Below are 72,089 nucleotides of genomic sequence, written 5' to 3' on the forward strand. Positions count from 1 at the left end.
ATTACCTCCTCCTAAATTTATTTCTTTTATCTTATTGTACTTGCTTTTAAAAATGTTTTTCTTGTTTAAATTTTTTTTTTTTAAATCTTAGATATTCTTGTCAGTACAGCTTTGTCAATATCTTGTTAGTTTTGATCATTGTTGTCATTGATAATAATTTGTTATTACTTTGAAATGAAATTTGCAGTTATGAATTAATTCTTTGATCTAAAGAGACTTATTTTGTTAACTTCAAATCATTTGGATTTTCTTATTTACTGCAAATTCAAATAGTCTACTTGTTTTTGAGTAATGCCAGGTATATTTTTACTGACTGAGTTTAAGAATATTGTGGATAGAATATCCAAATTGACAAAGTCCTACAATTTTGTTAGTGCCTGATAAGAAAATAAGCCTGATTAAGTTTTATTCTTCTTCCAAGGATATACTATGCTCTTTCTACTTAAAAAGATAATTTGCATTTCTTAAATAAATCTTTATTTTTACCCTATTGAATTGTATAAGTGAATATGATTCTCCATTAATGAAAAATAAAAAATAAAGAAATGACATGAGCATATCTTCAGAAGTTTTATAACTTTGTTATTAATTTTATATTTTATTAATACAGGTATACGTGTCTATAAATATACATTAGCATAAATATATAAATATGACTATAAAATATAACAAATGAATATATTACAATAAAGACCTGTTTAGTCTTAATTATACATTATTTATTTTAAAGTCCATTTTGTTTAATAGTATCTTTGTAATGTGTCTCCCTCTCCATTTTAAAAAAATTTTCTATGCTATGCTTTTTATATGTTTCAAATTCTTGTTATTTAAAAATTGTTTTTATTTTCATGAATTTGTGTTTTTTACTTTTATCCTATTGCATGTGGATATAATTCTATAATATTATGAAAGATATGAAGATTCTATAAGATCTCTTTGTGTAAGTTAAGAAATTTAGCAACTCTTCAATTTTTCATCAATCTTGAACTCAAAATCTGTTGAGATAATATGTGATCTCAGACCTACACAAACCCAACTCAGTATTTCTATATACAGCATTACATATATTCTCTTTCAAATATTTTCAAATATATCTCATTGTTTAGTAAAAATTACCAGTAATTCTTAGATGTAAATCTCCATCTTATTATTTTCATATCTTACTTCTTAATTTGATATTATATCTTTCCTATTTTTAATTTGTGTGTGTATCTACTTTAATTTATTAATTAGGTGAAATATTTTGCCAAAACTTTGCACACCAGAAAAAGCAGCACATTTTGTAACCAGCTTTTGGACTCAATAAACAACCCTTTACATATATATACTTTTTAAATATTTTATTTATTTATTTTTAGAGAGAGTGGAGGGAAGGAGAAAGAGAGGGAGAGAAGCGTCAATGTGTAGTTGCCTCTCACGCACCCCATATTGGAGACCTGGCCCATAACCCAAGCATGTGCCCCTACTGGTAATTGAACCAGCTACCCTTTGATTCGCAGCCTGTACCCAATCCACTGAGCTACACCAGCCAGGGCTTATTTTTTATAAAGTGTCCAGATGGTTTACAGTTTGAATGATTATAAATTTATATTAGATTAAAAACTGGGCAAGGGACCCAAACAGACACTTCTCCAAGAAGGACATACAGAGGGCTCAGAGACATATGAAAGGATGCTCAACATCACTAACCATCAGAGATGCAAATTAAAACCACAATGGGATACCACTTCACACTGGTGAGAATGACCATCATAAACAAATCAACAAACAACGAGTGCTGGTGAGATTGTGGGAAAAAGGGAACCCTAGTACAATCTTGGTGGGAATGCAGAGTGGTGCAGCTACTGTGGAAAACAGTATGGAATTTCCTCAAAAAATTAAAAAAGTAGAACTGCCTTTTGTTCTGGCAATTTCACTGCCGGAATTATACCCTAAGAATCTTGAACCACCAACTGAAAAGAACCTACACATCCCAATGTTCATAGCAGCATAATTTACAATAGCCAAGTGCTGGAAGCAACCTAAGTGCCCATCAGTAAATGAGCGGATCAAAAAACATGGCACATTAACACAATGGAATTCTACACGGCAGAAAGAAAGAAGGAGCTCCTACCCTTCGCAACAGCATGGATGGATCTGGAGAGCATTATGCTAAGTGAAATAAGCCAGACTGTGAAAGACAAATACCATGTGATTTCACCTATAAGTGGAACCTAATCAACAAAACAAACCAGCAAGCATAATATAGCCAGAGACATTAAAATAAAGAACAAACTGATAGTAACTAGAGAGGAGGGGGGAGTGGATAATGGGGGATAAGGGGGGAAGGGTTGTCAAAGAACGTGTATAAAGGACACATGGACAAAGCCATGGACACCTGGATCCTTGTAGGATCAAGAGTGGGAAGTGGTGATGGGTGGGGCCAGGGGAGTGGTGGGAGGGAAATGGAGACAACTGTACTTGAACAATAATATAAAAGAAGATACAGATTTAGCACCTCCTAAAAAATTTAAAATGTTACTCTATTGTCTTTCAACATTTAGTATTAGAAAAATGAGACCAAAAATGTATATTTTCTATACAAAATATAGAGGTAACATAATTGTGTGTTAACTCTATTTTTCTATCTAAATAACTTAAATATCTTTGTCTTAATTTCTGAAATTTATAAATACAATTTTATTTCATCTAGGTCAGTATGTATTTAGTTATACAGTATTAAGGGGCTCTTTTAAGTTGGCACTTGTCTTTCTAAGGGAGTTTTCTTCCAACATAATTTCTATTATTTCTTCTTTGTATTTGCTGGACTCCAGCTTTATAAATTTCTGTATTTTTGTAATAGTTTGTATAATTATTTTATGTATGCATTATATTATTAATTATATATTTTTGAGTAATACCATTCATCAATTAGAAATAACTGAATAAAATTTTAAATCATTTTTAAGAATGGAATTTTAATTCAGCATTGCCCCTGAACTTAAAAGTTAAATGTTTATTATTTGGAATGAGATTGCTTATTTTTACTTCTGGTTTCTACCTACTAGATGAAGAACCTGGGTGAGTTACTTTATCATTCTTTATGTGGTTTCCTCACCTGATAAACTAGCATGATAAAGATATCTACCTTATGAAGCCATCGCATTAAATGAAATGATATATTTAAAAGCCTCACAACAATGCTGGCCTATAGCAAATGCATGCTAACTTTGTTATTTTTCTGAAAATATATTGCCTAAGTGTATGAACTTAGGCTTTTAGGATCACTTTGAGGTTCTTCCCTGTACTTTCTATAAACTTTTGGACAATTTACTTAAATTCCTATATTTCAGTTTCTCATCGGTCAAGTGGAAACTATAGTACCTAATACATATCATTTGGTGAATGATCAAAGGTGAAAAGAGAAATATAAACACATATATATCTATATAACTATCTATATCTATCTATCATGTATATAAGATGTATATGTTTTATATACATTATATATAATATATATAGCATATCTGGTATGGAGGAACTACTAAAAATAAAATATATTATCATTTTTAGTTCCCCTCATAATGTCTGGACATAATGTCAAATTAAATATCTATTAAATGAATGAATAAATTCTTTCTCTATAACTGAGTATATAGGTAGGATATTTTCAATTTAATGATGACTCAAAATTTCTATAATCATCTCTGTAGTAGTACATAAGATAGATAGATGATGATGATGATAGATAGATAGATATAGATATATGTATCTTATTGTTAATATTAGGAACAAAATAGCTTTGCAAAATATTCATGGGACTATGTATCTTGTCTTCCAGAAAGTTATTTCAATTATCTGCATTGTATGAAAATTCTCAGTTCATTAAAGATGATGATTTTTTGAAAACTGCTATTATAAAAGTTGAAAAAAATGGTATCTTAAAAAATGTATTTCTTCTGTTAAGCCTTTTCCCCTCAAAATATCTATTAACCAATTGCATTTTCTTTTTTTGTGTGAGTCAATATTCCAGGCTTGTTTTTTTTTCTTTTGAGATGTTATTTTTAATTTCTTATTTGAACATTAATTTTGCATAGTAAGAATATTACTTCACTGTCTTCCATAAATATTAATCATTTTCCCTGGTTTATTGTTTTTTTGACCATTCATATTGAAACTCATATATTCTTCAAGTAAAATAAAGTTATATTTAAATTTGAGACTAGTAATAATATAACACAAGTTCATTTACATATACTTTTTACAAAATAAATTGTTCACAAATTTGCCAAAAATGGGTCTCTTTCTGAATGTGAATATTCTGTACATACTTGTATACTTCAGCGTGATGTTCTCTGGGGTGCTCTCACACCGTGTTTGGACCATGATCTCAGCTGAGGTCATTTGTACTCTCACACTATCTGGAACTCATACAAGTGCAGTTCAGACATCAAGCGTTATCTACTCACCCAGCACCACAGAAGCCACTTATCACTTACTGGGTCCATCCGGTCTATATATATACATGTTAAGGTGTCTAAACTTAGCTCAGCTAATTTAAGCACTGTTAAGATGAAGCTTGCTTGTGAAGTCTGTTTCTCTTTAGTTATAGTCATTAATATCAGAAGATTATCAGGGGATAAGGGCATGGACTTTCTCTGGCTTCAGGCGGTGGCGATAGCAAAGTGCCTGTGATGTGTCAAACTTTTTGATTCTATGCTCAAAAAGGTTGTCTCTCAAAGGAGCCTTGCTCTGTCAGGCAGGGCGACTGTGCAAAGCTTTATGGTAGACAATGCATATTTTTTGACATTATGTCTGAATCACTGCTCTGATCTGGAGCTGATGTATGAACTCTTAAGGCTTTCGAATAGAAAACAGCGCTCGTGTTTCAGAGACCTTCATTAAAAATTAGCAAAGTGAAGGGACTAGCCAAGAACACACATACACAATGCATAGACGCAGAAAACAGTGTGGTGATGGCCGCAGGGAACTGGGCAGCGGAGGGAAAAGGGAGGGGGCAGGAGGGGGGGATGGGAACATCTGTAATAGTGTCAACAATGAAAATAAAGTTAAAAATTATACATTTTACTTTCTCCAAATTGTTAAGGACAAAACAAATTAATAAATAAAAAAAGAAAAATTATAGCAAGAAACAGCATGTATAAAATATTTAGTGATTACACCAAAAATTAAAGGTTTAAGAAGGTAAGTCATAAGTCATGTTTGGAACACAGCCTGAGCCTAAAGTGCAGAAAAAAATAAGTGGGCTCTAAAGTGTTCCCTTGAATTTTCTTTGAGTATTTTGCTCTTTTCTGTGTCAGTTCTGAGGACAGAACATACTGGTCTTTGTTTACTAACCATGCTTAATCTAAGGTCAACTCTTTGCTTCAACTCTCTAAGAAATGGTGCAAATGAGTTTTGTACTGTACATTACAGAATATTCTTAACAATATAATCTCTGACTTTAGTCAGCTATGTTTTTTAAATGCCTACTATGTGCAAAACTCTCCCATATTAGAGTTAAAATAGATGTGTAAGAAATACAGAAGAACTATAGGAAATAAAGTTTCTTGCATTGTTTCATGTAGTGGACACCGACTTATTTAGACTTGTAATTCTGGGCTACTTCCATCCCTGTTAATGCCCCCATCAGTTCAGGGTGTATCTGTGTCAAGCCAGTGCTTCCAACCTTAAAAGCCCAAACCAAGCAGCCAGATTATGAATTACCTATAATTGCTCCACTCACCAGGAAGCTTGTGAAGTCATACCGCCATCTTCACAACTTTATAGAAACTTTGTCATATATGCATCCTGACCTGAGCCGGAGCTCTGCTCACACCACTGCTCTGCTTAGGAAAAACTACGTTAAAAGTTTGGCCAGTGGAATCTTGATAGACTGCTGATTCAAAGATGCATCTCATTTATGATGAATGGTAGCAATTTTAACCTATAGCATTATCATGCTTAATGGTGAAATAATATGGGCATTCTACTGATGTTGGGAAACTAGAGAAGATCAACTGGTACCACCACATTTATTTAATTTTGTTTTAGAAGTTTTCACTGAGGAAACAGAAAAGGAAAATATTAAAGTATTACTGATTATTATTTTTAGAATATGAGTCTATCAGTGAAAAACCAAATAAAATTGTAAACAGGCAAGAGTTTTGTTTAGAAAAAAAGTGCATATATAAATGTCAATATTTCCCATATACTAAAATAGCTCATTTAAAAGTAAAATGGAGAAATTCTATACTTACGGGCCTAAGTCTCTGCTCAAGATACATTAGATATATTTTATTAAATATTTCAAGAAGATATAGGTAAGAAAAATTACAAATGATTAAAATTAATAGGCAAAAAAATAAATTAATTAAAATAGTGTGTGAGGGCGTGATGAAAGGGATATTCTCACATGCCATTTTGGGTGGTTTATGTTGTTATGAAGAGTGGTTTGTCAACACATAAAATTTTTTAAAAAACATGTATTTATTGATTTTTCAGAGAGTACTTTAAACAAAAAATTAAGTATGTGTTCAAGGTCTTATTTACATGGAGGTTTACTTTTACTATTGAGAATTGGAAAGGCTAAAATGTCTAGGAATGAGGGACAGATGGAGGACACTATAGGGTTTTAGTAACACAAAAAATGATGCCACATTAGATCTCAGATTGCACTAAGGTGCTGATTGCTATGAAAATGTGATCCTACATTTTAAGTAGAACAATCAGATTATAAACCAGGTAATGTGTCATTTCAGTTCAAGGGTTATATGAGGCAGATATTTGAAAGTCTAGAAGGCTTTTCACCCTTAATGTAACTGAGGCAGTGATGGTTCATAGCCTTGGGAGTTCCCCAGGGGAAATCTGAAACTAGATCCCGTACATGGAGGATGAGGAGAGACCAAAGAAAGAGGCAGACCACTCCAGATTGGTAAGTGGCTGGTTTTGTAAGCAAGGGGACTGACATACAAGGCTTGTCTTGTGTGGCCACAAGACGAGCTCCCACGCCCACCAACCAGAATCTTAGAAGTTTATATAGAGGCCTTGAGTGGGTTCAGTCACATATTTTGTCTAGATGGCTTTAATAACACCTTCCCCTCTCAAGGCTACATCCTTGAAGGTGCTCCTAGTATGAGAACAGGGGGTAAAACTTATATTCCAAGGGCAGGAAAGGAGTAAGGAGCCTCTGATTTCCTCCATCCAGCTCAAGGGTCAACTGGCAGTTACACCTTCTCCATGACCTCCTCCAAATGATAGCAAAGAAGCTGGCTTCCAATATGTGCCTCCTTTTTTCCTCTAGGAACTGAACCCTAACTTTTAGCTGGCCACGGACCGCCCAGATAAAGACTGCATAATCCAGCCTTCTTTGCATCTAGTTGTGTCTCTGTGACTAAGCTCTGGACATTGGTATGCTTGTGGAAGTGATATGTTCAAATTGCCAACTCTGGAGCTTATAGATAAACTCCCAAATTCTCATTCCTGAAATTTTGCAGTAGAAGATGAATTATTTATCAATGTATTGCCCTTAGTTTCTAATGTACCCTTCTGTGATAAAGGATTTGAATTCTGTAAATATTTCTTCTCTGATATCAGTGTTAATTTAGTCAGTAGAGGATACTAGAAGGACATTTAAGGAGGAAGAGATTTTTTTTTCTGGTGCCATTTGCTTCTTTGGCCAGGCTCTTGCGATGCACGGTAGCTAGAAGTGTCCAGGGTACAACAACTTCCCAGGCACCTTTAAGTGTGGATTTCCAGCAGGTCAGGTATGTCATAGGCTCTCACCATTGAGATGGGCTCCCTGATTTCATAGTAGATGATGAAATCTGACTGTAGCAGAGGCCACCTGGCAGCACCTCACCGAAAACAGAAAGAGGACGGACTGAAAAAGGCAGCAGGATTCTACCAGTAGTTAGTAGACTTGGCTTGAAAAGACACTTAGCTTGAAAATATGCTTGACAGTGGCTATTTGATCATGAAGTCTCCAGCAATACAATAGTTTGGGCAGCCCACTAGAGTATTACTTGATCAATAATCCAGGAAAAACTCTAAGTCTGGTAGTCAAAAAGCTGACTTGATTAACCACAGTAGAGAATCCCAGCCTTTCATAATTTTTCTGTCCTAAGTCAATTCACAGACCCTTTATCCAGGGCTGGAAGGATGGGTACCTTTGAGGAACTTTTGCAAAAAGTATACATCATAATAAATCTTCCTCCAAGCATTTTCTTTAAAAAGCCTATTTACTAGAATGACTATACATTGGGAAAAAGGAAATACCCAGACTTTTCAGACATTACTGGTTTTGAATTGATGCTAGTAACCAAAGGCCCAAATTGTCACTCTATCTTAACGAAATCTGGTGAAGAAGTGTGTTCATGGGCCTCTCAGAATGGGCTTAGACCGTGGAGATACTTGTGTTCCACGTGAATGCCCATTAAAGGCCATCTGCTGGGTGACAAACTCCCACTAGTCAGATAGACAAAAGACATGTATGCTCTGCGCATGTTCACCTTCTTCTTTCTTCCACCACCCCACAGTTTTCTCAGTGGGCCCATGAACAGAGGAGCCGTGGTGATAAGGTTAAAAGGTGTGCATCCGGGTCAATAGTATGGTCTTCTCCTTGCCAGGAATGACCTGGCTAACACTGCTGCTAAGTACCTAATTGTCTGTGGCAGAAGTCAACTCCTCCTGGTATAACACCATTTCCTGGGGCAAAGTAGCCAGCTATCTGGTGGCAAGTTGGGCACAGTGGAGTAGAAATTAAACCTCACTAAATTAGACATGACTCCTGTCAATGGATTTGCCTTCACTACCCCTAGTGCTTCTGTGGTTGGTAATCCGTGGACTCATAGAATATTCCCCATTGCATTGCTTCTAACCAAAAAACTCATTTTATAACAAAGAAGATGTACTGGTGGGCTCATACCCATAGAATTAATTGAATAACTACATTCCTCACCACCAAGAAACAGCTGGGCTAATGAAAGGAAATGACTTGCCAAAGATTCAGTTACATTTCTGGTTGGGAGACAACACCCTGAAAATAAATGGGTTTATATGATGGAATATATATACATGTTGGGGCAAAAGTAGGTTTACAGTTGTGAGTACACAAAACACAGAGTTTATTCTTGTTTTATTATTTATTATTTGCCATATGATCAACTGTGAGCCTACCTTTGCCCCACACTGTATGTTACTAAATCATATACACTGTATGGTACTTTCCCTTCTATAGATAGAATATACAAACCCAGGAATCAATGGGTCATAGAGTAGAAGTGGCTCCTTTCACTAACATACACAGTAACTCATTCCCACAATTTCTGCTCCCATTGTGGCAACCTTGAACTCAGCCAATTTGGACTTCTCAGTACCCAAAGGCAGAATGCTTTAGCTCTACTTTTAATATATATCGAGAATCTAATAATATCCTACTATCTTCATTACTATTATTTTGGCCCAAACCACAATAATCTCTTGGTTGAAAAATAACAACAACCTACCAGTCTCGCTTCTAGTCTATTCACATGGCAGACAGTGGTTTTTTAAAATGCAAATTCGATTATGTCTTTCCTCTATTTAATACTTTTCAATGACTTTTCCTTTCACCTGAAGAAAAAGCCCTAAATCTCTGTCATCTTTAACAAGTCACTACACTAGTGGCAACCACTGACCTCCTGACCTCATTGTCTACCAGTCACCTCCTCACCATACTCTAGGCACACTGGCGTCCTTGCTCTCTTTGAACACACTCAACACATTTGTTTCTCAAGATGCTTGTGCCTATTTGCCCTTTGCTGAGACACTCATATGATTAGCTCTCTTGCATCATGCATGTTTGCTTATATGATAACTTATTTTAGGTAATCTTCCGTGACTACTATATATGAGGGGACACAACAAAATACCCTAAATTTATTTATAAAAATTCTGTATTTGTTCTTAGATATTTAAACTTTAGTCATCTTCAATACACCTATCGAGATGTTTTCTTCCACCTCTCGAAACAATTTTTTAACTCATTGATTTTGATACTTTTTAGTGCTTCTGCTGTTTTTTTTTATTTGTTTGTTTGTTTCACCTCTTCCACATGGGCAAAATGTTTCTCTCTGGAGAAGAGTTTCATTTGGGAAAACACAAAAATATTTGCTTGGGGTGGGATCAGGTGAATAAGGAAGGTGGGGCATGTGGATCATGTTGTTTCTGGTCAAAAACTGAACACTCAGCACGGTGTGGGCAGTATCGGGAAATGGGCAAATGTACTGAGTCTTCAAAATAAACTCACTGAAGCTGAATGCAGGCTCTGACAACAACACCAGCTGGTACACAGATACAAATGGGTTCCTAGAACACTTACCTAGCAGGGGAAGCCTGTACTATAAGGGGCCCACCCTCCAGAAAATAATTTGGATATTTTGGGGTCCCTCCTTGTATAAATTGGCAACTCCCTCACCATGACTCTAATACTTTTTTATGAGTTAATTTGTCTCCACCTTATATATTTGCTTATTTTTGTGTGTTATGACAACAAATAGAGAAGCCCTCCATGAAAATAGAGACTTTGTTTATAATCTACTGAATTCCCATCATCTAGATTGGGTTTCTCAACCTTAGCACCACTGACATTCGGGATGAATAAATCATTGATTTGGGGTGCAGTCTTATGCAGGATAGAATGTTCAGCAGCATCCCTCCCTCTACCCACTAAGTGCCAGTGTTATGGGAGAAACTGGGTTTTTCTTGCCGATGCAGTAAAGAATAACAGATCAGCAAGTCAACTAGCATGCAGGTAGTTTCTTAGTGGTATATCCTCATGAAAAAGAACAGGCTTTGCTGAGGTGGGGTTGAAAGGCAAAGGCTTGGGTGGCAAGAGTAAGGGTGCCAAGTGCATCAGGTCCTTTATCTTAAGGACTTATATAGTCGGTGGGATGGGAGTGAAGGAGTTATATATTGATTGTGGTAATGGTGGTGCCAGCTTCCACTGGAGGTATGTGACTATCCCAACATAGGTATGGGTGGGGTCTATTAACCTGAATTCTAATTTTGTTCCAGACCACATTTGGTCATCTCATTGTAAAACAGATATGTGACAGAAGGCACTTAAAGTTGATGCAGTTACCCAGAGTTGTTTATGGGCTCTTTCTGTAAGCACTAGGGACCCCCCTTATAAAACGGTGACTAGAGGTAAGCAATTAACCAAAGTTGTTATATGGGCTTTTTCTTTGGGCACTGTGGACCCTCTTCTCTCCCCTTTCTAGAAATTGGGATGAATACCCAGTTTCAAAAGCTCACTTTACCAATTAGAGGAAATGATACATAGAATTTCAAGGATTACCTTCCTCCTGTGTTAGCATAGTGTTTCTGGTGATGTTCCCAGCCCCTGGCAATATTATTGGACCCGGCTCAGGAGTCCTGAGTTAATGAGTGAGCTATGTCTGCCTCCTCCTCCCTGCCTTGGTTTACTATCTATCCTACCAACACCAGTAGCACTTTTACTAGAAATTATGATGACCAAAAATATCTCCAGACATTTCCAAGTGTCCTGTAGGGAGGGGAGAGGCAAAATTGACCCAGGTTGAGACCAAATCATCAAAATCAATATATTAACAGGTTTAGATCTTAATAATGAATACATTAATATGCCCAGAAATGATTGAAATGATAGGCGCTGAAATACAAACTATGGAGAGATTACTTGTGTACTTCTTTGTATTTTGAATATTTACTTCAGGATCCTTTTATTACTTTTACAGGAAAATAATTGCCAGTTAAGTCTTAGAACAATTCTCTTTTGTCTCCAAATTCCTTGTTCCTCCGGTCTTGTTTAATTCCTCTCCATCATTAAGGATCCGTTGGTTGAAAAGTTTGTTTCCAAACTGTTGTAGACAAAATGACCTCCTTCCTTTGTCCTCTAGAAGTTCTTCTAATCACATATGCTATTTTTCTCTCAGTTAATTTTATTTCTATTCCCCAGGAAAAGGTCACAAAAAACTCTATATATAATCTGCAAAGTTCATAACCATTGTTTTCTATTGTTAATGGTTATTAAAAGCCTAAGGTAACTTTGCAAAAATAATTTAACAAGTAAACTTAAGCATTAATATTCACATAATGGAACTCTTTGACCTTCTTAAGAATAAGACTTCTCAATCAAGTAAAATGCAGGATATAGCCATGAGATGATTAATCTAAACATTAGCAGGTGCTTAAATGGATGAAATTGGAAGTATTACCAGTCTTTATTTTCCTTTGGAAACATGATATAGCCAATGATATATTATTCTAATCCTTAAAAAGTTATGTTAAAATTTTTATTTTTGTATTAAAATAGCAAAGTAACTCTGCTTAATATTTACAATGCTGATTTAGTATATAAACTTGCTTCTAACTACATTTCCCTGGCATATCCTTTTTCAAACTGAAGACAGTTCCTTCTTTCTAGATATCCAGATATGAATCAATGCTATCATTCTCTGGGACTCACCCACAATGATAGCACATTCTGTTGAGTGCCTGGTGCATCAATACCACTTACTTCTTTTATCCATTCTACCACAGTTACTGCACGTCCATCATAATTAGTGCAATAACCAACTAATAGCTTTTAAACTTCATAATCTCTTTTCCTTTAGTTACATACAGTGCTGCCAAATGTGCCTCCCTAAAGCAGACCTCCCTCCTCTTTTCTTAAAACATCAACAATGGTCGTAAGTTGGGCACTAAATAGTTTCAGCTCTTTAGTCGAGCATATAAGGGTGTCTATAAATATACCCTAAATTTAGTTCTCCAGACTATTACTCGATTACTTATACCACATACAAACAGATGTACTATCAAAATGTCATATATTATGAAAAGCTGCCCTGGTTGGTGTGGCTCAGTGGATTGAGTGCTGGCCTGAGAGACAACTGAAAGGTTGCTGGTTTGATTCTTGTCAGGGAACATGCTTGCGTTGCAGGCCAGGTCCCTAGTTGGGGGTGTGAGAGAGACAACCATTCGCTGATTCCCTCACACATCATGTTTCTCTGACTTTCTCCATCCATTCCCCTCTTTCTAAACTACCTAAAATCTAGTTGTACAACCACATGTCTTAATCCCACCCTTATGTTAAACTCTCTTCAAATATGCCATTTTCCATGATGCTTTTTAGACCCCTCCAACACAAGGAAGCAATACCCCTGTCTCCTGAATTTCTAAAATTATTCAAATTTACATTATGCTGTGGTAGTCATAATCACCTTAGAGCATAGTTATTGAGATATATGTCATATCTACTCTGCTTTAGCCAATAAATTTCTAGAAGTTTGCACATTCTTCTGGATTATTGTTTCCTTTCCATGATCTTGAATGAAGCAGGTACTGATTAAATATATTTTCTTTGAGTAGAATCTAGATCTAATGCTCCTCAATAAGTCTTATGATCTTATTAGGATTTGTTCATGTGAAATTAAATTTACATATTTCTCCCTTACTCACTCATGAGTAGTGTTATCTTCAATTCTGTTTGGCTGCAATTATTCCCTTCGAGCACGAAGAATTCAAAGGCCAGAAGAGAGTATGACTGAGAGGAAAGCTCACTGTATTAAAACAAATCAACTTTGCTTGATAAAGCTGTTTTCTAACTTCATGGTCTCTAAGATTCTGCCTCTAATTTTTACCTTAAAATTATAGTTCTTCTTATCCCTCTATGTTAGTTACTTACCTTAAACCTAACATATAGTTCTTAAGACGAGTGCTATCTCAGATCTGTGCTTAGCTGTACTTCTAGGCTTGGACAGTCCTTTGCTCTTTGGGTTCCAGGAGTTGATGGGATGGCCTGATGATGCACAAATACTCTTTGTGTCCCCACTGAAAAAATTTGAAGTACTTTGTTTACACTGTTTTCTGCATGATCTAATGATTTTTAAATCAAGTGCTTTTAATTCAAAAAGATGTTCAGTATTTTTAAAAAGGCAGGCAATAGTTATTTTTGGACAATTTATTTGTGATAATGCCACGTATACACTTATTTTTTTCATGCCCTTTCTATGTAAAATGCTTTTATTGGAATGCATATAGAATCAATTACAAGAAAATCAAATTGCATTGAATAGCTTCTCTTCACAAACCATGGCTGCTGGTCATCTCACAACTTAAAACAGATTCCCAAAAGCGAATATGTCCTTTCATAAAGACTACAACTAAGTTTACTTCACTTCTAGTAGGAACTAAGGAAATCAACATATATCTTAATGTGACCAAGAACTTCCCAGGTTTTATTTCAGAATCTCTGTATTTACACAGACAGTAATGGCTGAAATGTTAAGTGTTTGCAGAGCTGAGGCTGACAAGAGCTGGGTGTTAAAGGAGGTAGTGCTCCCAGTGGTCAGAACACACCTAGAGTGCATTCATTTATGCCATTGTCTTCCAAATCCTCAATGAAATAATGAATATCAATTTTTTAAGTTTACATTTTATAGAAACTAAAGAAAGATACAATCTATGTGTTCCAAATATGTTTGCGTTTCTGCATATTATACTGTAAGCAAGATAAGATTGAGGCCAGGATCAAAAAACTCCTAACTTCTGCACATACTGCATAGTTGTACAATGAATAAAAAAAATCCTCTAAAAGTAGAAATCCTCAGACCTCTTCCACTCAGAGTGGAATTTGGCAACTGGTAAAAGAAAGAATATTTTTTCAACCCTAGACCAAGCTCTTATTAATAGGAACAGAGAATGCTAAGAAAAAATATTGACTTGTTTTGTTCCTAGTATGGCCAGAGTTTTTGTTAATAAGAGAAAAGCTAATTTCCTCAGTTAAGGATTCAGCTATCATAGTTAATATGAAAGAATTAATTCAAAGGAAAAAACTCTCTTTGTGATGAGTATCAAGGACAGCCAGCCAACTATTTACCAAAAAGCATGTTTCTTATTTAATGTATGAAGTTACTGCTGGTAAGTGCCCAGTCAAGAATTACATTCACCATATTTGTCGTATCTAGGTGGGATCATGTGACTGCTACTCTCCAGTAAAATGTGAAATATTGTAATTATCTCAGTTCTGGGTGTAAGCATTTGAGAAGGGCATGGTTGTTCTTCACTCTTCCATCTTCCATCTGCTGACTACATGCAGAAGACTCTGGGTATCCCAACCAGAAATAAATGGATCCCTAAGTCCCTAAAGTATCATGGAAGGAAAGTCTGTTGCTGACCAGTAAACTTGTATTGGCCATAAATAAAAATTCACTTACTTTGTGTTATGAAAAGGAAATTGAATTTATTTGCTGTATCGTATAGCTATTGTTTCCTAGATATTAGAAACTAGGAAACTTCAGATATGGCTTAGTAAAACAACAGTCGTCCTAAATATATTTATGTTATAGAGGCTCATTGGTAGTTTCTGCTTCACCTGCTGGAAAGTCATTCTTAGCATATTGTTAAAAAATAAATACACAAATATTCAAAGTGCAACACTCAGGGTACGTTGAGCAGTACATAATTTTTTGCTAAATGTTCCAGGGGAGGTGAAAAGAGGATTGTACTTTACTTAATATTGGAAAATGTCTTTAAAACTGCCCGAACGTGTTATTCCCAATATTAACTTCTTATGGCAAAAACCTCCCCTCTCTTCTCTTTTACTGATGCTTCTTTGAATAGTTGGTTGCCTGCCTTTCCTCAGCCATACGTTCCTGTTCACTTCCATGAACCAGAGTATCTCAAGTTCCACAATGTTGCCATTTTAGACAGAATAATTCTTGGTGTAGAGATCTGGTTTGTGTGTTGTGGCTGAATTAGCAGCATCTCTGGCCAGTGGCTCACCCGTGTTACAACAACTGAAATGCCTTTAGACACTACCACAATTCCCCTGGGGTACACAGTAACACTCATTGTATGCAGAGTACTTTATACCTCTTTCCCTCTCTCACCAGTCTTCACTTCACATTACCAATCACCAGCAAAGGACCTCACTTTTTCAGAACACATGTGTGATCTGGACATAAAAAATAAATACCCAATCTTTACATGATTTAAAAAGAGAATCATCTCAGTCTTCATAATCACAAAATCATAGATAAACAATATATAAAAGATATAAAGTGAAAGCAAATAAAAACGCTAGACATATAAGACACATAGAAAATTAAAAGAGATTCATTGGAAGAATGATTCCCTTAAAATAAGACTTATAAAAGAAATAAATACAATTTTAGAAAGCATCTATAACATAAAAAAAGATTTATTTATGATCTAATGCTATAAGTCATAAAGAACAAGTAGATTACTTAAAGATTAGAGACTAATTAAAAGCACCATGGAGAAAGTAAAACAATTTGGATATTATATAATCTGCTTCATATGTTCTTTCTCTGACATTAAAAATAATTCAATAAGAAAATGATGCTTTAATATGACAGACTTGAAGGACTAATTTTAAAAATCTAGTATTCATGTAATAGAAATATTAGAACCGGGCAGATACATGAGAAATAGTAATCAAACAAATGACAAAAATAAATTTTATTTTTCTGAAAGAGGTTACTATATTTGACATTCTAGTCTTACATAACATTTAGATATACAGTAACACATAAGTTTGTGAGAGATTGATATTTTAATGTAAAAATATTATCCTTCCATTATAAAAACAGAAGGGTAAGTGAACTTCATAATTAAAAACGGGAAGTTTGCCACACAAATTATTCAAAGTTTTAAATTAGCAGTACAAAAGCCAAGAGATTTGTTATAAAGAGACTTAAATGAAAAGAAAGTAATATTTTAATTAAGCTTAAATTCTTAATAATATTCAATATTAAAAATTATAATCCTGGCATCTGCTGCTGAGAGTATACATTTTAAATTTTTGTGTCTAGTTCCAGGCGAATAAATAAAAGTTGATTTTCTTAGGGTAAATTTGAGTATTCATTGTTTATATCAGGTGTCTCTGCTATAAAACTGGAAACTAATAACAATAATGACCTAATGACCTAATAGAGATGCTGAGTACTTAGATGCTGCATCTGTGTAGGAAGCTCAATAAGTGTTAGATATTACTTGGCATTCATTAAAAATTTAATTTATCAAGATACAGAGTATTGAGTCTTTCTAAGCCTAAAAAGTATTGTTGTAATATGTTGAAAAATATTTTGATAGCTACATAAATTAATTGACAAATCCACTATTATAATGAGAACTTTTTAATTGATATCCCTCTGAAACTGAGAGAAAACACATTTAAAAATTATAGAGAAATGTTAATAAAACGAATAACTAGTTTATAGTTGTAGACAGATAAATATAATTGTGTACCCAAAAAACTGAAAATAAAATTACATACAAATAAATTTAACAAACCAGATACTATACTGTGTATTAAAGAAACAACAATTTTCTCAAAGGAGAAAACATGTAAGCTGTTTTTCTGAAAATAATGAGAAAGTTTGAAAAAAAATTTTTAAAGATTTTATTTATTTACTTTCAGAGAGAAGGGAAGGAAGAGAGAAAGAGAGGGAGAGAATCACTGATGTGCGAGAGAAACATCAATCTGTTGCCTCTTGCACGACTGGGCCCACAACTCAGGCATGTGCCCTGACAGGGAACCGAACCAGCGACTGTTTTGGTTCTTAGGCCAGCGCTCAATCCACTGAGCCACACCAGCAAGGCCAAAATTTGAAAATTTTCAAGAAAAGAATAACATTGCCCCATCTCCCCAGTGTTTTGTACATAGAAAGTAAGAGACACACCACTAAATTTGGGATGGAGGGGAGGGTTAAAGGATAAATGAAATAAAAATTAGAAAGTAATTTACAATAAGTGGCAATGAGATCAATACATATTGAAACTTGCAGAGTCCACAGGGCCCTCAGAGAAAATGTACAGCCATATATATTACATATTACATACATATATGTAATAGAAAACAAAGTTTGAAAATAAATTGATTAGGTTTCAAATTAATAATTTAGGAAAAAACAAAATAAATTTAAAAATAGAAAGTATATACTTATAAAAATAAAAAGCAACATAATAGAAAAAGTGTTGACTTGATTAATATAAATGAATATTTTATAATATCAATAAAGTAGGCAAGCTTTGAGGAAATCTTATCAAGAAAAATGGAAGAAGACCAAAACAAACAAACAACAAAGTTGGAAATAAGAAAAAAGGTGTAAGTACGAAACAGAATACTACAGTTATGAAAACTAAGTTATAAAAAATAAAAGGATGTTACAGACAAATTTATGCTACTAAATTTCAATCAAATTAACATTTGATTACATACATTAACAGAAATTTTTAAATCCATGGAGAATTAAAATACCTAAATAAACTAATAATCATAGAATTTAAAACACAGAACTATCTTTAAAATGAATGGTTTTAAACTTCTGACAGTTTGTAGGTGATTTTTACCAAAACTTTGATAGTATTAATGTTAGAAACAAAGTGAAGAAAACAAAAACCAGAAATTAAAACAAAAGTACTCAACTTCCTCCTTGAGGCTAAAACAAATCTAAAATCGAATCTGAACAAACAGTGCCCATACAGGAAAATCCATGGAGCGATGTAAACAATAAACATAGAAGCTCAACTTTAAATATACTTACAGATAGTGCCTAGTAACCTTTTATTTTTCTTCCAAGAATAAAACCATTGTTTAGCATCAGTTATCATGTTCAGGATTGTTTTATATATATACTATTGTAAATGATTTAAAAAAGACATTTTTATCATTTTAAACACCTGTTTCTCATTTAAAGGTAAAATAAAATTTAAAAGAATTACTAAAGTAAGGATTGAAAAACAATGGCTAACTCTTAGATATTGCTAAGAAACCCAGAACAACCAATATAAATCATTTTACATATGTTTAAGTTATTTTAGAGAGTGAGAGAAACATCAATTTTTGTTTCACCTAATTTATGCATTCATTGGTTGATTCTTGTGTGAGCTGTGACTGGAGACAGAACCCACAAACTTGGTGTATTGGGATGATGCTCTAACCAACTGAGCTACCCAACCAGAGATATACATCATTTTTGTTAAACCCAGGGAGAAGATAAAGATACCCACTTTCATTCTGAATCTCCCTGATAAGGAAGTGATATTTAGAAAGTAATAAGATATCTGTATACTGGAAAGAAAAACACAAAAATGCCAAATTAATTCAATTATCCAAACAAAAGCTTCCCTTTTTTTAGGCATAAACATTGTGGAGTCAATGGTCCTGATATATCATTTCAGAATAATTATGATCCAGATGTTGAATTAGGGGAGAAACAGAAGAGAATGATAGATGGATAGAGGCAAATAGGAGAGGCATCTCTATGTAGAAATAAATAGCTGGTATAGAGAGTAGGGAGGTGGAAGGGAAGAAGTACAAAGAAATAAACAGTCAGGAAAGTGAGAAGCAGAAACATGGGCGAGAAGGAAACTGCCATTATTTTGACATACTTGTTAAACAAGTGTAATAACCAAAACTTTTCTCCCTGAAAAGTTGCAGGGAAAGCACCTGAGTGGGTAGGAAAGCACCCACTCCCTACCACCTGCTGCTTCTCCACTGCTAAGACAGTTTTAAAGGAAGCATCTGTTCTTTGTCTTACATTTCCTAGTTCTTTTTCTTATATTTAATAGAAGTAGAGCTGGGGTTAAATTCTGGTGTTAGACCCCTTAGTTCTCTCAGGTTTTGCATCCATAAGTAGAATTTTACTCATGCATTTACTTTGCATTTGCTCCTTCCAGCTGGCTTGGTTTACTACCAGAACACCTGTTATTTGTGCCTGCTAATTCCTGCATTTGGGGCATCCCAGGTTCTGTGATTTTCTTTATGTTGTTTATCTAGCTTTTTGTTCTCGTTCTGAGTGATTTTGAAAAGTCAAAGAGCCTTTCTTAACCCTGTTTTCCTTATCCACAAAATGAGAATTATAATAAGGTTTGTTTTACAACTTTATCAGCCACTAAAATAATGCTTTGCAAAATGCTAAACAAATACTAGTTATTTTTAGAATGTCAGAGTATCTTAGTATACTCTGTGTGCCACCAGGCACAATCACTGAGCTAGTTTCAGTAAAATTACCAACAACAATTCAACCCAGCTCTGAAGTTTCACCTGAATAGCTTTCAAATTATAAAATACTCAGAACATTTAAAAAAACAGGAAAGAAAGAAACACTGAATGATACCATAGAATGATTCAACTTTAGATATAAATGTGGACCTCGTATGAAAACAGACTGGTTGTCACTCAAATTTCAGGACTCTGATCTGCATTAACTATGTTTAGCTTGCTAAGGAGTGAATATGGCAACTTATCGATTATTAACAATATGCATCTGACACAATTTCTGCATCTTTATATAAAATAGGAAACAAGATGATGGCTTTTTCTAAACTGCTGATGAATCTGCCACAGAAGCCAGAAGGAGTTTGATAGAATCTAGAGCATAAGACAAAACTGTGAAAGACCTGTGGGGAACTAGAAATTTGTAGGGTCCTTATTAGGTAAGATAATGGGACTCGAGGTGGAGCAGGGCCAAGAGCCAAAAGAGAAAATAAGGTAGGAAAGCTTTCCAGTGTGCTGGCCATGTCCTTCCTCCATGCAGGATGGATCCTTGCTTTCCGGTGGCCTGCGTGACAGGAAAATATCAACACCACGTGAACACAAAACGGAGGTGGCAGCATTAACTAATGCAGGCCAGCTGGGGTGGGAGAACACGGCAGACTGCTTGGAATGGCCCTGCCTCCCCCATAGCTCAACTTCTGGAGTCACACGATGAAAACCTAAGGAAGGAGCACCCAGGAAATCACCAAGTAAGGTTTTTCTGTTCTTTGATAGGCAAGATCACCTCATGGGAGGGAGTTGAGACCCCATGAGAACACCAGAAATTCCTGGCTCTGAAGTCTTATCTAAAAAAAGTCTTTGAAACTCACCTGGACAGGCAGAATGCAGGGCTGTGGCTTTCACCATTCTCACAAGTTTACCGCAAAGCCAAGATAGCTGGCAGTCCAAGGGGTCACAGGGACATCACGAGGAAAAATGACAACACATTTGGGAGCTCAAGAACTATGAAAGAAAAGAAACAGTTTTTCAGAAAAATATTAATAGACCACACAAAGCTTGAGTTTGAACCAAGTACAACATGTATATTATTGCAGATAAGGGATAGAGTTGGTAGCACACACGTAAACTTTACAAAGAGGAGCCAATTGGAGATACTGGTGCAAATCATATAAAATATGAAATGAAGAACTAAAATAGAATGAAAAGCATTAGTAACAAAGGGGAGATCAAGTAATATTTTACAGAAGCCACACAAGAGGATTAAAAGAATGGCAAAATAAGGGATAAGTTCAGTGATATAGAGTGTAAAAGTGTTATCACCTATAGCATACATGTATAAGGAGAGAAAAATATACATGTGTAAAATATATATATACACATATATATGTGTGTATGTGTATATTACATATATATAAAGGAAGTAATGTTAGCAACTACAATTAAAAAGTATTCAATTTTAAAAGGTGAAAAGTGCATACACAATATTAAAGATAAGAACCCACATTGCATATATTATTGTAATATTTGAGATTATCCAATACTGAGAACATTTCGAAAGGTTCCAGGGAGAAAAACGCAGTTAACCTACAGAAGTACAAGCATCAAATTGAAACCAGATTTCTCAACAGCAGCTATACTGCATGCCAGAAGCTAATGGAATATTTGTGTTTTGACAGAAGAGAAAATTGAAAATATAGTTTTACCTAGCAAAGCTATTATTTAAGTGTGAGAGCAAAATATTATTCTAGGCATATGAGACTTTATAAAATTTCCTATGCAAATTTTTTTGAAAAAACTCTTGGGAGGAAGTCTCAAACAGAAATAGAAATGAATTCAGAAAAAAAATAAGATATAGGAGATAGCATTGAATAAATAATTTGACAAAGCTTTATAGTGGTCTCAATAAACAATGTCACCAAATTAAGAAAAGAGCAGAAAAGATCATTTTAGTGGGGTTGGTAGATTAGCAGACAGAGAACAGACGGAAGAAAGAAATGGATATTGATGTCCTTAAGAAAGAGATGAGAAGAAATCCACATGCATGTATATAAAAATAGATGTGTGTTGACTCACCAAGAGTAAAAATCAAATGAATAAGCTTTCAAATCAGAGGAAGAAAAATTAACTTGTTTAATACAGTTAGAAAAGAAGAAAGAACATTGCAGTACCTAGAGTTTGAAATAAATATGATAGATAAAAAATAACCCTTCTGTACAAAAGCAGAAGTAAGTCTTAATATAACAGTAACTATAATAAATATAAAAGGGTTAAACCACAAAATAGAAACAGAAAGTCTGATTGTATTAAGTCCTATACAGGTTAGCCATGATAACAATTTTAATATTATAAAAAAATACAATTTAAGCTATCAAAACAAAATGAGGGTAGTTTTATACTGGGTAAAAGAATAACAACAAAGAGATTATTAAAAATCTGAATGTATGCAAACCCAACAATAAAAGTATAAATAAATTAATACCTATTAGACTTCAGGTATTTTAATGCCCTCTCTCAATACTTGGAAGGTTATCCAAAAAAGATAAAAATTAAGCAAACTATAAAAAAATATAAAAGCAGGTGGAACAGTTTCAAAAATTGAATCTGCTCAGGGCCACAAATATATATATATATATATATACATATATATATATATATATATATATATATATATATCCATAACGCAATGATATTAGAATTCAACAATTATAAAAACAAATATTCAGGGCTAAAATTCCACATGTTGAAAATTATATTAAATAATTTTTCATTAAGAAAAAGTACTTAATAAAATAATATAGAGTAATTTAAATTTAAAAAGTGTTTACATCTGAAGCTTTGAGAATAGTATTTGTGCAACTTAAGATACATGTAGAGCAACAAATAAATGCAAAGGATTGAGAATGATAGAAATAATAAAGAACAATTAATAAGGGTAAGACAGAAAAATCAAGATTTAAAGAAAATGAAAATGATAAGTATAAAATGTGTTTACATGAAAAAAATAAAACCTCTTAAAATATTCCAGCAAAACAGACTTTTAGAAAGGTTTCTAAAAATGCACAATGTAGAATGGAAAGGAAATGTATTTACTCTAACAGATTAAATATTTATTTAATATACAAATTTAAATTAATAAATATTATGATAATTCTGATATACTATCATAACATGAAGAAAAATAGTATACACACAAATAGATTTAGTAATTTAGAAAAGATGAGTACATTTTTTTGGAGAAATATAAAATGCTAAATTAACAGAAGAAATAAGTTTAAAGAGTAAAATCAATAACCACTGAACAAATTAAAATGGTCCTCAAAGACACTCTTCCCTACTTCACCCCTAGAAATCCATTCCAAAGCCAAATAATGTTATAATTAAATGTTATTTCACCTTTGCTCTTTCAAAGGATATACAATTCTTACAAAAATTGCTCAAGAAAGTAGAAAATGAAAAGGTGCTGCTTGTCTCACTTTGTCAAATTGACTAAATATTACAGTAGCAGAAAATGAAATTATGCACTTTGTTATTTAACATACATGTGAAAACCCTAAATAAAGTAAGGTACCTCTTGCTATCCAAACATATGCTCTCCAAATTCTCAATGTTCTAGATCCAGAGACAAGTAAATTTGGAAAAATTTCAGATAAAAGCCTTGCTCTCCCAACCCTAAGTACTGGGCATCCAATAGCATGATCACGTGAGTAGATTCAGGTACAGCATTTGATGAGGTCCAGTGCTAACCCCTGATACCAACCCCAGTAAATAAGGAGAAAAGGAGAACATTTTTACTTTGAAAAAGCAAAAACCTATCCCAACTAGGATAATGATTAGCAAAACGTTTGAAATAGGGATTTTTTTGCTATCAGGGTGTGTAGTGGGAGTTGAAGAAAACTTAGATAATTATTACTAGGTAAAAAGATAATAGAAATTATGTCTTCATAAAGGCTGGACTTCTGTAAAGCAGTATAAAGTAAACAAGTACAATTTATTCAGCTCTGTGATTAGATTTTAAAATAGTAATACGTTTAAAGTAAGCAATTGACAAAGATCTGCAGGTTAAAACCATCTTAAATTAAAAAACCCACGAATATTTGAATATACTTTTCAAAAATGCATGCCTATCTTAGCATATGTTTTAAATACTCTACCTTTGGTGTCTATAAAGCCAGACTCCAGTTGAGACAATGGAATTCATACCAGGCAATTTAATAAAGGAAAAATAATACAGAAAGCAAGTAACATAGCTGTCAGAGAGAGGAGCTGAAAATTACAGAAAGTGTAATTACTGCAAAAGCTATCACCACTCCTAACATGGCAGACATCTTAATGGTGTTACAGGGCCAAGGAGCCAGACCACATCAGAAAGTTAGAACTTGGGAAAAGACACTCACAGGCACGTTCGTGGAGCCCATGGAGCTCGGAGTTGGAAATGTGACGGGTGTCCCCTAAGGTGGTGGTGGTGCTGGAACCAAGACTGGCTAGACGATGTGCAAGGTTCAGTGCCAAAGGAAGATGCATGGCCCCTGGTTAAAAAATGAAGTATTTCAAGATGGAGTATTAAATCAAGGGTGGGCCCTTCTATGTGCAAGGTCCTGTGCAACTCACAGATGTCATGCCCATGAGCCACTGAGGAAGATGAGGGCACGTGGTGGAAACTGAAACCATGGACAGTGGGTGTCTTGCACCTGTCAAGGCCGGGCAGGTTCACTCTAGATTCTGGCGGATGGAACAAAAGTCACGGAGCTGTGGGGATGCTTGACGTGCCTTTATTCGAGGGTGGGGGATCCACGCACGCTGCAAGCTGCCTGTCCCCCAGCCTGGAGCACCTACCCCCTTATTACAGACAAAGCTGGTAGAAAGCCAGGATATTGTACATCACGGTGAGATTCTGCACCTGCGAGCCCACTCAGTGTTATGGGAACCATTTCTTGGACCCGGTCTCAAGGCTAGGAGGACACAGCTTATCTTAGTTCCCCAGACGTCTGGGGGAGGGAGCCAGAGTGCCTCCGTTTACCCTCCAGTGGGCTGGCTACCTAGCAGGAGCTGGGGTCACAATCAACACTCCGCTGAAAGCAGAGTAAGAGGAGCACAATCACTTTTCCCTCCTCTCCTTTCTTCCAATCTCCCATGAGTACCTCTCACTGACCCACAACAGCAGGAAAGGCCTAGACATTTATCGCATGGCAGGTCGCTTCCTTGTGTTAAAAAAGAAGAGAGAGAGAGAGAGAGAGGAAGGAAGAAAGAACGAACCAGGGAAGGGCAGAGGAAAAGCAGGCCAGCTGAGTCTGATCTTTACTAGGCAGCTGACTAGCATGGGACCTGGAAGGCAGAAGGAAACAAGGGAGATGGGAGGCGGAGGCTGAGTAGGGATAAGCCTTAGCAGACCAAAACTACCAGTGCACCATAGATGGAGAAACTGTGTATCGGAGATAAACTACAAATCAATAACATTATTTAAAATAATAAAAATAACATTAATGGAATGAAAACTCATAATTAAAATTTTCAAAGTAGCCAATTTGCTGTAATGCTTACTTAATTATTTTAAATGTGATCTGTGGAAGAGTACATAAAATTAGATAAAATTCATATTAATGGAAAATAGCAGTAATTAAATGGTACAATTAGCTTGACATTTTGAAATTATTGTCATTTATTTAAGTAAACGAATGGCCAGAACCCAAATTTTTCATCTAAGGAGCGATAAAAGGTAAATACACGTCCAGTGCTCAGTGTGTGGCTGAGCCCATTCTGCCTGTGCGGACTCATTTAATCTTCTCAACAGCCCTGTGAGGGAAGTGGGGGGTGGTAGCCCCATTTACAGATGAGAACACAGATGACCACGCTGGTCAGAAGCTTGCCCATATTGCACTACTATGGAGTGGTAGAGCCGAAATTTGAACTCATTCCTCTTTAGCTAAAAAAAGTTGGAAAGATAAGAAATTGGTCGACTGATAGGTAGCTTTTGCTCTCTAAATTCTCTCTCATATTCTCTCCAAGGAAACTGGCTTGCTCACATAACAGAGTCTAAAACTATGCTTCCCTCTTGGCTTAGAATGAAGTCAGGACAGATCAGTCAATCCTTGTCACCATCAGCCTCCATGCTGGTTACTGTGTCACCTTCCAAAGGCAGGGGTGCCTCACACACAAAAGGGCTGTGCCCAGTAAGACTCGCTACTGTCTACAGAAGGTGATGGGGTTTGAGATGAATCAAAGAGAGATCAACAGCCAAAGAACACAGATTGCTTACTTCATGTTTGTGTAAATATCCATGATTGTTTTCACTGAAAACATTACATTTCATTCACACCTATCTTCATAGCCTGGGCCTCTATTTAATCCTTCATATCTATGAGGTGGCTTACTTCTTTAAAATGGCTTGGAGGTAGGTACCAATTTTTACCCACGGCTGAGTGAAATGAAATATGCAATCAGAGCTATTAAAATACATCCCATTATTATTTATCTGTCTGAATGAGAAAACAATGGCTAGTAAGGTTACAGGCAATTAAAAGATTCAACCTTCTGGCCTTTGTCAATGAGTATATGGCTGTCTATATTCATTACACATGGACTTTGTTAAAAATTCATATTTACATTGATACAAATGATACAAATGTTTTCTTGTTTAACTTGCTCAGTGATTACAGGCTGAGCTTTCCAGTAAATCTAAAACATACTTGCTTCCGCTTTGGATTATTTTGAACAGGAAGAAAACAGTCCTGTATACAAAGAATCATTCTGGAAAGAAACACAAGAATCAATGGCATCAGTTCTACATCAATATTTCAGGAATAATCTGCTTTGTCCTCTTTTGTTATTTCACAAACTGCTCCTCTTGCTTTGCTAAATAGCACTAATTCAGCCTTGGAATTTCTCAAGGAAAATAAAGTTTGAATGTCAGGATCAAGACCAGTGATTAGGAAGAGGTGAGGCCAAGGTGAAGAGTCCTTAATCCTCTAAAACAAATCCCTGTAAACAAAGAGTAACTGAGAATTCTGCACGGGTTGAGCTGTTTAGGAAGGTTTTAAGTTGTCAAGATGATATAAAATAGAAAAAGTGCAGTGATGTTCTTTAATTCTCTTTGCTTGCCAATGGCATGTGTCAGACAGAAATGGCGGAGCTGACATTTGCAGAGAGACAGTGTGATCCAGCCTCTCAGGGGCGCACCCAGAGAAAGGAGAGCATTCCGAGCTGGGCTCTCACTGCTGAAGAAAAAGGCAGTGTGGGGCCCCGGGGGCAAGTGAGGAGGGAGCAATAAAGCTGTTTGTCACTAATGGTGTGAATCCCACTTATCTCAAAAACTGTTTTCTCCTCCCAGGTCCTTACAAACATCGCTTCTCATGGTATCAGTTACTCAACATCAGGAATACTAAGTCACTATTTGTATGCATGATATTTTCACACACACACACACACACACACACACACACACACACACCCCTAAAAGCCTACAAAGCAAACTTCAGTTTCACAGCGCGGTGGGTTCCAGAGCTTTCTCCTCTGGGACCTCCTTTCCCTTGGTCGTCAGCGTCCACTTGGACTAAGAGGAGTGACAAGTGCACCTGAGCTGACTCCTCACAGCTCCTCTCCCTTGGCTCACGCAGCACAGCTTTAACGTTTCTTTGTTACTTGTCTGCAGGACTATATATTTAATAATTATAAAAGTTATACAGGTGCACTATCAAGATCTCATAAAGTAACAAAGTTGTTTTTCATAACTTAATTGTCTGCAAATACAACTTTTAATATCAGATATGCTTTCCCAAGATTACTTCACACACACGAATAGACATGTCTCTGAATTTGGGTATCTTGTTTTATATCAGATGTGTTATGCTATATTCCGTACATGTTATATTGCAGGCTTTTCTCACACTATCAAATATTTCTTGAGAACACAGTTGATAGCTGCTGCCTAATATGTGATGATGTAGACGGACCACAGTCTATTTGGCTGCTGCTCCAACACTGGACATGTCCGTCGTTTCTAATGTCATTTACATCTACTTTGTAAGTTAGAATTGCCAGGACCTTTTCTCTAGTATGCAATTTTATCTCTAATGTAAGTGAGTAGTTTTCTAATTTTACATTTACAAAAGTAACTGAGGTGCCTGGCTCCAAGCAAAAGCCCTATCTGGGATTTTTCAGGCCTCCATATTGGTAATTGTAAGGTTCTCCATGGCAGATCTCATAGGGCAAACCTTCCCTCCCCGCACCAGAGTAGGTGCACAACTAGTGCATTAGAGAATCTGGGAGGGAGTTGAGAACTCAGCCCTGGACTGCACATCTGGGCGTGAGCCCTGCTCATAGACAGGCCTGCATTCCTAACGCAGGTCCACAGACCTCCTTGTCAGGTGGCTATGGCTGAGGCCCTTTGGTCCACTCTGACTCGGTCCTTTTCCATTCTTACCCTTTCCACTGCCTCGCCTGCTCACCCCTGACACCCTGGGCCAATAAAAAGACAGGAGCTTTTGGTTTAGTGCATCTCGGCAGTGGGACAATTTCCTGCACCGGCACCACATGCCGTCTGATCCTCCATCAGTGCTGTCCTTGAGGAAAATGAAATGCTAGGGAGCTAGAGCTTAATTCTGCATCTTTATTACACCATCACACTAAGTGACAAAAGTCTTGATTGTTACTTTCACTTGGGCTCATTGTCCACCTCATCACCTGGCAGCTGAACACTGGTAGGTGTTTTCTTTTCTCCATTTTTCTGATGTGCAGGTGAGTCCTCTGATAGTTTTCAGTTTCCTAAAGAAAGAGGAGAAAATGAAAAAAATTAAAATGAAATAAATTTTTTTAAATACAAATGAATTACTTTAAAAATGAGAAATGATTAAAAATAATGAGATTAGTACCGGTAGGCCAATTTCTTAATTTGAAGAACTGTTCTAGGCATTTTTAGTCTAGATATCACATTCAGTTGATATTTATTATCTCATGTAGTCTACACAAACACTTTATGTGAGAGGTATTATCCACCCATTTCACAGGTGGAAAAATTAGATGCCATATCAAAATAACCTCTTGAAAATACTCAATTTTCCTTCTGCATCAATAAATCTAAGCGCATTTCCTCTTGGAAGGTAGCGAAATATTTTAGAATAGAGCCCTTATTTCTCCCTGTATTTAAAAACAGTACATGTAAACAAATTCTGAAAATCTACACGCATCTACTTTAAGTTCATGGCACCAAGTAAAACATTATTCTCTTTGATGTTTCCTCAGAAATGTACTTTGCCCTTGGGGAGACAAGATTTCCAGGGGAAGTGGAAATAAAAGCCTAACTTTCATTGTTACCCTGTGTTCCCTCCTCTCGATGGAGGTGATTGTCAGGAGAGCTTGATTCCTCACAGGAAATAAAGCATATTTAATTCCTGTCAAGCTGAACTCAAAAACTCGAACAGATAGAAAGAACACTGCAGAGCACTGTAAGAAATACGCCTGCTTTCTGCTTTCACACGCTTTTACCATTTTCAACTACTCACCCTGGGGAACGTGAAATGCCAATAAGAAGATATAATTTTATTATGTAAGAAAAATGTACAAAAATAAGATGTTATACCTTCTCTTTAGAAGCTACTCATAAAGGCAAAACAAAAATTGGAATCATGGGTTTTGGAGAGGCCTCAAGACAAAATAAAAGTGGATGCATTAATGATGAGCAGGCGTGTTTACCAGGCTGCAGCTCTAACAAATGTTCATCTGTGTGCTGCCTCTTTATGCCTGCTCTTCTATTTGCAAGATTTATGTCTGATGGAATATCAGAAAAAATGACATAGAAAATGATTTTTATAACTATCGCTGAAGGGAAACCGCTGGAGTTACATAAATTAGTCCTGTGCCCCATACGTCAGTAATTAGTTAAATGTCTTTGCTTGTCAGCGTTGGCTTGAATGTGCCCTATTTAAGTATGAGTTACACATTTCAGGGTCTTGGCAGATTAATTAATTTATCTATTCCTCAAATATGTTTGAAAGCCAATATTAGCTGTGTATTACACCAGCTTCAAGGATTCGTCTGACAATGGATAAGAAAAAGCAAACAAACAAAGAATCCCAGGCCTCTAGGAACTGGGCCAATAATGTGAAATCAGGCATTAGAGCACATAGCTAGAATATTAGGAATGGAAGCTGCAGTGTTTTTTAAGGGGCTGTGAGAACCCAGGGGAAAGAAACTGAAGCCTCATGAGCAAAACCAGGTATTTCTACCTTTCAGAGTAGCCTGCTGTGGGTTAAAATGTAGCAAAATTAGAGTGTTTCGGTAAGAAAAGTAAAATGGTAGGAAATAAGAAACACTGACTCCGATATATTCTCTCAACATGTAAGCACTTAAAGGAAATTCATCGTAATGTCTCTATTGGATGGCCAAAGATAAAGTGTTTGTATTTGCAGCAAGTAAGGTCGAAATGCTTATAATTATAATATCAAGGCTAATTATGTCGCGTTGGCACTTATAGATGCATTGAATAATAAACGTGCATTTGAATTCTCATGAGTGCATTTGTATTTCACACATTTTGTATTTCAAAGAAAAGACTGCTGCCCAGTTAAAATGATATATGTTGATATTTGTCATTGATAACTCCTGAATGTGATCTTGATTACTGAGTGGTTTCTAGGTGAGCTTAATTTACAAACACTCACCATGCAGTTCAATCTAGGTGTTTTTTTTTTAAACCAGGAATTTTAAAGGACACGGGAGGGAGAACCAAAAAAAATAGAAACAGCACTAATTACCACCTCCATTACACCCATGCAAAATCCCAAAGTAAAAGAGTCTATATAAACTGGATGTTCTTTTTCAGCTGCGAATAGAGAAGTGTCACCTCTGTTGGGCCTTGGCTATGCTGAGCTTCCATTGTTTGTTATTTGTCTTATTTTTATGGGGAAAATGCCAAGGATTCCTGGTGGCTCTTAAACCGTCTTTAACAGAAGGAGATGGGCTCTGTAGCACCACCACCCATGGCAGTTAGCAGCTTCTGTCAGACCCCCTACATGCCTGTCCAGAGCAGGGCTGGCTCTCCATGTGGCTTTGATTCAAGGCCATCACATTAAAAGTAGAGTTCTTTTCTTCAGCAACTTTTTTTCCCCTAATTTCCATGTGGAATGGAGAAAGGCATGTCTCAATAATTTAAATTTAGGGAGGCAAGTTTTGGCAATCCAAAAGGCTTTAATATTGACCGTAAGCTAACCAGCACAAAATTATCTTGGAAAAGATTATCTTTTATACCAGTATAACATCTAAAAGATAAACATCATTACATTATTCTATTCTGTTTTAAAAGGCATAAAAGTTGTATTTGTTCAAAAAATAAGGGCTTTCAGATTTTCAACCCAAAGTTACAACTCTGAAAATGTTTTTGTAGACTTTTGTGATATGGATTAATATTTAGTTATAAACTATGATTATCATGTAAGTGATTTTTGTATTTCACAAATCCACAGTGAATGTTAATAATGCAGATGTGGCTAACCTCATATGCCTAGGTAAAAAATGACATTTTTTTTCACAAAGGAAAGTTTCAGAAAAGGACATTAATAGGAATGATAGCAGAAATAAGGACATTTATAGAAATAAGAGCAGAAATACAGAACTCCAAAAATTTTGAAAGCATCAACCAGAGTAAAATTTTCCAAGAATGAGTGGTTAGGAAATTTATAACAGAGTAATACTTTTACTGCCAAATATCTATCTAAGACTCTTGGTAGTTTAAACTTATAAATATATTGTGATACACTTGATTTATTATTGATATTATCATGTTAGTCATACTTAATGTAAGAAATATTAAGAAAAAGCCCTGGCTGGTGTAGCTTAGTGGATTGAATACTGGTCTGTGAGCCAAAGGGCTACTCGTTCAATTCCTAGTCAGGGACATGCCTGGGTTGCAGGCCAGGTCCCCAGTAGGGGGCATGCAAGAGGCAATCACACACTGATGTGTCTCTCCCTCTCTTTCTCCTTCCTTTCCCCTCTCTCTAAAAATAAATAAATAAAACCTCTAAAAAAAGAAATATTAAGAAAAAGTATAAATGATGTTTTTAGCTATTAATGAAAACCTAAAAATGTCTTAGTGTACCCAGTTGTATGTGCATATGTCTGTGTTTTATCTGTTTTTTTTATCCTGTGAATTTTGTTTTTATGGTCTTTTCCCTATGATTCTGCATCTCTACCTAAAAATAATCATATTAGATTATGTCATAAATTATTGCCAAAATTTTTATTTGGTCTTTTTTAAAAATTAAAATTGTAATCATTATGATTCTAATTCCCACCACTTATTTGTTTTGTGAGGTTATTGCAAAGATGAACAACATCACACTTGGTAAAATCACTGTTTCTAAAAGTCTGTGTGTTCTTAGGAGATAAAAGCAATAGAAATAGGTTTTTTAGTCTTTCTTATTATCCATGTTATTAAAATTAGAATTGAGAGTCATAATAATTATCAAAAGAAGTGTCCATTATATGTGGATGAAATTCCTCTTGCAAAATTACTACTCTAAAATTATTCTAAACTATGCAAAAATATATCATCTATAACCTTCTATATTTCATTATTTCATTACTTTTATTCATTTCTAAAATGAAGATCACTATGTGTCTTATTTTTATGATGCTTTAGCTTATCAAGCATAATATAAATTCTGTGTTTACTAATCATATTAATATGTACCTTGAAAAGATGAAAGTAGTTTAGATCATATTTCCCTGTGAGAATATAAGTCATTTTTATACTACAGTGAAATAATCTTCCCGGTATGTTGCCTGGGCAGTGAACTCTTTTTAAAATCATCTCAATTTAGATCTTCTCCCCCCTCCCTTAGGAAAGCATTTTATATGAGTAACAAATAAATAGTAATGATTTGTGCTTTTGTTGTATATGCAAATCTTATATGTGTCAAGAGAAGAAAGAACTAAAATGATTCAAATGACAATGACAGTCTTTATAGTCTATGGAACTGACTCAAAGAAAAAGTGTTGGAAAAGTAACACTTAGCTTAAAAAAACAAGAAAAGTAAGCTGATCTGTAATGGAGCAAATCACTTTGTATTACTGATGGGGAGGAAAAGGGGGAAAAGTACTTACTGAGTATTCTGTGTGTTTGACAGACAAATTCACAAATATCAAAATTACAAAGGCTGCAATAGAGAGAAGAAAAAGTAAGAATGAATTGCTTAAATGACAAAGCAAATCCCTGTAACTGTGAAATTTATAGTTTAAAAAATGATGATGAAAATAGATCTTGATTACATGATCTATAAAAATGATGAATATAAACTGTTTAAAAAACGGTTTTTAAACTATATCAATACTGTAGTAATGGTAATACTGTACTATTATGGTAAATTAGTAATTACCATACTAATCAAAAGCAGTATGGTATTGGCATGAAAACAAAGACAACAATCAAAAGAACAGTAAAAGAAAAAAGCCCATAAATAAACCCATGCACACATAATCAATGAATGTATAACAAAGGAAGTGAGCAAATTCAATGGGGAAAGACCGTCTCTTCAATAAATGGTATTGGGAAAATTGGACAGCCACATGCAAATGAATGAAACTTGACCCCTATTATACACCATACACAAAAATTAACTCAAAAGTATTAAAAACTTGAATACCAGAAACCATAAAACTTCTAGAAACAAACATAGGTGGTAAGATACTTAACACTGATCTTGACGATAATTTGGGGGACATGACTCCATAGGCATGGGCAATCAAAGCAAACATAACCAAAAGGGACCATCACACTGAAAACCAGCTCTGCACAGCAAAGGAAACCACCAACCAAGTGACCAGGCACCCTACTAAGGGGAGAAGCTATTTGCCAACTGTATATCTGATAAACTGCTAACATTCAGAGTATATGAAGAACTCATACAACTCAATAACAAAAAGCAAACACTCTAATTAAAAATAGGTGCAACATCTAAATGGACATTTTTTCAAAGAAGACATACTGATAGTGACCAGAACAGACATATAAAAATGTGCTCAATATCACTAATCAGAGAAATACAAATCAAAACCGCAGTAAGATTTCACCTCACACCTGTCGGAATGGTTATTAACAAAAACACAAGAAAAAAACAAGTGTTGTCAGGGATATGAGGAAAAGGAGACCCCCATGTACTGTCTGTGGGAAGGTAAGCTGGTGTAGCCACTATGCAAAAAAAAAAAAAAAAAAAGTGAAAGATCCTGAGAAAATTAAAAGTAAGCCTACCATATGATCCAACAATCCCATTTATGGGTGTTTACCCAAAGGAAATAAAAACATTAATTCCAAAAGATATACACTTCTCTGTTCATTACAGCATTATTTACAATAAATAGTCAAGATGTGGACACAACCTATATATCCATTATGGATGAATGGATATAGAAGACGTGGTCTATTTATGTACATGCATACACATACACACAATAGAATATTTCTCAACAGAAAAAGAAGGAAATCCTGCCATTTGCAACAACATGAATGGACCTTGAGGCTATTCAAGTGAAATAAGTTACAGAGAGAAAGGTAAATGCCGTATGATTTAACTTATATGTGGAATTAAAAAAAAAAAACACCAGCTCATAGATATGAAGAACCAGATTAGTGGCTGCCCAAGGTGAACACTGGAGGGTGGGGAGAGAGGGTGGGCAAAATGGGTGAAGGGACTCTGAAGGTGTGACCTTCCAGTTACCAAATAAATAAGGCGTGGGGATATAATATACAGCATGATGACTATAATGAATAGTATTGTATTGTATACTTGAAATTTTCTAAGAGAGTACATTTTATAAGTTGTCATCACAAGAAAAACCTTTTTCTGCCAATAGTATGTATGGTGATGGATGATAACTAGATTTATGCTGTTCATTTTGCAATAGATACAAATATAGAACCATATTATGCCTAAAAATCTTTCAAGTATAAGAAATAGTAAATATACAAAATCATAGGTTTGGAAATGGGAAGTAAGAGTATCAATACACCAATCTTCTGTCATTTGATAGCAGGAAGTTAATATATTGAAAGTGTTGGAAATACTGGGAATGTTTGAAAGGTTTGGCTAAAACAACATGCAATGGCTTGGTCTTTGAGGCATTTAAGGATTTCTCTGCCCTCGTTAGCTTCAGAGGGGTGATTTTTAAGGGACTATTATTTTATGAAGAACTTTTCACCTTAAATTCTACAATACATTTCCTTTCATATCAAGTTCATTTTTTATTTGTGTCAAAGTAAATATATTTAACTAAAAAATCATAAAATACTAATGAATATTTCATCTATTTAGCCATATGTTTACTATCTTACTATCTATAACATCAGGAATGATGTCAAACAAATGTTAATGATTCCCATTTGTGACTCATATTTCCTCTTCACATTTTTGCCCAATCTCTCATCTATCAATAGTGAAACCATCACTTATTTAGCTATATTATTGTTATTTGTCACATTTAAATCTTTTTGAATACCTTGCTGAAAAACACAAAATGGTTAAAAGAAAATTTAATGGTATTAAATTAAATGTATTAATTAAATTTAATATTTAGATAGATCCCACTGAGTTCAAACTCAAAATTTCATGCACGTTCAATTTCTCACTTACCATTAAGGAATCCAGAAAAATAAAACACAATATTGGTTAAAATTGTAATCATTCCACTAAAGAGAAAATATAAGTTCACGAACTGAGAAAAATTACTAAGATATAGGAAACAAGTTTACATAGCAATTATTATAGTTGCAAGACCTAAAAATGTTAATAGAAAAAAATTTTCTTTTTCTCAGAAAGTGTATATACCAGTGACATTTTTGAAGTTCCTTTCTGTGTATGCAAATGTTAGAAATAAATTTAATATTTCTAAGCAACAGTGACAAAAAATATAATGTCCAGGATACCTGTATAGTTTTATTTATCTCACCTTTTTAACCCAAGATTTTATTGACCTCAAAGAGTTTGTTATATGTTTTCCTCAATGGTTAACATTATTGGGCACAAAATGTAACGTGATAATAACACCACTTTGTGTGTGTTTTCAATGCGCCTAGCTCCTTTTGCTAGAAATAATGAGCCTGCCTCTGCAAATTCTTCAGAAGCAGCTAACACCCTGGTAGAAGAAAAGATCTCTATTAATAGTCAGCTGAATGCATAAAAGGGCTTTGAACTCCTGAAGCAGGATTTTCCGTTGTGCACCTTTCCTCTGTCTCTGCTGCTTTAACTCGATGTCATTCTGTGCTCTTTCCAGACTGTTAGACACTTTCAGTGTGCTGCGGCGCAGAGTGAACTTTAGAGGCTAATGGAGATCACAGGAGCTTTCCACAGAAATGTAGTTTAAGTATAAAAGATTCGAGGACAACACTTAAGAACTATCAATAAAGCTGGATGAGAAAACATTCCGGCCCTCAGAAATGGAAAGTGTAGAAAGTACAGGAAGTAATATGCAACTAAACAGATACAAAAAGGCTTTGTCATAAAAAGATGAGAGAATGAAAAAAATACATTAGTGTAGAATCAAAAAGATAAACAAGAAATGAATTTTTTTGGAATACAGTGAGGATACTATTTATATTCAATAAATACAGGGTGGATGTGGCAAAAGTAGGTTTACAGTAGTGAGCATGTGAAATAGTGTTTATTCTTATATTATTATTAGTTATTATATTATTTTCCATATGAAGAACTGTAAATCTACCTACTTTTGCCCACCCTGTATTGTGCCAGTCACTTTCAATTCACATTATTTCATTTCCACAATAATTAGTCTTTTGACGTAAGTCCGCTGAAAGCACCTGGGGATGGAGAATCCCTGCATGAGGATTTTGAGTTCATGCCAGCCTCTGACTTTGAAATTGGATACTTCTTCCCTGTCCTGATTGTCCCACAGGCTGTGCTGTACTTCACCCAAGGAGTACTTCATCCAGAAGTCACACACTGGGGAACCCCATCCCCAGTGTGTGACTGTGGTCCCCGGCAGCCAGGGACACTGAGTTCATTCTATGACTAGGCCTGGATGATAGTGATGGACAGCCTGTCCTGAGAGACACTTGGAAACAGGATGAGGGCAGGGAAACAGGGGGGACCGCTGTGGGAGATGGATCTGGGCCATAGTAATGGGACCTAGGAGCTGCTTTTGCCCCAAGCCACGCTTCTCCGGGAGGAGGTTGGTGGTTCCAGCAATGCCTTAGCAAACTGCCTGGACCATGATGAGGACGTCGAGTCTCCTAGTGCAGGGATATGAGTCTGTGTTGCCCAGGTAACCAAGCTGGTTCCTTGTGAATGCCTCCACCACAGCCATGCTGTAGTGCTGCTCCCAGCTGCCGATGACTCTGCCTCACCTTCTGAGACCACCCTCTGTGCTGCCTGACAGGCTGTGCGGGTGGGGGGTGGGTTTCCACATGCCCTTTACTTAGGCTTTGGTTGGGTAGCTCTCTGCCAGTGGGCTCCAGTGTGGGCAACTCAATGCATGGTAGGGACTAGGGCATGGGGGCCGTGGGGGGCTGGGGCTGGCCAGTGACAGAGGAGGTCCTCCCCTCTCCCCCCACAAGAAGGCTGCAGGAAGAGGTTCTTACACTGAGCACTGCAAGGTTAGCAAGATAATTACATAAAGGAAAAAGCTCTCCTACACCCCTGTCTGACTGGGAGTGGGACCAGGGGAAGGCAGGCAGATGCATTATAAAAGTCAGAATGGGGAGGTTCTAGACTACAGAGTCCCATCAGCCTAACTAGGGGAAAGAAGGGCTAGGTTGGGAGGTGGACCCACCCAAAGGGCATGGAAGTTTGGGAAATTAATTAGTCATTCTAAGAAAGCACCTGGTCTGTCCCATACTCAAATCTGATACAGTCCCAGGAGAACAAAGAAATGGGCTCTTCACTGCTTGGGACCTACAAGAGACCTACACTCTGATGGTGCACTGGCCTGTCCTCCCCTTAGGCCATGTGACCTTAGCAGTCTTTCTCTCCCTCTCTCTCTCTCTGTCTCTTGCTGACTTAATGGAGCATTCACTGGTGCACTCGCATGCTCTCTGGCCTGGGAGCTCAGGACCGTGCAGCCCTAGCAGCTGTGTGGCCATGGTCGCACTGCCTCCACACAGAGCCTCTAGAAGGGAGCCTAAAGCCAGGCATCAGCTGGGAACAGACTAAGCTACCCGGAGGACTGCTTAGCATACCTGGGGCTCAAAAGGCAATTACTTTAAAATGGAGCAGCAACTCTGGACACTGCCTTTTGTTTTTCACTTGCTGAAGCTGGCTGGACTGTCCGCGTTGTGTGGAAGAGATGAATCTGAAATGGGGTGTCCGCCATTCTCCCAGATTGTGGAGCACCTGAATAAAAACCTCTTTCCTTTTCCACCAGCCTTTGCCTCTAGAGTTGTCTTTTGTGGTGGCAGAGTTGAACCCCCATTGTTGATCAGTAATGTGGACAGCACTCAGACTAACTTTAGATACATTTACTGAATATGGTGTTTTCAGTGGTGCTTGTACAGAACAGAATACTCTATTGAAGTTATGAAACATGAAAAAGCATTTTATTTGATTCAGTACTTTTTTATGAGCTGTCAGATTGGGAGATATTAAACTGAAAGTACTGACTGACAGGATGCAGTCTGCAGAACAGGCTAACAAGGGATTGATTATCTAGAAGCAACTTGGAAACAACGCGCTGTGTGCTTCCAGCAGGGAGCAGAGGTGATGGCAAAACCTTTCCATAGCATTCCTCCTCATAACCTGTCTCCACACCCCTACTCTCTCCTCTTCTGCGAGACAATAGCTCTTCTCTGTTCTGCCTTCTTGTTTTGTATTGTTTACTATTATTTTAAGTAATTTTTCTTCATCCCAGAGTGCTTGACCTTCAAACTTTTGCTTTCAGAAGTTCTCATTAGGAGACTTCCCCTAGAAAATTTAGGTGACATCCAGAGATTGGCTGCATGGAAAGGATGATATACACTGTTGACCAAGTGGCCAAAAGGCCAATCAGTTAATGGACAATAGGGCTAAGGAATGAGGAGAAGGGTCATAAACATCAGTTTTTTGAATGAGCAAGATTTTAAATGATTGTAAGAATTCAGCCCCTATTCTACATCACTTTAGAATACTCTATGTTCTTTTCCTTATCATAGAAGAAAACAGGGCACCAGAGGGACTCAGCTTCCTATCAAAGTTTTCAGACCTATGTGCTTTAGATGACTGAATGCTGTTTAGTGATATATTAATCTATCTTTTAATTGCTTGGTTTATTTTCACTAATTATATTATAATCTCTTTGCAATCAAGATAATGCATTGTACATTCTTGCAGAGAACGATGTGGTGGATTCTCAAAGACTATTCTTAAATGGTCGTTTGGCTAAATTATCAAAATGAAGTAGCCACACAGAGCTAGAATATTCAAAAAGACAAATTTTTAACATTATTTTTGTTGCCAGTTTTATTTTAAAAGCTCCACTATAACAATATGAAAAGAAAAAGAAAGAGAAAACAACAATGCTACACTTGAGCCAGTGTGGAAGAAAGTAAATTTAAATGAGTTAAAAATTAGGGCTGAATTTATCTTTTGTTCCTAGTGATCAACAGCTTGTGATAATGAAGATGTTAATTGAATTATGTCATATATCATTTTGGGAGTTTCTAAACTTGAAGAATCAAACATTAAATTTGAATATTCTTAGTAAAACAGATCCATAACATTGAGTATATTTATTACATCCTTTTCCGAACCCACAAGATAGATCACAAAGTAATGATACATTTTAGCTAAATTTTAGTGCTAAAAGTAAAAAAATAAAAGAGGTATAATTTATCATCAAAAATCAATTGGCAACAGCTAGATGAACACCAGCTACCTCGTGCTGGGGAGTAATAAATAAGACTGTATAAAGAATAAATCATGTCAGATTAATCTAATTTCCTTATATGTCACAGTGTCTTTGAAGATCAAAAAGAAGCAATAGATTAAATATATCTTGATGTTAACAAGATTTTCGATGCTGTTCCATTTAACACCATTAATCATTAACAACCAAGGAAACATGTGGCCGGTGTTCTACTTATTAGATGGGTTGACAGATATTTGGAAAGCCTTTGTTATAATGTCAATGGTGACAGAGGTGGGAGATGGGGTCACAGCAATCCTTACCCTATTCCATGGTGGTCTAACATTAAGCAGCAGTCACTTATGTAAATCAGCTGTTTATCAATAGATCATATTTCCCATATGTTGATAGCAGACACCACAATATTTTGCTTTAATATGGCCTTACAGATTTAATAAATATGGGAGAATTTTGCCTTCATTTTCTCAACTCTAAAATGAGAATATTAAGAGAGCCAATTCAAAGTGCTGCAGTAATCATTAAGTGAAATAATTTATATAGAATGCTCATCACAATGCTTGGCATATAGTAACACTTCAATAAATGGTGACTTTACAATTAGTATTATTTCCATTGGTGTATAACCTGGAGGTTTTGAAACATACAGTATGGTTTCTAGAGGTTGGGTGGCATATTCTTCGTACTTTGTTCACTGATAACCTGATGTGAGATGGATTGATTTTATGTGGACTAGCAAACTCAGAAAGTAGGAAAAACTCAACACGGATATGTTATAAATGGGTTCAGATTAAATGTATAAATTAAAAATAAAGTATCCTTGCACACCTATGCAAAGTTAAAATGTAGTAAAAAAAATCAACTAAAATTATAATTGTACATACAATTACTAAGAAAATCATTTCTAATTATAGGGTATTTTTTCTGAGAGCTTAACAGATCTGTCCTTTTCTCCATCTATCAGAATTTTTCCACATGATATATTTCCAGATATACACAAAATCTGTGAATAATAAGTTCAGTTTTTTTTAAGTAACCTGATTATTTCCTTTAATTAAAAACTCTATAACAAATAAGCTTGGTACTAACTTATTTGAAAATAATCCACATTCCAGGGCTTTTTCTTTCTGCCCAAGTCTAATTTCACTCTGATATCTCTTTGTAGACCCTTCAATACAGACTCAAATATGTGTGAAAGTAAAATTATTCATATGAGTTTATTTTTATAGGCATAATGACCATTTTATTTGCTTTTTATATGCATTTAAATCAAAATAGCTGTTATCTATACATTCATGGAATATGCAAAATTCCATTCTACATTTTTTACTACATTTATATTTTTATATTAAAAACAAAAGTTCTGAAAAAGGGAGAAAACACTACTAAAGAGTGGTTTACTGTCATTGTTCACTAGAATGATGCTGCACAACAAAAACACTCCCAAGACAGTGTTTTATAACAGTCAGCATTTTCGTACTGTGGGTTCGCAGGCTGGGTGCAGCCCTGCCTGTCTAGCCTGGGTTCCCTTGTGTAGCTTTATGACACTGCTTTAGGCTACAGGTTTGCTGGGCTTGACTGCAAGCTGCAGCTTGGGTCCATATGCTTCTAATTCTCTTCTGGTCGGAGGCTAACTGGTGTGTATTTTTCTCATGACAAATGATCCAGTGTAAATGGCAAGTCAAAACGAGCAACTGTAATTCAAGGCTCTGTCAGTGTCACGGCCACTAACATCCCATTGACTAATACAAGGCCCATGGCCAAGCCCGAAGTGAGAGTGTGTAATCGCACCATGACATAACAAGTATGTGAATGCCCACTTTCAAACAGGAGAGTAAAGAATTGGCACCGATAGTTCAATACCCCACATATTGTTAAATGAGGCCAAGATCAACTAAAAGCAATATTAAAAAGTATGCAAAAAGATTGAAAGTTATTCTATTTTTTCAATGCTCCTTTCTTCTCTTGGCATCAAACTTAGGATTCTGGCGTCACTCTCACCAGCAACACCCATTTTTGCTTGTTATCCATCCCTGCTCTCCCAAACTGAAACTCTAGACATAAACGTCTTGCTATATTATTCACCACACTGTCATGTGTTTATGTCCCATTCTTTTACAGTCAAATTAGTAAACCACAAAAATTAATTTTCACTCGTGTTAATGACCAGCTAAAGCTTCTAAGATCTTGCTCAAGGGTGTTGGCATTTGACCCTACATAGCTGAAACCTTAGCAAAAGCCCACAGCATCACATTAGTGTGAATTATTCTTAGACATCTAAGGAACTAGGATATTTAAGTATGAGCACACGCCAAGTGTTTATGCTAAATGAAGTGAGCTGAAAACAGTTTTGGACTATTTACATATGGTTTTGAAATGTAATTAGCTTAAGAGTATTTCCTTAGTTATCTTCTACTAAGGGTAAACTTGATAAATTTATATAACATGTGAAGTGCATTACATATTTACTCAAAGTTCCTTGTTAGCTACCTGTATGGCCATGTCATTCTCACCCATTGATATGGATTTATTACAGTAACCTAGAACACCAGGGACTTGTCAGCCTACACGTAGTCATGTTGTCAAGAAAGTGGTTGTTAAAATACAGGTTTGGCCTTGGCTGGTGTGGCTCAGTGGACTGAATGCCAGCCTGGGAACCAAAGAGTCACTGGTTCGATTCCCAGTCAGGGCACATGCCTGGGTTGTAAGTCAGGTCCCCAGAAGGGGGAGCATGAGAGACAACCACACATTGATGTTTCTCTTCCTCTCTTTCTCCTTCCCGGCCCCTCTCTCTAAAAATAAATAAATAAAATCTTTAAAAATGTAAAAAAAATACAGGTTTAAGTATCAGATGGTCTAAGATTTTTTCCAGAAGATAATTGGGGAAAATGTAATTGTTGAATTTACCATTATATTAACATGAAGATATAAAATTACTGACTTTCCAAGCCAGAAAGTGCCTTAAAATTCAGTTCAAAATCTCTCTTCATTTTTTCAGATGACCTAAAAGAAGTGGAGCTATTTTTTCATTTTTGCCCAAATCTCTTTATTAATCAAAGAGCTAGACTTGACTTCAAATCATGTCCTCTTTCCATCATGCCATGCCTATCACCATGGTCATGGTGGATAATCTGTGAAAAGGAATCAATTAATAGATATTCAGTATCTTTCAAACTTAATAATTATTACACAAAGAGAGTTGCCTGAAATAATCTTGAGGCTTTGGTGGTTTAAAGAAAAAAAAATTGAGCAAGTAGCAGTAAGTGTTTTCTGAAACAGCCGGTTTGGTCAATGAGTTGACTGTGGGTCTATGAGAGTATGTCTTTATCTCAGCCTACCTCCTGCCACAAATGTGGATAATTTTCTAACAGGTATTTTCCATATTTGACTCCCCAATGTAACGCTGAGCAGATGGTAGCCCGCCTCACAATTGTCATAGAGCTATTGTCAGGAATAGCTGATTGCAGAGTATTTTAGAAAAATATGCCTTATAAATACTATACAACCAATCTTGCATTCCTAGCAGACCTGTAATGTTTAGACCTAATAAATACAATCCTTTAACCAGTCATTCTATGGCTGAAATGTGGGGCATTTGTGCTAGCAATCAGCAGCTTTTCCAGTCTATAAGCAAAGTCAGGCATCTACTACATATTTATATTATATTCATTTATTCCTCGTCAAATTTTTAAGAGAAGTTGGACTTTAGGTTGAACAGTTGCTATTTAGTTTGAATAATGAATACTCACTATTATATTTTGAAAATGGGCAGAATGAGCATCCACAAAAAACCAGATATTTATTCGACTGCCCGGGGAGCTATTCATAGCAACGTGAAGTATAAGGCTGGACTTGGTGCTCTACATGTAATTCAGGTTTATTAAAAGAAAATATTTTGCAAAAATCAAAATCTGGTAGGAGAAACGAACTATAAATGATAAGTTTCATCCCCAAACCACTATCCATAGCAGCCCTACTCTGTTATTTTTTAAGGCCAAAAGAAGCTGCTTAGAATTATATGTATTTTTATCCACCTTTAACCCCTTTTAGCAGGAGCTGTGCCATGTCTGCTGTCTGAAACATTAGCCAAATGAACTCCCTGGCAGTTTGTCTATTTCTTCTCATTACACTAATATAGAAAATTAACTAGGAAGCATGCTTTCCCTCCCATTAGGCCAGTGGCACATTTATAAGGCTATCATCAAGACTGTTCTTTCCATTCCATTCTCGGATTCTCTCTGGGTAGTTGCTGCACTCTCTCCACTTGTAATTTCTCTTCATTATACTGCAATATGAGGCTATGGAGAGTCTTTTGTTGCAAGTGGCTACAGACATGGCTTTCATTTTAGCCATTATTAGGTCAGTGGTATGAGTTTTGAGAACAAAGGCAATGGACATAATAGTAGTTGGTATTAGATATTAAAGTCACTAAATTATCCCAAAGGATCCACAGAGAGAAGATATCATTGCCCTTGTTTTCACGTATATATGAACAGTTACTGAGTGACTTTTGCAAGGTCAAGAAAACCAGCGGTATGTAGAGAGAAGATTAAAACAATTTAAGTCCTTGCAGCAGCATATTTTGTGAGGATAAAAGCTATAAGCCTTGTTCTTTTTTCCTTTTTCTTTTACAGGTTTACCCAGGTAGACCGTGGATTGATTTTTCTTTTCTTTTTTTCTTTTCTACGCTTTACTTATTTACGTTTTTCCTTTTGTAAAAAATTAAATTCATTAGACTGACATTGGTTAATAATATTGTATAGATTGCAAGCATACAAATGTCCAGAAAAAGTCCAGCCATTGTTAACATAACAGTTTGCGCAACATCAGTGTAAACTGGCAGCCAAGGAGAGTGGACTGGAATGAGCATGCATAAGCAACAATTTCACTGTACTAGTCAGTGGGGGTGTTAGGCGTCAGAGTGCGCATGTGTACTGTGTGGCCATTGCATTCAAAATGACTGAGCAAGTAGAGCAATGAATCTGCATCAAATTTTGCATTAAGTTTGAACATTCCTTGTGGGAAACTATTCAGATGATTCAGAAGGCCTCAACTATGGGCAACTTCATCATGATTGGCAGCTTAATCATGACAACACACCCACTCACGCCTCACATCTCCTGCAGATTTTTGGCCAAATGTCAAATCACCCAGGTGAGTCAGCACCACTATAGCCCAGATTTGGTGCCCTGCGACCACTGGCTTTTCCTAAAATTACAATCACCTTTGAAAGGGAAAAGATTTCAGATCATCGATGAGATTCAGAAAAATATGATGGAGCTGCTAATGGTGACTGGGAGAATCATGTGAGGTCCCAAGGTGCCTACTTTGTAGGGAACTGAGACATCATTGTCCTGAGTACAATGTTTCTTGTGTCTTGTATCTTCTTCAATAAACATCTCTATTTTTTATATTATATGGCTGGATACCTTCTGGACACACTTCATATATTTATATGATACATGATCTATATATTGCATTGTGTGCCCACCACCTAAAGTCAAATCATCTTCACTCACTATATATTTGGCCCCCTTTACCCTTTACTTCCCCCCCGTAATACCCCTTTTCCTCTAGTAACCACCATACCATAGTCTGTGCCTCTGAGTTTCACTTTTGTATCCCGCATATGAGTGAAATCATATGGCTCTTAGCTTTTTCTGACTGACTTATTTTGCTTAACAAGATATTCTCAAGGTTCATTCATGATACATTATTTCCTGTTTGTATGCTGATACATTTTTTTAAACCAGAAATCATGCTTGTCTTTGAGCCACTCTCCTTGAAAGAAAAGGTTTTAGAAAAAACTTTCCACCATTGTTTTAAAAACATGCCGGGGGGGGGGGGGGGAGTCACCTAGACTTAGGCAATAGTCTTTTTCCTCCTGTTTTCTTTATTCTGGAGTAAATACATCCAATCTTTGGAAACAAGCAAGTTTAGTTTGTACCCAGTGAGCCCGAAGGTAGATCAGGGTGTGGATGATGGGAAAGGTGAGGAGGGCTTCGTCTCTGGGCGTCATCCTTTCTCACGTCTTTCTTGCTGTTTCTATGGGTTGGCTGTGGTCCCAATTTATCCCCATTTTAGGGCCAAACACAACTGATATAAAATACTAAATTACAGATTAGTTATTATATCCAAAAGGCAAAACTTGTTTCTGCTTACTCAATTTGCATCTTATAGTCCATCCCAGGGTGAGAAACAGACAGCAAACTTTCAGACATAGTAAGTGGTGAGGCATAGTGATGACGTTAGTGAAACTTTGAATCTGCATCCTTGACTTTGCTAAGGTGGATTCTGTGCCTGCTCCTCAGGGCCTGCTCTAGATGCCTGGAATGTGCTTCTCTAGATACATGTTTGGCTCGATTTTTCACCTCCTTCAAGCCGTTCTTCAATCCTCAGCCTCTCAACGAAGCCTGCCCTGACTGCTCTGTGTAACACTGTAACCTAGCCCTGCCTGTCCTTGCTGGCCCCTACTCCCTTCTACCCTGTCACCATATTCTAGATGTTCATCACGTTCAAACACAATACAGTATTTGTTCACCTATTGCATTTTTAACTCTTATCTCCTCCAGTTAGAACTTCATTCTATGAAGCAGAATTGTTCATTTCTCCTCTGATACATTCAAAATGTCTTACCAGTTCATGGCACATAGCTAGTGCTTAACAGGATTTGCCAAAGGAATGAATAAACGTGGGCCTGCTCTTCCACTGTTTGTGACTACAAGAAAGTTTTTTCAACTTCCATGGTTCTAAATCTTTCATTCATTTGATGCCCAATCTCAAGAGACATAGGAATACATTTTTGCCTATTACTTCTAGAGCTAATTTATTTTAATACATGAGGAAATATGCCTATACCATCTCACATGTCATTAAAAAGGTAACATTTCATATAAGCAGGCCTGAACTTATTTTTGTCTTTGTTTTCTTATTTTTGCACTTAATATATCTTAGAGGCCATATCCTATAAATGCTTAAAGATCTTCTTTATTACAAAATATTTAATATATAAAAAAGAAAAATATGACATTAGGTACAAAGATTAATAAAATTAACACCTCAGACCTAACACACAGGTTAAGAAATTGAATATCAACAAACCTGAAATCCTCTGAGTTTCCCTCTCTGGTCACACATTTCATGATGCATCTCCCTTTCTTCCGGAAAGGGAACCAAAGACTCTCCCAAATGTTACGTTTATATTTTTCTGCCTTTCTGCATAGTTGTACTATGTATGTATCATGCTTAAAACTACACTTACATTTTGACCTCTATGTAAGTGAGATAACTTCCTTCTTCTACATACACATCATCATATCTGTAAGGCTCATTAACACTGATGAATGTGGTGTTAACTCATCACTTGGCCCTATTACATAGTATCCCAATGGGGGGAAAAAAAAAAAAAACTTGTTTATCCATTATTCTGGTTGATGGACATTTGCATTGTTTCTGGTGCTTTGCTACTTCAGTGTTGCAGTTTTCACTCGTGTGTATGTTTCTTAGTGGACATATAATAGACTTTCTCTGAGCTACAGTCCCAGGAATGGGAATGCTAGGATTTTAGGGTATGAACAACTTCAACTTTACTAGATAATACCTCCTTTCCAAAGGTGTTAGGAAACCTTACATACATACACTTCAGCAGTAGACAAGAATTCTCATTCCTAGTCTACGCCCTTCCCAAAATTTGATGACCTTTTGATTTTTGCCAGTCTGGTTTTTATTAAATGGGATCTGAGTGTGGTTTAGTATGGATTTCCTGACTATGTATGTTTTACATATTTTTATCTTTATTGATCATTTCCATGTCCTCTTCCGTGAAAAGCACATTGATATCCTTTGTCCATTTTCTCCTGAGAATATTATTATTATTAATTTGTATTTTTTACCAATACATATATGTATGCTATGGGTATTAACTCTTTCTAAAAAAATTGTATGGGACTAATTTTTCATCCTAGATTTTGGCTTATATTTTTAATTTTTCAAGGTATCTTTTGACATTTAGAAGAACTTTGTTTTTGAAATTAGCCCATTTTCTTTTAGGGTTTGTGTTTTTTGTGTCTTGTTCAAAATTTATAAGATTTTCCAATTTAAAAAAAATGTTTTTGTATGTCTTCTTGGGAGAAGTGTCTGTTCAGGCCCTCTGTCCATTTTTTAATTTACTTGTTTGTTTGTTTGATGTTGAGTTCCATGAGTTCTTTATAAATTTGGTAATACTACTCAGCCATGAGAAAAGATGAAATACTGCCATTTGCAACAACATGGGTGGACTTTGAGAATATTATGCTAAGTGAAATATGTCAGTCAGAAAAAGCTAAGAACCATGTGGTCGCGTTCATATGTGGGATATAACACTGAAACTGACAGACAGGGACAAACGACAGAATGGTGATTCCCAGGGGAAAGGGGCATGGGAGTGGTAGAGGGTAAAGAGGGCCCAATGTATGGTGACACAAGAGAATTCCACTGTGGGCGGTGGGTGGACAATGTAATATGCAGGTCATGTATCGCAGTAATGTACACTTACAATGCATATGACCTTATTAACCAATGTTGCCCCGATATATTTAATAAGTTCTTAGCTGTACCCAAAATTATATTTTATGTGAAGAAACATTCTGATTTTTTCAGTGTCAAATATCTCTAATTCTATAACATATTGTGCTTCTAAACATGCATAGATAAAATTTTGGACTCTTCATTCTGTTCCCCTAATCTAAAGCAATCTATATTTCCTCCATAAGATACATATAATTTTTGTTTAATCAATATTAATTGACAAATAGCTTATCAAGTTTCATGCAAAATTTTGTCAGAATTTTCATAGAAATTGCATTGATTCCCTGTATCAATTTGGGAAAAACCAATACAATTACAATATAGGTGATATCTTATTCTTAACGGAGATATAATAATTTTAAATAAATTTATCATGGCAAGTTAACTACTAAGTCTGCATTAAAAATTTTAGTAGAAACAATGACAATATTCTTGTCATATTCCTGATTTTAAGGAAAATGCTTCTAATGTTTTCATTAAATATGTTTTTGCTATAGATTTTGACAGATATATTTTATCAAAGGAAGTTTTGTTCTATTCTTAGTAGCTTATATTGTTATCAAGAATTGGTGTTTTATCAAAAAACATCTTCCCACATCATTAAGATGATATCTATTGACTTGGAGATATATACATATATACCTGTATCATGATACTATGACTAAACATGATACATAGGAACCTGACCACTATTAAGTTGTATTAACTTAGACAGTAAGTACTGATGGTTATGTTATAGAAGCAGTGTGCACATTTTTTGTCCTCAGAGTTAGTCCTTATACCTGAGTTGAAGTAAATTATTAACAAACATTTTCGAGAAAGTTACTCGATCTCTTGAAATAAAATGTCTTCTTGTATTAAGTGTAATTAGTGATATCTTTATTATAAGAGTACTTTGAGGATAAATTTATGTATTTGTGTTTAATAAATAATAGTAACTTTCTGTCTTTTCTAACTTCATCTGCAAATATGGTGGCAAATATAAACTGCAGATACAAATACTCAATGAACACAGACCAGCCCTGCTGAGACATGTCTCAATTTAAAGTAGTTTGACTTAAATTAGTGTGAAATTAAAGAGCTTGTAAATTAGAAATTTAAAAAGCAAACCCTTCACTCATCTCTTATATCAGAATTAATCCTTTTGAAAGTTCACTCCAGTCAAGTTTAATCAGCTGCCATCTGGGATGCTTATAATACAACAGAAAGCAACCTTGTGATTTTAATGTTAATGGGATTTTACAAATATGGTATCTCAGCTCCAGGGTTAATTCTAGTTGTGACTTCCTCCTCTGTGTTTCCATGGTACATTGTGCATAACTTTAACCATGGCACTTGGTTTATATTGTAATTATTGGACTATAGTCCTCATTCCCTTTCTCAACCACGAATTTCTTTGGTTGGGCTTATGTTATATTTGCCTTTGTTTCTGTAGTCTTTTATACAGTTCTCAAAGCTTGTTGAATGGTAATAATGAGAAGAATAGCTAGTACTTTTGTAGACAGTCTTCAGAAATTCACATTATTAATATATTGAAAGGTCACAACAATCTTATAAAGTAAATGATGTTAGCATACTACTTAACAGATGAATAATAAATGGTTGAGTGAATGATGAGTGTTATTATTTATTGTACCTTCTGTAAGCATGGATGTGCAGCTCCTTAGTTCTTAGAAGAGTGGAATAATACCTGTGTAGCTCTTTTAGCCTGGGTGCTTAAGAACTGTCCATTGAAAACAATTGTAGCAACACTTCGGTATTTTTCAACACATGGCATGCCCTGAAACATGGATGTTTATGTCGTTATGTATGCAAGGGAAATCTATGGGTTCCTAAAGAGCTAACAGGAGCCCTAGCCAATTTCTCCAAAATTCCTCACTATCTACCATCTACTCGGCTTATTATAGCTTCCTGACAACCTATCATTCAAGTCCAAGACCAACCCACAGAAATCCACTCCACTCCACTTTTGATTGCTTAGTATTCTTCTTTCTAACCAACGTATCTTCAACTTTCACAACCCAAATTTAATCTTTGACTTCATGGAAATTCTGTTAAGAGCCGCTCCTGTCATTGTACTCTATTATTGTCCTTTAGATTATTCCCAGAATAGAGTCACATGAGTCATATCCAGGACTAACCTCCCATGGAAAGGGTACAAAATGATACTCTTGAGAACAACCAGCACCTCGATGTATATGTATCATGACCTCAGGATGAGAGATTTGGTGGCAGCGGCTGACATTGCAGCTCAGTCCAGGCCCTGACTTACACATCTTGTTTTTTTCTATGCATGCACATAGTGTTAAAACAAATCCTGTGACTTCTGGCTTTGTGCTCCTAAATAATTAGCTACTGGCCTTCTCCTCATTATACCCGCACTGTAGCCATCCTTGCCTCTGAATAATTTTTCTATAGTTCTGAAAAAGTATCCTGTTGGGGGTTTTTTGCTTAAAATTTGTCTATGACACTGAATATACAAGGAAACACTGACCAGACCAAATATGTTAGATCTTTGACCCAAAACCTCTGAAAGAATCAGCCTAGACATTCAGAACTTTGCTGCTGATGTATTTTTTTGCCCCAGTTCCCTACTCAGGGTCAACTAAAGAAAGACAAATATGTTCTCTAAACCAATTACATGAAATTCTACTTCTACATAGTTCGCCTCCAGATTCCCTATGCCAATGACCTCCAGCCAGAACTTAACCATAACCGATGAATGAGGACTTCTCTGTTTTTCTTCTATAAATCTTTCCCACTATCCTGTATACCTGTGAGTCTTTGCCAAATGCAAGTGTTGGTGGCTGACTCCCTTGTTACAGCAAGCTCTGAATAAATAACCTGTTTGTACTTAGATTTCTTTTCTTTTCACATCTGCATAAACAACCACTAAGTTCCATGTCTCTATATAAATTGGCAAGTTACAATACTTGTTTCTAGACTAGAGAAAATCATAGGAAACTTAAAATGCCATTACTTAAAGACTACGTGATTTTCCTTATAGTTCCGAGACAAATAATTGCTAAGCTCACCTGCCCTAAACTGCCCATTAGCATTATTTTTTTATGTTTTCAAACTTCTTTTTTCATTTTTATTTTTAGTGTTGTTCAAGTACAGTTGTCTGCAACCACTTCACACCAGTCAGAATGGCCATCATAAGCAAATTAACAAACAACAAGTGTTGGAGAAGATGTGGAGAAAAGGGAACCCTAGTGCACTGTTGGTGGGAATGCAGACTGGTGCAGCCACTGTGGAAAACAGTATGGAAATTCCTCAGAAACCTAAAAATGGAACTGCCTTTTGATCTGGCAACTCCACTGCTGGGATTATACCCTAAGAACCCTGAAAACCAATCCAAAAGAACCTGTGCACCCCAATGTTCATACCATCAGCATTATTAATAGACTTTTGAAATGACTATGGTTGAAACTTTATCATTCCACTGAATCTTCCCTTCTCATCCAAAGGCAAGAATTAAATGAACTGTTCCCATTTTCTTGATACTGAATAACACCCCCAAAAGAAGAGGAAACTAATTATTTTCCTCAAGTAGATAAGTATCTTGTAATTTCTATTTAACCCAGTCCTTGCTGGTCTAACATATTCTTCTGCTTCTGCCATGTTAGGGCTCCGTTGTTCCTGGTCCCTGAATCTGTATCTTTAGAACATCTTCATATGAGGGGAGAAGCAGTGTTAGGAAGGTGAGATGTGATGGTGCAAACAGGGTGGAAACATTACACCTATGGATAAAGCCTATCTCTGCTATTTATGAGCTCTTTCATATTGGGCAAATACTTGGACAAATTATTTGTACTGTCTGTACATCCTCCTCTTCAGAAATAGTAATAATAATATTATCTAAACTATATGGTTGTTGTGAGAGTTAAGTTAGTAAATTCATATGAAGACTGGAGAAGACTACGTACCATAATTAAATTTCCAATAGGTGCTCATGATAATGATAAAGATGCTTTTTCTTAGCTAGGGTCAATTATACCAAATTATGCCGAATGTCAAAATGGGTATACAGGTAGTATTTTGATGTAGCTGGCATACCAGCTAGAGTGTCTAACTGTTGTAGTGTAGAACATTTGGGACAAAAAGAATCTATTTTCTGAGTTGATCTCAGTATTTATTATACGTGACCCCAATTGCTTGTGTCATTTGAGCACTTTGGTCTAAAAAATATTTGGGGAGCTACCAACAACCTGCTGTGTATATTGGAAAGGCTGCTGTGGCTTATAGAACATCATCATTTCTGAGTGAATTGTCCAGCCATGTTAAATTATTTAAGGAGGATCAATTTCTAATGGTGAATACAACCTTTCTGATTGTAATGTAATTGATGTTGATATTGGCATACAAACCCCAATGCCTCTTTTTTTCCCATTTCAGTTCAAGAACCAGTAAAATCATGTGATTAGTAAAAAGAGCAGTACTTGCTTTAGCAGAAAGGTCTGCATGTAATTGGCCTCATTGTTTACAAACAGTGTGAGAGAATGGGTAGGTAAAGAAAGGACAGCTTCAGTTAGCACCAGGTAGAATAGAAACTGCACCTGCTATATTAAGCTTCCTAATTTCTTTCTGGGTCATGTTTTGATATAATTGCAAGATTTGTGCTGGATAAACTTTAAAGCATGTTGAAATTGCATTTTGGGAAATTATGCAATATACTTATTTTTTATTGTAATATTTTCAGGGACTATTAGTAAGTTAATCTGTCAATTCCTGCATGATCCCTAATCTCAGCACTATTTTTCCTCTAGCATAGTTTATTTCAACCACAACTACAAAATTAGTCCTTTATTTTGGTTTTAATACAAAACATTTTTCACCCACATTTTTTTTTTTCTGCCCACATTTCTTTCTGCTCCACCTATTTTCCTGACCAAGTGTACTCACCTTTATGGTTTAAAAACTCATCTGGGTGAAATAACTTAAAAATACCTACTTTTAATTCTGGTCTTCAAAACTGAATATACAATTAACTTCCAAACATGTCTAGTTAAGTAACCATGGTAGACATTGAACTCGACATGTCCAACATTGAGTGTATCTTCTCTGTGGGATCCGTGGCTGTTGTTGTCATCATAACCCCTATTGAGATTTTTTCATCCAAGTAGCACCAGAGCCAGATGCTCAGGACTTACCCTAGACACCTCTCTAGGATGCACTAGATGAAACCCAGCACTATTTCTTGAAAATATTTTAAAATCCTTCCAAGAATACTACACTATCCACATGTCCTTCCATTTCAGACACATGTCATCTTTGACCTAATTCCTAACTAGTTTCCTGCTTTCCGTCTAAGTCTTGTTCAGTTCATCCCCTGCTTTCTAGGTAGAGCAACCTTTTTATGTTGGTCAAGTGATGTGCCCATATAGTTGCCTGATATCAAAAGAGTGATTCCCATACTTAAAAACCCTTCGTCCTATCCTATATAATCCTTTCCTGGAGGATAGTGTGCCCAGTGTTCTATAATGATGTAAAAAATCTATATGATCTAGCCCTTTTTAACTCAATCTGAAGGAAAAAAAATTATTCATGACACTTGTTAAAGCGTGGGATAGAGATTAGGCTCAACTCCAAATACAAGAAAAAGTGGGAATTTATAGCCGGGGAGTGAAATGTGTGTGCTGGGGGAGGGTAAATTAGTGGACAGAAACTTACTAAGAGGAAATATCAAGGGTAAGAAGAGATTCTGGCTAAACTAATCCAATAGGATTTTTGCTGAAGGCCATCCAAGGTGATAAGATATCACCTGGAGAACAGTAGATGAGGAACCTAATCTGATATGGAAGGTGGGGAATTCTGCCTAAACCAACTGAGCAGGATTCTTGCTAAAATCACACAATGCAAGTAGGACATATAAGTACAGAAGTTAAAGCCTAGTTGAGAGGAGGATTTAGAAGAGCCTGACTAAAATTTGGTAGAGGAAAGACTGGCATATTTTATTGAGTGCATGTACTTAGAGTGCTACATTATATGTAATCCCACACTAAATGTACATGCTGGAAATAGCATACTGCACGTGCTCCTCAGCACTTTATTAAATGACCTCATGCTTTTGCTTTTTCTATTACATCTGCTGCTTCTCTTTGTGTGGCTATTTATTGTATCTACTAGACAGAGATGAAGAATTCTTGTGGGTTCCCCCTCCTCCCAAATACACATAGTGTTTTCCAGAGGAATACCACAAAACTCTGGAGAATAAAGTAATAGCAATTTTATAATTTATAATCATAATGTTTTAAGAAAGTAAAAGTAATAATCTTATGATAAAAATGCAAACTAAACTACTTAACTGTGACAATTGCCATAATGATCCAGCTCCTACCATTTATTGAACAGATGCCACATTTTAAATGCTCTGCAAACATAATCTTATTTAATATTGAAGACAGATTTGCAGTAGAGGTATTATTCCCATTGTAAGATGAGAAAACTGAGCCACACCAAGGATAAGGAACTTATCCTAGATCAGGGATTGGTAAACTACAGCCCATAGACCTAATACACCATACAACCTGTTGTTACAGAGGCAACAAATTTAAAGGATTTTAAACACACACGCACACAATTTGTGTCAGAGGTCAAATGTGGTTTTAAAGCCCAAAATATTTACATCTGATCCTTTGGAGTAGAAGTTGCCGACCCTACCTTGGACCACAAAGCTAGTAAGAAATTGAACACAGATCATTTTGATTTCAAGGTGTAGGTCCTTGATCATTAACCAAAACTTTCTTATCTGTGCTATTACTGCATAGGCCTTATGTGCACACCTCACTTTATTCACTGTCTGTAGACTAAGTTTCCAACATTTAATAGCCAAAAGTGTTCGTTAAACTAAACTCTGGCTGAACAGTCAGCGATTTTGCATCACAGTCTTTCCTGCTAGTCCTACAACTTTCATTCAACTTTTGAAATCTGTGTTATGATTACTCCCTGTGATGAGTATACCATGTGTGATATCCACATGTTGTCTTCTGCGAAGCCTGCACAATTTACAGTCTTTTGAAGTTCACACCAGCAGGAAAAACTTCTGTTTCTCCTCTACTCTCAATATTTCACTTTTGACATCCGATCTGTGGAAGGGTTTCCACATCAAGCAATTCTCTGATACCAGCTGAGTGTCCCACAATTGAACTCAGCTCTGATACTATCCAAGGGGTGATAGCTTCAGATCTCACAGGTGATGGGCTCAGTCCTGCAAGACTGCCCCATTTCAAACACCAATTTCAAGTCCAGGTTGTTACCTGGGCTTCTGACTGATTGGCTATATATATAAATCTATTTTGGTATAACAGTTTGCAAAACTCAGAACAAGATTATTTACTAGATTTCTGATTTACTTTATAGGCTATAGGGCAGGAACCTGCAGATGGAAGAGACTCATAGCAAGGTACAGAGCAAGGAAAGGGTGTGGTGGCTCCATGACCTTGCTGGGTGTGCCACCCTCCCAGCACCACCATCCATTGACCTCCCGGGATGCTCTCCAAACGTTGTGCTCTGGGGACTGTTATGGAGCTTTATTATGTAAGCCTGATTGATTAAAGCATTGGCCGTTGGTGATTAAGTCAACCTCCAGTCTTTGAAACTTGGGCTTGAAAGTTCTAAGGTTCTAATCATGCATTAGTTTTCCAGGCAACTAGCCCCCATCCTGTTGATATCTAGAAGCTTTTCAAAAGTCACTCTGTTAACATAAATTCAGGTTTGGTCAGGTCAAAAAGGGCTTGATATGCATAACAAGACAACTTTATTGGTTTTATCATTTAGGAAATTCCAAGGGTTTTAGGAGTTCTGTGACAGGAAGGGGATAGAAACCAAATATAAACCACTTATTATAAAATCACAATATCAAAAATGCAGTCAGAGAGTATGATGGGGGACTCAGATGTTGGAAAAATTTTAGTTTCAGGTAATAGCTAATAACCTAGCAATCAACAGATATAAAAAAGCTATTGTTTCAGGAACTGAAAGTATGACCCACCCTGACTCCAGGGGCCTTAAGCAGTTTAACCTTTGTGCCTCAGGAGGACTGCAAGCAATCAAGGTCATGTCTGAGCCCTTGCACTCCAAGGCAAGATGCTCACAGCCCGGAGCACAGATAAAGACCACCGCCTGGGGCACAGAGGAAAGAATGCTGCAGCTGTTATCTGGTTAACTTCTTCCCTGAATTCCAAACCCCTTGCCTACACTTTTCTTCTCCTTATAGAAAGGGTCGGTTTAACAGGGAATTTAAGACAGTCTGCTAGGGTATAAACCCTGTCTCAGAGGGTTTACAGTCTGTCTCAGATCGCAGACCATCTGAATAAAGTGCCCATAAAGATTCAATCCCTGTCTCCGCTTATTGGGTCTGGTAGGTGACAGGCAGCACAAACACCAGCTTTTCCAGTTCCAGTTACTTTGAAGAAGAGTCTTCCTTACACTGAAATAACTTTACTATTCATCTAATATGCGGGTAAGGCCGCCTCTGCATTTTTGCATCTCTGCTGGGATTTGCTTTATTTGTTTAATGTAAATGTAATTACGTTTCCTTGGATTTGTCCCACTGCGCATTGATATCTGTTTCTCTCAAAGCCTTGATTGCCTGGTGTATAAGTACCTTCCGTGTGAAATATGCTGCCATTTGTAATGACTTAGAGATTACATAGATGGCATACCCAGTGTTTCTCCCATGAGAAGACAATCATTTGTATTCTCCAACATTAAAGCCCATTTGTATTGAGACCAGCAGTTTTTCACCTTTTTCTAAAATGGGTGTTTAAAGTAATTAAATTCTGTGAAGTTATTAATCCAAGCTAATGAGTTATATATAGTATTCCTAACGGGCTTGCCAAGAGGTAAAGGGTAGCAGGATCCCATAACATCAGTCATGAGGCAGTGCTGTCCACCGTGAGCCAGATAGCTCACCTGCATATACCGAGTGCTCACATCCATCTCCTTGAGAGTGTTAGCTTGCTCACTCCCTTCACTTGAGGGTGTGCCTTACCACTGAGCTTGCACTGAGTTATCTTAGCCTCTTTCATCTGCTTGGAATTCTCCATTACAAGAGAGTTGTGACAACTGAGTAACAACAAAAGAAAACAAAAACAAATAGTGCTTTCTGGCTAAGGACAATCATCAAATGAGTGGTGGAGGGAAAATGTAGAATATTAAAGAAAGTTACATCATTTTATTTCCTCCTTACCAGCACCCTCCAAATCTAAATTTTACACCAATTGCCTGTTTTCCTACACTCCAGACACAGACTTTTGGTTAGTGGTTTTCGTATATCTGCTTTAAGAAGAGTTGCAGGACAGCCTTTTTACTGGGCGACTGAGTACTAAACACTGAAAGGTTTTTGTTGTTGTTATTCTTTTATGCACCTGAATACCTTATTGTGTTCTTGCTCTCATTTTTTTTCTGTGAGTCTGACTAAAAGTTCATGTATTATATTGGTCTTTCCAAAGAACAGGCTCTTGGTTTATTATGTCTCACTTTTTTTTCTTCAGTTTTATTGATTTTTAATTTTTTTCTTATGTTTGTTTTGGATTTATTTCTCTCTTTGTTTTTCTATGTATTTGATGTGGAAACTTAGATTATTATTTTCAGGCCCTTATTCTTTGCTAACATATTTCTTTAATGCTATAAATTTCCTGCTTACTGCTATTTTAACTGCATCCCATAAATTTTTATGTATTTTTTTCTTTTTATTTAGTTCATATATATTTTTTTTCTTTTTTAAAAAGATTGTATTTATTTATTTTTACAGAGGGAGGGAAGGAGTAAGAGAGGGAGAGAAATATCAGTGTGTGTGTGCCTCTCATGTAGCCCCTACTGGGGACCTGACCTGCAACCCAGGCATGTGCCCTGACTGGGAGTCAAACCAGTGACCCCTTGCTTCACAGGCTGGCACTCAATCCACTGAGCCACACAAGCTAGGGCTATATTTTCTTATTTACCTTGGCATTTTATCTTTGACCTATAAATTATTTAGAAGTGTGTTGTTTAGTTTGTAAGTAGTGATTTTATTTTCATGCTTCTATTTTTGAATTAATGTATTTAAAATTTTTGATGCTTTAAGGTTATAGTCTTGTGACTAGGTATTTTAATATATGTTTTTTGGCACTTGAAAAGAAAGTGCACTCTGTTGTTGGATAGAGTATTCCATAAATATTGATTAGATTTTACTGATTAATGGTATTGTTAACTTCTTCTACATCCTTTATGATTTTATGCCTATTTGTTCTACCAATTGTAAAGAGAAGAGTGTTAAAGTCTCCAACTGTAGTGGTGGATGTGTCTATTTCTCTTTTTAGTTTAATTCATTTTTGCTTCGATATTTTACAGTATGCTTGCTTGTTCCACATATTTAGTCTTCTTGATGGGCTGACGCTTTTTTGTTAAATGTCTATTTCTGTCTCTGGTAATTTTCTTTGCTCCAACATTTACTTTATTGATTATTAATAATGTGCTTTCTGATCACTGTTTTTTGTTGATTACTGATGACTATTGACATATAATGTTTCATCTTTTTACTTTCAACATGACTATATATTTATATTTCAGGTGAGTTTATTAAAGGTAATTATTGGTATATTTAGACAACTTACATTTAGTGTACTGTATTTTGTCATGTATAATGTACTCCTGTGTATTACGTGCACCCACATTTTTGGTCCAAACTTTCAGGGAAAGAATATTTCATTTTAGTTTTTAATTCATGTATATGTGTGTGTATATATATATACACAATTATCATATTCCAGAGTATTATTTTGCATATAGATATATTATTGCTTTCTAGAGTTATACTTTTAACTCATAAGTATAAATAAAATAATTAAAATCATTTACATAGACATGGAATTAGTACTACCCATATATAATACAAATCCTTATTTTTCCCTCAAAAATTTGGGCAAAAAAGTGAGCATTATACATGGAAAAAAATGATAAATGATGTTATTTGTATATATATATGATTATATATATGTGTATATCTATATCTATATCTATATCTATATCTATCTATCTATCTATCTATCTATCTATATATATTAGGACTTAGGCCTGCAATTTTACTTTTTGTTTTCCTTTTGTTATGTCTCTATTTTATTTCTGTTTATTTTTCTTGAATTTCTGTGGATTATTGAAACATTTTAGTTCTGTTTTGATTTACCTTTAGTAGTTTTGAGGGTATCTTTTTAAATGTCTTTTATAGTGATTTCTATAGATTTTATACTCTGTATAAGTAACTTATCACACCAGTTTGAGTATAGAAATCTTACTTCTCTTTACATTCTATTAACCTCCTTATATATTATATAATTGTCTTAAATATTTTCCTACAAATATTTACAACCACATTAGACAAGTTCCATTGTTTCTTCTTCGACCATGAAACATAACTTAGAGAACTCAAAGGACCAAAACAGTCTATTATGTTCACTCATATTTTCGCTTACTGTGGTCTTTCTTCCTAACACTCTAAGATTCCTTCTATTATCACTTTCTTTTTATTTAAAATACTTCCTTTAGTTATTTGTTTTAGTGTAGGCCTGCTAATTACACATTTTTAAAGATTTTCTTCATTTAAGAATGCTTTATTTCTCCCCCATTCTTGAAGGATCTTTTTGCTATGGATAAGACTCTGGTTTGACAGTTTTTTTTTCTCTCAGTACTTGAAATACAGTACCCATGTCCTTCTGGCTCTGTGGCTTCTGAGGAGAAATCCACTACTCATCTGGATTTTTTTTTCTTTATATGGGTAAAGTGTAATTTTTTTTCTGCTTTCAAGACTTTTTTCTTTGTCCTTAGTTTTTAGAAGTTTAATTGTGATGTGTCTTGGCATGGATTTCTTCAGCTTTATCTTGTTTGGGGTTCATTTAACTTCTTGAATTTGTATATTTATATATCTTGCCAAGTTTGGGGACTTTGTCAGCCATTATTTTCTCAATTACTTTTTCAACACCACCTGTTTTTTCTATATGGGATAAAAATAAAACAAATATTTTATCTCTTATTATAGTCCCACATACTTCTAAGAAACTGTACTTTTTTTAGCCTATTCTCTCTCTACTATTCAAATTGAGTAATTTCTATTGTTCTATTTTTCCAGTTTACAAATTATTTGCTTTGTTTCCTTCCCTAAATTCTGCTTTTAAGTTTATCTGCAGATATTTTCACTTAAATTACTCTGCGTTTCAGTCTAACATTTCCATTTGTTTCTTTATGTCTTCTCTTGCTTTGCTGACACTTTCTATTTCTTTCCTAGGACTTTATACTTTTCATTTGTTTCAAACATATTTGCAATTGCTCACTGAAGACTTTTATTAGAGCTTCTTTAAAATCTTTATCAGAAAATTTTAAATATCTCTGTCATTTCAATGTTGGCATGTATCAATTATCTTTTTTTATTCAGTTTGAGATTTTGATGGTTCTTGGTTTGACAAATTATTTCTTTATTGAAATCTGGGTATTTTTGTATTATATTCAGGTACTGTATCTTATGCAGATTTTTTTTTCTAGTTGGCTTTGATATGACCCAGGCAAGAGCAGGAGAGGGGCCCTTCCTTCATTATTTTCAAGGGAAGTAGAGTCAAGCTTCCGTACTTGACATCCTTTGGCACCCACAGCTAGTTTTGCTCATTACTTCTGGGTAGGAGTGCACTGGTGCTGAGCGAAGATAAGAGTTCCACCTCCCTCTGTGGTCTCCACTGACAACCATGTAACATCATGCAGAGATGGCCTTATTACCCCTGGGGAATGGTGAAAGTCTTGACTCTCGACCACACCTCTTTTGACACCACACTAGAAGTGAGGGGGAAAAACGGCTTGTTAGTGTCATGTGGGAGTGAAGTCAGGAATTCTCACATGATCTTTTCTTATATCACAGGATTGGAGATTCTCTTTAAGACTGACAAGAAGGAGAAATCTTGGCTTTCTGTTTGCCTTCTCTGACACCACTCTAACAGAAACATCACGGTGCCCTGTTACAACCTTCTGCAGACAAAGTTTACCTTTCCCACTCAGCTTTTGCTGGTGTGGGGCATAGTGTTTGCTATGGTGTAGGACTGGAGTAGAGTCATTATTTTCTAAAAGCTTTCTGTCTTACTGGATTGCATGTTTTCTAGTCTTTTGGCTAAAGATAGCAAATTTGTGTTGGGACTTTGTTTTTTGTTTGTTCTTGTTTTCTTTCCTTTTTTTTTTCTGACACTTTTTAACCTGGGCATTACCTCCTAAGTAAGAAACAACTATGGACACATGTAAATAAACTACTTGCCAAAAAATCAGGGGAAGTAAACAAAAACTGAAATAATACCAAAAATCACTCTCTAGAAGTTTGACCAAATATATACATATTCATCCTCTACCTAGACTTACCTCTAGGCAATTGATGAGGTAAAGAAACATCAGCCTTCCCTTCAACAAAGAAGTGGAAGTATAGGTTTATTAGTTAATTGGTGGTGTGGGTCTTTCCAATAATGAAGAACATCAGCAAAGTATAAAAAAGCATTCTGTTAAATTTCTGTGACCACTTTCATTTTCTCTAAGGACACAGAAAAAAGATATGAACCCCTAGATCCTTCAAGATATTGTATGAATGTCTTTTTGTTTATTTTTTTCTGAAATTCTATCAAGATAGGTTAAGTTTACCCCAAAGCACATATTTTACTCCACAGAGAGACCCTCTGTCCAAATTATGGCAGCTCAGTTTTCCAATAAAGCTCTGAAGGCAGATTATACAAAGTGCACCAGAGGAGAGTGAAAGCCTTGATAATAAAGTGCTGAAAATATACAATGCCTCCAATATACCAGCATCCTATAAAATTTTAATATGTCAGCTCTTCCATCAACACTTCCATTCAGCTCCCACAGATAATTTAACTCAAAATAAAATTAACTGCTTTCTATTCTCCCCGTAGATAAATTTAGGAACAGAAAATTGACAAAGCATCTCATCTCCTTCATCGTTTTCCATATAGATTAGTCCCACTTGGAAGGATTTCACTCAGATCACACACTGGATGTGAATTGTTCTCCAGGGCTGCCCTCTTCAACAACTCACTTATATCTCTAAGAACCACTCCAGTTTTCCGAGCTTCCAAAGTAAAAGCAGAAAACATTCCAAGTATCCATCTCTGAAACAATGTTTCCCTCTGTTTCCTAAATCTATTTCTTCTCCAAAGGCCCAAACTTATAAAATGTAGAAGTACACTAATATCACCTAGATTACACTAGTAATTAGATATACACTAATATCAGACTAGAGCAAATAGTGTGTTGGGGGCTAAGATGGTAGACAAAGAAAACATGAGAAAAGAAAAAAAAAAACTCTGTATTCCTATTTTCAAATTTTGAATGTCACTAAATAGTAAGTTAATCCAATGCTGGTTTAGTCAGAAATTGATATCTGTAAATTTTACCCTTAATTGGGAGAAATCTGTCAAAATTCTAATTTGACACTATGCTTCCAAAATCCTAAAAGGGACACCACCACTTAAAATGTCTCTTCTCTCAAGGAGAGCATGTCAAACACACCTGTGTTTTTTTTTTTACATTTAGATATTTAAATGTCTTTATTGTCCATCTCTTAAATCTTTATGGAGATCACTTCTTTCTTTTCAGTTTTGGTTCCAAACATTTGTAACTTCCATTTCCTTTTAAAGTAGCAGTTAATCCTTATGTTTGTAGTAGCTCAATGTTTAATAATGAGCCTTGACTAGAGACACAACACTAATCTCTACACATACAGAGTTCCTCATGCCAGTCACAGGCCATTCTCCAAACAAATGTTAGAACATTAAATGTCCCACAGTCCCTTCTTTATGCCCTTAGCTCAGTGTTTTTCCATCCCTAGAAATATCCTAAGGCTTTCTGAGTTCTGTGCTGCTGTGCTCCTGCCTTAGAGGTCACTGTTTATTCTTTCTACTCTGAACTTCCTCCAGTCTGAGAATTCTGACTCTTGGCAGATTGTCACTTTATTCTCCCAGTTACTACTTTCAGAAGATCTCCCTCAGCAGGTAACTGGGCAAACACTGTTGGAGCTACTGGGGATTGCGTTCTTGAAGTGCTGTTAAGAAGCACTGCATCATGGGCCATGAGCTCCTTTCCCAAATCTTTTGACAACTTTTAAATTCCTGAAACCATGAAAGTCTCTCTTTCTGCCCCTGATTTCTCTGGGGCCTCTTTCCATGTCTTCTTAGTTCCTTCCGATTCCTTTCAAACTACTTCAAATTGATCCCTTTCTTATTTTTTTTTTACAACACATAAAGTACTCACAATGCTCAATTTAGTTGTTTTCCTCTCTTTTCCTATTTCTCATTATTCGTGTGTGAATTTCAGCATCGAAATCCATCTTCATCCAACCCTATTTATCTCTGAGTTTCTGATGTCTAAAGAGCAAAGGAAAAGTTGTGGTAACATGCCTAACTGTGGAGCCTTCTTATCTTTTTATTGTAATTATTCCTCCACTTCTATCCCAGAGTTTCCAAAATTTTTAAAACCCAAATGTTTCCAAATGTTGAAAAGTCTTTGTCGTTTCTTTCCTAGTCTTGGATTGCCTCACTTCCATTGAGATTTATTTCCCAAACAATCTGAGAAGAGAAAACATCTTCTACCCACTCCTCTGCCCCCACACTGAAAAGTAAGTGGTCTTATTCCTTTTTATCTTTCTGTTCAGAAATCCAGTATAGTTAAAAGAGAGTTCTAATTTTCCAAATGCATGAACGTTATAAATGTGCAGCCCCTTGCCAATCATTCAGAGTTACATATAATGCAGGGTAAGGAAGATTCATACCAAGAACCCAAATCCCCAACACATCAGTGCCCTGCTTGCCTTGATGGACAACTTTTTCAAGGTACTGATGTAGGGAACTGCTAACTGCCCAGCACTTGAGGCTGGCTCATGAAAATGTGCTGCCTAATCAAGTCCGTGGTTTTCTATGAAGTGTCTCCAGGTCACCTAAATGAACCCCTATCTTTCCCAATATTTGGTTTCAATTTTCTCTCTATAGAGTATACAATTCAGTAATTCAGAAGTTTAAGAGAAGGGACCCTAGGCTTCTCACAATCTACATAGGACTTCACTTCCCCAAACAAGTTGCAGAATCTGTTATTCAGATTTTTCTAGCTCATGAGGGATACTTATTGATGGGGTTCTACAGGGCCATTTATCTTCTACTGTCTTAAAAGTTTACTCTGCAAACTTAAGCCAGCTTTTGCTTAGATAAACTGGTATACTATAGAAGGTCAATTCATTTTATAGGCTACTGGTGGACCTGCTTCCAAAAAGAATTGCAGGGTTAACAATACTGTACCTCTTTTCTTCTAGGATGGTACCTTATTATCGGGCCTGTGGATTAAGCCTGTATGATAGAAATATAATGCCAATTTCATATATAATTTAAAATTTTGTTTTGGTCACATTAAAAAAATAAAAAGAAATTAATGAAATTACCTTTATGTAACCCAGTATATTCAATATATTTTATAAAGAATTATTATGGAGATATAAATATATGCATTAAGTCATTGAAATCTGTTGTGTATTTTACACTTAATGGATCAATTCGGAGTAGCCAACTAAATATGCTTAGTAGCCACTGTGGCTAGTAGCTGCTATATTGGGCATGGCTCTAGATGTTGTCATTGATAGTAAGAAAAGGCAAAATAAAAGAAAATCCTTCACAAAGCTCAGAGCAAGGGTGGACTGAAGTACTCCCTCAGAGTCTTCCTAGAGGGAAGTGGTACCCAACAAGATGGGGGTTCTTCATCCAGCTTTATCATATCACCTTTGCAGGTGAAACAATGAGAAGGAAATCACAAGTGAAAGCCCATTGTGTGGGTTTGAGCTGTCTCTACCCTAGTCTGGAGAGCAAAGTGAAGATGGTATGGGAGATGGGAGGATGCTTTGGATCCCTCTAGAGGCAAAAATTAGTGTAGCAGAAACTGTGTATGTACATGATTCAGACAAGTTTTCAACTTGTTAGCAAGCTGTTAATTGTGGACTCAGGGTAATTTCCTTAAATTCCCTTTGCCTTAGACACCTCATGTATAAAGTGGAGATGATAACGTATAACTGGCAGAGTATGAGGAACACAACCTAGTTAATAACAAAGAATAAGTACTTAATAAATGGTATATGGCCATGAACAAATACTCTATATTTTCATTTTAAACATAGGAAACAAGAATAGTAGTTGTGTGTACATTGGAGTCATGAGGCTTTGAACTTTGGAGAGTGACCTTGGGTGTTATTTAGTACTTCACCCTCGTTTTACTGGGCCACCAACCCATTGAATTCTTAATTATTCTTTCTGTAATGAATTTAATCATACAAGTATCTTCTGTTGTCTGAATTCACCAGAGAATGAATCATTTTGGATAAGAGTATTTCTCATACAGTTGGCAGTTTATGTTCCAAATAGACTTGCAGAGTTTTTATTTTGTGAGATATTACTGCGATATGTTTTCTATGATCGTGTCTTATTAAATGTATAATATCTGTTTTATACACTCTAGGAAAAATTAAAAAGTCAAAAAATGGTTAGATAAATAAAAGGTAGTAGAAGTGTCCTTTTGAATCAATGAGGAAAAAAAGAAATGGTGTGTCAGAGATGGACATGATTTCTGCATCCCTACAATATCAGAGAAGATGTCCACAACTTCCCTTTTACAGAAAAGAAGCTGTATGTACCATTTCCAGCCAAACCCATCAGAAGAAAATAAAAAAAGAAATGTATAACATGACCAAATTTGTAAGAGAGACTTAGGATTGATTCAGGTAGAACTAAAAACCAAAATTCTAAAAGCCTCCAAAAATCCATGTATGCTGAATTGTTTGTTTTCAGCTCAATACCATTCCTGTCCCCACTTTTCTTCTCTTCCAAATCACTGTGGAGGCATCTAGCACTACATTTTTCAGAATCCCACTAACTTTATGGTACCAGGTTAGAGTAACCTTGTGAGGAGAGGCATTCCCGAGAGATTTGGGAGGTGGAAGAGAAGTTATTATTCTCCATAAGCAAGTGGGGTTGAAGGAGGCATCAGAGATCACAGGTGGCCAAATTGTCCTTCCGTCAATGCAGTAGTCGGGATGCATTTCCACACTTCTCCAAGGCACCTTACGTGGGTGTCTTGATAAATAAATGGAGCAGACTTTGATATTGCCTATTTATGTCTCCAGACCCAACTTCAACAATGACCCCTAATCTAAGAAATGACAAGCCTTCTGAAGGTATATTACCTCAAGTCAGTCCCAAGCAATGTTTTAAAGTTCTTGAAACACAATTTGTCCAGTGAAGGTATGACCAAATGCCAGTAATCCAGTAAGTCAATAAAAGCTATGCCTAATAAAGAATTTTCCAGTACTAAAGAACATACACTCTCTATATATTTTTGTCTAAAGAAGTCAAAAATGTCCTCTTGCTAGAGGATGGAATTTTGAGGTAAGAGTTTTATAGTTGTTGAAGAAATTATTCACTCTGCCAATATCCAGATTTGGCACCCAACCTGACGGGTTTGTGTTTTCAGTCATGCCTCTGGGACATAATGTATAAGGAGAAGATGAAACTTGGAACTGTACCTACTAACTATGGCAAAGAAGGCAGAAAAAGTTCAGTTTAAAGGTACTTCGAGAAACTTCATGTTGGGCAACAATTTGATGTGGGGCAATAGTTTGACCTAAACATCAGTCAGAGACAAATTAGCCCAAATTTGGGCTAATATATGTCCCAAATTGATACACTGACAGAGGTTCCAGAACTATGTTAAATCAGAAATATGGCATTGACTTAGAGGCTGTGGCTGGCAGGATTTTAGCCAAAAGGCCAGAGTTCAGAGTAAGAAATCTTTCCTTTGGGAAATGGATTATTAGAGCAAAGCCAGCCTTAGAGAGACTGGGATATAAAGAATTTCTTAATTCATAGATTTTTTTATAGGGACTAAGATGGCGAGTTCTATCTTATGATGCCATTTAAGTGTGGTCTTATGAATAAAATCAAAGTCCAAGTTTCTACACTGAGCCTACAAAATCAGGGCCAGAGTGACTTAGCCCAGGTTACCCACCAAATGAAAAGCTAAGACAAGGATATACACTTTAACTGAGACTACTTCAAGAAAACAAGAATGGAGGACATGGAGGAATAATGAGAAGGAAAAAAAGCCAATACAAAGTACATTTTAGAAGGGCAATTGGGACATTATTCCTTCTGGGACCTTTCGAGAAACACATAGAGGACTTCTCCGAATTGTTTTTGCAAGGATGGATTTGGAAAACTATTTTCTGCTTTGGATTCATCTCCTATTGTTTTCCCCACCACAGTAATCAACTTCAAGATCTCCACATGCCAGATTTATGTGTTTTCTTGACAGTAACTCCCCAGCCAATTTCTGTACGCTGGAGGAGTGAGCCCAGAAAATGTCAACAGGGGGTCATTAGAGAGTTGAAACCCATGTGGATTTGTCCACTCAGCTGTGGCTGAATCAGAGGCAGGCTGGGAGAACACGAGTCTGCCATGAGAAGAGTTCTATATGTACATGGTTTTGAAGCATGACTTAAATTTAAAAACAAAATTCCTAAGTGTTGACTTAGGGCTCTTTAAAATCCTACTGAAAACATTACTGCTATGTACAGGGGCAGGAATTAGCATAGAGATAAGGGTTATGGTCTATTCAGAGGGGAGAAGAAAAGGTGGTCCTTGTTAAAACAGAAGCCTAAAATAGGCTCCTATTTTAGGGTTTATTGCAATGTCTGAAGCTTCACAACTACTGTCATTTTAAGAACTCATATTTCCTTGTTCCATCTGCCTACCTAGTCACATTATTGTTCTAGATGGCATCAAAAATGAATGATATTGAGAACCACTGGCCAGGTACACAAATTACTTCAAGAGACAGAATTTGTTTTAGAACTGAATGAAATATTCATATCCGTGTAATCAATTCCACTCATGTGCTGGACTCATGTAGGGGCAAACAGGAAGAGGTTAAACAAATTAGCTCTATGTGTTTCAGTAATTTGGTACCAGGTTGCTGTTTAGGGAACCATACAGGCAATTTCTTTAGGGTTGAGGAATCCTAAATGTTATTTTAAATCCCAGCTCTCTCACTGATTCAAAAAAAATTGTATTTGTTGGAAAATCACTTAGTATTTTGTGTTCGTGGAGAGAAAGCAGGCTTTTGGCATCAATATACCTGAATTTAGATTTCTGCTCTAACGTTCCTGAATTTGTATAACCTCTGAGGTTTAGTGTGTAAACTGGTTGATTCTTATTTTACTTAGCTATATATAGGGATAATTAGACTATAATCTGTAATCCCTTTTCCAGATTGTTGTAAAGTCAGTTTCCATAATGCATGTAGAAAAGTGTTTTAGAAACCACACTATGGAATGAAGTTGAGGGGCATTTTTGTGCGTTATCTCATGTGATGGTGTAGGTAGCAATTTGTTTGTTGTGTATAAGTTTAACATGCAAGCTGTATGGTTCTGCCTTAATTTGTCTAATTTACTATTATTTATTTAATATAATATATGATTTGAGAAGCATAATAGAATATAGAAGAGACAGCCAGTAAGACAGTTGCCTGGACAGCCTTTCCATAAGACATGTTGAAATGAGTCCAAGGAACTAAAATATCACTGGAAATGTGATCAGTAAGAAAAAACAAAACCCAAAACAAACACTTTTGTGGTTGGACATTGTATGTGTTTGGAAGAAACACTCGATGACGGTGTGGTTAGGAAATTCTGGAGCAATATAACGTATCATTTTATATACTTCACTTTAACTTTTCTTTTTGGAGTATCATTAAGGCTTTTCAGAGCTTTAAATTGTGCCCACATTTTTAATAATAATATGTTTCTAAAATCATCCAAATATGGCCATGGAGCTGCTCCAAAGTCAGTTCTTTCTTTGGCACTACCCTCAACCAAAGCTCATAATTATTCTTCCCTCTGGCATCATCAGGCTATTCCAAGTTCATTCTGGTATTCTCCTACGAAGGATATGGAGTCAGCTCCTCTCCATGGAGATAAGTATGTCAGGCACCAGTACTGGGACCCAGAAAAGCAACCAGAGGTCCTGATGGGTAAATGGCAATCTGATACTGTTGCTATTACTGTTAGGAGTATAATTTCACTTTCTATGTTCTATAATTTTTATGTTTCTAATTTAAATAATCAAGTTACTAGGCCCCACCTTTCTTATAATATGAAGTTCAAGAAACCATTAAAATGTTCTAGTAACCTGACAAATAAATCTAGAGGTAAATATTAATTTTTGCCAACTGAGGACATAAAATCAGGCTTTGGTAATTGTTTATTTAGTGTTCTTCACAATTAAAAATTGAGTTCTTCCATGATATGACTAAGATTTCTTTTCAATTATAATGAAAATTATTTCAGTATACTAACATAATTATGTGAGACGTAACAATATAGTGGAGGATGAATGGATTCATTTTATTTTATTTATTTTATTCAGAAAGGTAATTTAAAGACATACACAACTTAAAATCAGCACAAGGTAGGGAAATCAGACATAAATGATTGAGCTAATTGCCAACATCCCAATTTAAAATGAGTTTTGTTTACAATTTTAATATATTTTGCTGACCTGAAATATCAAATAAGACCCAAGAAGGGAGAACAGCTGAAAGAGCACCTGTATATATTTCAAAAAATTCCTTGTTTTAAACAATTAAGAACAAATGAAAAAGAGATTTCAGAGTTGATGAGAACTGTTTGTTTTAATGCTATTTCATTTGGAGGCAACTCCTTACAGATTTTTAAAATTTCTTTTTGCTCATCATTTATTAATAAGAAGATTTGCATGAAAATAGAATCTTTGTTGCTTGGGGCTTTTGTTTTATTCTAATGACCTGATAACAATAAAAGCTACAATATGTATAAACACTATCTGATTCACCACATGAAGCAATGCTGTTTAAAAATAGGACGAGAGGAAACAAATTTTTTTTTTAATTTCAACCAGAGCACCTTGTGTCAACTTGCCTGGAAAACTAATCTGATAAATACCTTTGTGCTCAATATACCATTTTGTGTGTGCTGGATAAAACTGCATGTTTCCCCAGCAGTGGGGTCAATTAAATTATTGACAGTCAGGTTTTTCAGTGAAAAAGACAAAATCAAGAGAAATGATGATAAAAATAATGTATAATTTATTTTAATTTAAAATAAATCAATATACGGATAAGACCGCTAATTTGTCTTCTATTTCATTGTGTTTTGATAAGGCAGCTTTGAAATACATCACATTTTGTGTTCATTTTTTGTTATCTTGAATTATTGTTTATTTTCTTATTTTATATTTTTTATAAATTTGGTTTGGACATATGCTAGGTATAGGAATAAACCCAAACTTACTTAATTTGGAGGGGATACCTCCTGAGTGCCTGAATGGTAATTAATTTGACATGAGGAAAAAAGAAATATAACATATATGTAAAAATGTGATCAACCTCACCAAATTCACTGTACCCAGAAAAAAAAATATTTTATCTCTGTAAATTTTTTAGTACATTGTTGGCTTCTTAGTCTATAACCACCTACCCTTGCATGTGATAATAATTTTATTAGAGAAAAGAAATTAATCTTTCCTTTCTCATGATTGATCAAAATATGATATGCTAATGTAATGTAAATTTTTAGAATTGCTGTCAAATTTAGAAAAACTTCTGTCAAGTTTTTTTTTTAATTGTGAGCTATAAAACTTCAAGACATGTCAAGTTTTCTTGGTCAATGACTAAACTTAAATATTCAATACTCTTTGAATTGACTACACTCATTATTAATTTTTTTACTGTTGTCTTCATGTCATAGATTGGAGAAGAGTTGGTCCTGAGGGTGGCTTGAGTATTCCTGGAAACCATTTCTGTATAAATAGAATGAGTAATAACTGCACATGCAAATCACTTAAAATTGTTTTAGTCCTGACTGGTGTGGCTTAGCTGGTTGGGCATCATCCCAACCAAAGTGAAAGGTTGCCGGTTTAATTCTGGTCAGGGCACATGCCTAGGTTACAGATTTGTTCCCCAGGTGAGGCGTATAGGAGAGGCAACCAATCAATGTTTCTTTTCCTTTCTTTCTCCTTCCCTTCCCCTCTCTCTAAAAACAAATAAAAATTAAACTTTTCTAATAAATCAGTAGTAAACTTCTCCATTAGACATGTACCCCACATCAACTTACTATTAGCCCCCACATCAAGTTCTTAGTAGCCAGATCCCCAAATTGCCCTCAGCCATTCAGTATTATATGACAGGAGAGAATATGTTGTGTAAGAAAAATCAGAGTGGAAAGAGGCAATGATCTTAGTAAACGACAGTTAAAATACCTTATTTTGAAAGGATCATGTGAGCAGATTGAAGCTGCTAGGTGAGGACTGAGGAAGGAGCCTATGTGAGGGAAATTGAAGAGTAAGTTTCATTAACTTCATGGTAATATTTTTTTTTGCCTCTAGTTGAGAAATTTAAAGACTAAGAGATTATAAAAGTAAAGTGACATTCTGGCTCAAACATGGCTCTGGTAAGTGGCCTTAAATGTAGCCTTATAGATAAACAGGCAAACACTCAAAAACATGAAAAACTAAGATTGTCAGACCATCTAGTATTACAAGACCTCTGACGACTGCAGCACTGGGCAGTAGTCCCAGCTTGAATT

Source organism: Desmodus rotundus, chromosome 5, assembly GCF_022682495.2.
Source record: "Desmodus rotundus isolate HL8 chromosome 5, HLdesRot8A.1, whole genome shotgun sequence".
Lineage (NCBI taxonomy): Eukaryota > Metazoa > Chordata > Mammalia > Chiroptera > Phyllostomidae > Desmodus > Desmodus rotundus.